The sequence below is a fragment of the Daucus carota genome, chromosome 4 (genome assembly GCF_001625215.2).
Source record: "Daucus carota subsp. sativus chromosome 4, DH1 v3.0, whole genome shotgun sequence".
NCBI classification, from domain to species: Eukaryota; Viridiplantae; Streptophyta; class Magnoliopsida; order Apiales; family Apiaceae; genus Daucus; species Daucus carota.
The window spans coordinates 21037817-21109080 of NC_030384.2; the positions used below are offsets into that span (position 1 = coordinate 21037817).

The 71264-nt window shown below is 33.3% G+C and overlaps 5 protein-coding genes across 7 annotated transcripts in view; 3 read left to right on the forward strand and 2 right to left on the reverse strand.

The window, feature by feature from the left end:
• The window catches only part of LOC108216778 (65-kDa microtubule-associated protein 3), a 5894-nt gene extending 3806 nt beyond the window's left edge, over positions 1-2088 (forward strand). For both annotated transcript variants that reach the window (XM_064091132.1, XM_017389616.2), the window contains exons 10-13: positions 184-257; positions 376-450; positions 540-801; positions 1252-2088. In XM_064091132.1, coding sequence (XP_063947202.1) covers positions 184-257; positions 376-450; positions 540-801; positions 1252-1673 — 833 coding nt within the window. In that variant the 3' untranslated portion in view covers positions 1674-2088. The remainder of the gene's footprint in view (positions 1-183; positions 258-375; positions 451-539; positions 802-1251) is intronic.
• A 1436-nt stretch (positions 2089-3524) lies between these two features.
• Positions 3525-7958, forward strand: LOC108216779 (65-kDa microtubule-associated protein 3-like). Its single transcript, XM_017389617.2, has 11 exons — positions 3525-3669; positions 3753-4004; positions 4279-4485; positions 4554-4709; positions 4808-4967; positions 5281-5432; positions 5516-5603; positions 6054-6127; positions 6246-6320; positions 6410-6671; positions 7122-7958. Exons 1-11 carry the CDS (start codon positions 3640-3642, stop codon positions 7541-7543), a joined length of 1878 nt encoding a protein of 625 aa, XP_017245106.2. The 5' UTR covers positions 3525-3639; the 3' UTR covers positions 7544-7958.
• A 6930-nt stretch (positions 7959-14888) lies between these two features.
• On the reverse strand, positions 14889-16843 carry LOC108217009 (uncharacterized). The gene is made up of 3 exons (XM_017389861.1): positions 16418-16843; positions 16009-16100; positions 14889-15777 (listed from the first exon to the last, which is right to left on the reverse strand). Exons 1-3 carry the CDS (start codon positions 16841-16843, stop codon positions 14889-14891), a joined length of 1407 nt encoding a protein of 468 aa, XP_017245350.1.
• A 21481-nt stretch (positions 16844-38324) lies between these two features.
• Positions 38325-49685, forward strand: LOC108215567 (ATP-dependent DNA helicase 2 subunit KU80). 2 transcript variants are annotated; one of them, XM_017388064.2, is made up of 12 exons: positions 38325-38528; positions 39312-39404; positions 39798-39849; positions 40302-40433; positions 40707-41110; positions 41671-41957; positions 42077-42272; positions 46494-46700; positions 47661-47828; positions 47923-48252; positions 49116-49246; positions 49350-49685. In XM_017388064.2, the coding sequence occupies exons 1-12, from the start codon at positions 38514-38516 to the stop codon at positions 49402-49404; spliced, it is 2070 nt and encodes a 689-aa protein (XP_017243553.1). In that variant the 5' UTR covers positions 38325-38513; the 3' UTR covers positions 49405-49685. The 2 variants fall into 2 exon arrangements, with proteins under 2 accessions (XP_017243553.1, XP_017243554.1); XM_017388065.2 differs by having other exon boundaries at positions 38368-38528; positions 49168-49246; positions 49350-49489.
• A 3984-nt stretch (positions 49686-53669) lies between these two features.
• Positions 53670-57314, reverse strand: LOC108216142 (chloroplastic group IIB intron splicing facilitator CRS2-B, chloroplastic). The gene is made up of 9 exons (XM_017388822.2): positions 57154-57314; positions 56861-57062; positions 56673-56757; positions 56504-56571; positions 55477-55527; positions 55306-55379; positions 54414-54472; positions 54234-54310; positions 53670-53914 (listed from the first exon to the last, which is right to left on the reverse strand). Exons 2-9 carry the CDS (start codon positions 57056-57058, stop codon positions 53798-53800), a joined length of 729 nt encoding a protein of 242 aa, XP_017244311.1. The 5' UTR covers positions 57059-57062; positions 57154-57314; the 3' UTR covers positions 53670-53797.
• Positions 57315-71264: the final 13950 nt, after the last annotated feature.

A 71264-nucleotide genomic window follows, 5' to 3' on the forward strand; every position in this document is an offset into this window, starting at 1 on the left:
GGATCTATGTCGGCAGTAACAAATTTGACATCATCTATACAGCATTTAGTGCAGCATACTAGGACATTTCTAGATTGGAGAAGAATGAAACTGTTACATATTTTTAGTTCCTGTTTACATGTTTAAATGTATATTCTCTTGCCTAACTCTGGATTTATATAACATTTCTTCCCTCTATAACAGCAATGGTTGAAGCACTACTCTCAAAAGCAAGAACCTGGGTGTTAGATAGGAGAACTGAGTTTTTATATGATGGAGTAAGAATTACTTTTATCTGAAGCCATCTATAGTGATGATGAACATTATCAAGACAACCTCAGTTCTTTTATTATTCTAATTAATGATTATCATATTCCTATATTCTTCATTATAAAGGTACCCCTCACGTCTATGCTCGAACAGTACAAGACTTTAAGACAAGAGAAAGAGCAAGATCGTCAAAGACAGAGGGTAAGAACCTTCCAGGTTACCTGGTTCATCAAAAGAAGTTTCTGTAATTCCTTAGCTGATCAACATGTAAATTACTTGTTTTACTTTAGGATCAGAAAAAGCTTCATGGGCAGCTACTAGCAAAGCAGGAAGTACTTTTTGGTTCAAAACCAAGTCCAATAACTAGTGGAAAGAAGGTTTCTAGATCAAATACAAGAGAAGGAATGAACAAAAGGTGCTCACATGTAGGAGAAATGTATCAAACGCCTACTGAGAGGATTGCTAAATCCTATCATACTATCACAAGTAGTTACCCAGCAAAGCAACATTCTCTGCAAGCCCAGCTAGGTGGCTATGGACCTTCATCTTCTGGTAATTGCTTAAACTTATTTGTTCTACACATCCCTAACTTTCCAGATTGTAGTTATATATATATGTATGTATTTAATTTATATATTAGTGTTACTTATATTTTACCATTGACGTGTCGCAACTTCTGATAAGTTTTGTTTCCTCTTCTATGAAGTGTTGAGGGGGTGTATCGATGAACTGCAAGTGCCCCCGTAAATGGCCTTGTCTTCTTACACTGAAGCTGATTTTGACCTTCCATGTTAATGTGTCTTCATGAAAATTAATGTATAATCATTTAGGAGTTGGTCTTATCCTTTGGCAATCTAGGGATCCTTAGTGGAGGAAATTATCTGCTATATAATATTCAACGTTAGCTGAGTCACTTATATATAATATTGCTTGTAGGATCAGTTTTTTTCAAATCTACTAATCCCAATGGCATTTCTTAATTATTTTTTAAAATTATTGTAGGTAAAAGAAGCTTGCGTGTTACCAGTCTTCCAGATGCACAACATCCTTCTATTTCTCCGAGTGCATGTCAAACTCGCACAACCCGGGAGCCACTCTCTTCTGTAAATTCTTCCACCTTATCCAATGCAAATTCTCCTGCTACTATTCAAATTGACAGCATTCCACAGTGTGTGGTTCTTGATAGAACACCTCCAAGTAAGAGAAGTCCAGTGGCTACTCAGCAGAAGACGAGTTCTTCGATTGATGAGAATAGAACTCCAGAGAAGATGACAATTCCCATGCCAACGACTCCGACAACTGTGTCTGTTGCCATGCGTACAGCCCCAACTCCGGCATCACCATTTCTTCATCATCATGCTCAGGAGGTTGAATGCTCTTTTGAGGAGAGAAGAGCTGGTGTTGTTCCTTCTACAACATACTAATTACATTGATATTCTTACTTCAATTTCCATCATCACTGTGGCACCATCTTGCACCCATTTGCATTTTAAGCATTTCTATATTATCCTTAGAAGGCGATACTTTGGAGAATTCTATCACTCTACTAGCATGCATGTAGCTGTACATAGACAATACTGTCAATATTTCTTAATTCTGTGGATGGTAGGATTATGAAACATTGTAATGTCTTCCTCTGTCTTGCTTTCTTGAACCCGAAACTTTTGTAGTTGGTTTCTTTTATGAGAATCATGGTCCTGAGGGAGCCCTCCTGAGTTTACCCTGAGGCTAGAAGATTTTCAATAGTACACTTTTAAAGTGGTAAATCTGTAAATATGAAGCCCACACCTGCATTGCCAAAATTACCCCTATTTGTACTAATGTATATTTCTTTTAGCACATCAGTCATCTTTTATTCTTCTTCTCCTTAGAAGTATAGAACTGATGGAGAAAATATGTTATATGTACTAACAGTAGTTCTACAACTTGTTAAAGTGCATATTGCTGCCTTCTATAAATTCAGTGGTCATTGAACTAATGTGGTGTACCCTTAAAGCCTGGTTAGCTGGCAGATTAGTATATGAGAAGAACAAATATATTTTCTTTGATTTTAGGGAAATTATGAATGCTACCATTGTGTAATTGGCTTCTCTAAATGGTACCATTTCGTGTTTTTAACTTAGAAGTGGTACCACTCAGTTTATGATTCGTTAATGATACTACCATTTCGTCCATTAAAACGTTAAAAACATTAGTTGACCGTATTTATCTTGTATTTTCCCTTTCAAAAACACATAAAATGCAACTGATATCTGAATTATATCTTTGTGTTCTTTGTTTAGGGTTTAAGGTTACTCCTCCTTTCGATTCTCAGTCACCACCACCAGCGATTTCAACTCAGCCTTCATGTCCTTCTGTCGCTACCGACTAATCGCCGGAACGACAACACCCCTTCTTTAAAAAACCAACCCCTCACCCTTACTCGACCTCTCCTGTTTCACTTTCCAAACTCGTTTCCGGCCACCGCCCCGGCCGCCAGATCAAATCCAACCACCACCAAATCACATCGCAAGCACAAGATACAAACATAGTCATACCAACTTACTTTAATACATGTATATAAATCAACCCACCTGAATCAAGCTTATGGATCGGTTGAATTAAGCGCTCAAAACCTAATCTCCTTTTTCGTTCCGTAACCCACCGCCTCTGTTGTACATATAAACTGAATATCTCCTTTATTTTTTATTTTATTCTCGTCCAGCTATACACACACATGCACACAAAAGAAAAATTACGGATATCAGATGTATTTTATGTGTTTTTTAAAGGAAAAATACAAAATAAATATGGTCAACTAACGTTTTTAACGTTTTAATGGACGGAATGGTAGTATCGTTAACGGCTCATAAACTGAGTGGTGCCACTTGTAAGTCAAAAACATGAAATAGTACCATTTAGAGAAGCCAAAGCCAATTACACAATGAATGGTACCATTCATAATTTCTCTTGATTTTATTAAATTTATGGGCATCTTTGTTCGTTTCTACATTTTAAAAAATCTGAGATTAATGAGGTTGAGTACAATATCTGAAGGAGCAGTAGCAGAATATATGAGCATAACTGTGGTTCACTTCTAAAAGTTAGATTTGAGCAATTTAATAACCCACGCGAAAGTAAAATACTCCCTCCATACCAAATTAGATGGCCCTGTTGACTTTGGGCACACAATTTAAGATTCATTGACCGCATAGATACGTGACTTATTTTTAAAGTTTTATTTTTGCAAATAAAAATTAAAATATGAAATTTTCATTTATAAAAGATCAACTTGAACGAGAGTGTCTGGAAGCATATAAAAGAAGAGTGGATCAAGCAAGCCATAACAGAAATCTTTTGCGGCAAGCAGTTGCTGAATGCAGAGCCGAACTTGCAGTTATTTGTTCGGCAATGGGGGAGAGAATGACACCAATAAAGAAAGTTAGTTTATCAAAGCAAATCTTGGTTGTTCTTATACAACGATGTTCTAGTTTTGTAACTTGTATACTGTTTTATGACTCCAGTTTGTGCAAGGTGCTGGGAGCTTGACGAAAGAGCTGGAAGCCATCATGCCTGAACTAAAAGAGATGCGGAAGAGAAAAGTTGAGAGGATGAATCAGTTTGTTGAAGTTCTGGATAAAATGTATAATATCTCAAAAGAGCTATATACATCTGACAAAGAATTTTCAGATATCAAGGGCATTGATGAGAGTGATCTATCCTTAAAAAGATTGGAGGGGTTACAGAGCCAGTTACATGACCTGGAGAAAGAGAAGGTAAATGCTTTATTTCATTTGCAGGTGTATCTTGGAAAATGGAATGGATACTTGAAACACAGACAAACATGTATGTTGCGGGGAAGTTTCTGCTTAGGAAGGTTTAGCATGTCATTCATAGTGGATGTAGAAATGTCTTTAAAACTAAAACACATAATGGACCAATCATAAATTTAATCCCCATGTAAACACTTACCATTGGGGCTTTTTCTTAATACAGTACTTCGCATAATACAGTTTCTCTACACTAATGTTTATGCCTTTAAATTTGAAGAGTGGCCGCTTGAAGCTGGTACTGGACCTGTTGAACAGTTTGAATTCATTATGTTTAGTGCTTGGTCTGGATTTTCAACAGACAGTCAAAGATGTCCAAATCACTCTTGATGATTCGAGCACGAGAAACATCAATGTTGATACAGTTGAGAGACTATCTACTGCAATTTCTGATTTTAGAGGGGTGAAAATACAAAGAATGCAAAAGGTCAGTGTTGTGGTTAAAAATGTGGTTTTAGTTATTGTGCAAATCATTTTACTATATCTTTTTTTTAGCTTCAAGATCTAGCTGCAACTATGGTTGATTTGTGGAGTTTGATGGATACCCCATTTGATGAACAAGAAAGGTTTCACAGTGTTACACGACATATAGCTTCCTCAGTAGATGAAATTAATGAGGCTAACGTTCTCTCTTCAGACTTCATCAGCTTTGTATGTTACCACTTTAATCTCAGAGGAACATAAAAACATGCCTATGATGATAATATCTCTTTTTTAAATAAAAAACTCATCACAAGGCCTTTTTGCAGGCTGAGGCTGAAGTGGCGAGGCTGCAACAGATAAAATCATGCAAAATAAAAGAAGTTATCTGTAAGAAGAGGTTGGATTTGGAAGACCGTTGCAGGAAAGCACACATGATTGAAGAAGCAAACAGTGCAGCAAATTACTCAGTTGAAGCCATAGAGTCTGGTAAATGTTGAATGCTCGACCTTCAAAAAGAATATGCAGATTACTGTGCACTTAAATCTTAAGAAGTGTTTGTAGATTGTTACTGTTCACTTGAATCTTTTACTGTTCCACTTAAGTAGTATAGTGTAGCTGACCTTAAGCTGCTTAAGGATGGAAAAAATAATTACTTTCATTTGAATTTAGGTGTATCTTCAATACAATTGTGCGATAGTAGTTTGGTTGCAGTAGCAAGTATTAGCTCTCGGCTTTTCCAGACCAATTAAATAATTTATTATTAGTCTTCACTTTTCTCAAGTACCAAACATTTTTTTAGGAACAATTGATCCTTTATACCTTCTTGAACAAATTGAGCTTCAGATCTCGAAGGTTAAAGAAGAAGCTTTTAGCAGAAAAGACATACTCGATAAGGTCGAAAAGTGGCTGGCTGCAAGGGAAGAAGAAATCTGGTTAGAGGAGTATAACAAGGTTAGAGTTGTATACACTTTTAAACTTTGGTTCTGTTTCAATTCAATATCTTGCTGCTTTTTGCTAAAACTGATTGTATGTAGGATGAAAATCGTTATAATACTGGAAGAGGTACCCATCTTATTTTAAAGCGTGCTGAAAAAGCTCGAGTCATTGTCAATAAAATTCCAGGTGTGTTTTACTTTGTTTTAACTGTCCTCTTAGCATTTTTCTTGAAGAAATGAAGCTTTGAAACACATGAAATGTGTTATCATCGTCTCATATGGTCTTTAGTTTGAAAATGATGTTTTACGTATCAGCCAAGGATATCTTTCATATTGCTTAATGCAAATGAACGTGGATCTAAATATCAGGACGTTAAATATTTTTCCTTTCAAAAGCTAGAGGTACATAGATTATCTCATATTGTTTCAAAGACCAATCATAGCTTAGTTATTAGGATCTATGTCGGCAGTAACAAATTTGACATCATCTATACAGCATTTAGTGCAGCATACTAGGACATTTCTAGATTGGAGAAGAATGAAACTGTTACATATTTTTAGTTCCTGTTTACATGTTTAAATGTATATTCTCTTGCCTAACTCTGGATTTATATAACATTTCTTCCCTCTATAACAGCAATGGTTGAAGCACTACTCTCAAAAGCAAGAACCTGGGTGTTAGATAGGAGAACTGAGTTTTTATATGATGGAGTAAGAATTACTTTTATCTGAAGCCATCTATAGTGATGATGAACATTATCAAGACAACCTCAGTTCTTTTATTATTCTAATTAATGATTATCATATTCCTATATTCTTCATTATAAAGGTACCCCTCACGTCTATGCTCGAACAGTACAAGACTTTAAGACAAGAGAAAGAGCAAGATCGTCAAAGACAGAGGGTAAGAACCTTCCAGGTTACCTGGTTCATCAAAAGAAGTTTCTGTAATTCCTTAGCTGATCAACATGTAAATTACTTGTTTTACTTTAGGATCAGAAAAAGCTTCATGGGCAGCTACTAGCAAAGCAGGAAGTACTTTTTGGTTCAAAACCAAGTCCAATAACTAGTGGAAAGAAGGTTTCTAGATCAAATACAAGAGAAGGAATGAACAAAAGGTGCTCACATGTAGGAGAAATGTATCAAACGCCTACTGAGAGGATTGCTAAATCCTATCATACTATCACAAGTAGTTACCCAGCAAAGCAACATTCTCTGCAAGCCCAGCTAGGTGGCTATGGACCTTCATCTTCTGGTAATTGCTTAAACTTATTTGTTCTACACATCCCTAACTTTCCAGATTGTAGTTATATATATATGTATGTATTTAATTTATATATTAGTGTTACTTATATTTTACCATTGACGTGTCGCAACTTCTGATAAGTTTTGTTTCCTCTTCTATGAAGTGTTGAGGGGGTGTATCGATGAACTGCAAGTGCCCCCGTAAATGGCCTTGTCTTCTTACACTGAAGCTGATTTTGACCTTCCATGTTAATGTGTCTTCATGAAAATTAATGTATAATCATTTAGGAGTTGGTCTTATCCTTTGGCAATCTAGGGATCCTTAGTGGAGGAAATTATCTGCTATATAATATTCAACGTTAGCTGAGTCACTTATATATAATATTGCTTGTAGGATCAGTTTTTTTCAAATCTACTAATCCCAATGGCATTTCTTAATTATTTTTTAAAATTATTGTAGGTAAAAGAAGCTTGCGTGTTACCAGTCTTCCAGATGCACAACATCCTTCTATTTCTCCGAGTGCATGTCAAACTCGCACAACCCGGGAGCCACTCTCTTCTGTAAATTCTTCCACCTTATCCAATGCAAATTCTCCTGCTACTATTCAAATTGACAGCATTCCACAGTGTGTGGTTCTTGATAGAACACCTCCAAGTAAGAGAAGTCCAGTGGCTACTCAGCAGAAGACGAGTTCTTCGATTGATGAGAATAGAACTCCAGAGAAGATGACAATTCCCATGCCAACGACTCCGACAACTGTGTCTGTTGCCATGCGTACAGCCCCAACTCCGGCATCACCATTTCTTCATCATCATGCTCAGGAGGTTGAATGCTCTTTTGAGGAGAGAAGAGCTGGTGTTGTTCCTTCTACAACATACTAATTACATTGATATTCTTACTTCAATTTCCATCATCACTGTGGCACCATCTTGCACCCATTTGCATTTTAAGCATTTCTATATTATCCTTAGAAGGCGATACTTTGGAGAATTCTATCACTCTACTAGCATGCATGTAGCTGTACATAGACAATACTGTCAATATTTCTTAATTCTGTGGATGGTAGGATTATGAAACATTGTAATGTCTTCCTCTGTCTTGCTTTCTTGAACCCGAAACTTTTGTAGTTGGTTTCTTTTATGAGAATCATGGTCCTGAGGGAGCCCTCCTGAGTTTACCCTGAGGCTAGAAGATTTTCAATAGTACACTTTTAAAGTGGTAAATCTGTAAATATGAAGCCCACACCTGCATTGCCAAAATTACCCCTATTTGTACTAATGTATATTTCTTTTAGCACATCAGTCATCTTTTATTCTTCTTCTCCTTAGAAGTATAGAACTGATGGAGAAAATATGTTATATGTACTAACAGTAGTTCTACAACTTGTTAAAGTGCATATTGCTGCCTTCTATAAATTCAGTGGTCATTGAACTAATGTGGTGTACCCTTAAAGCCTGGTTAGCTGGCAGATTAGTATATGAGAAGAACAAATATATTTTCTTTGATTTTAGGGAAATTATGAATGCTACCATTGTGTAATTGGCTTCTCTAAATGGTACCATTTCGTGTTTTTAACTTAGAAGTGGTACCACTCAGTTTATGATTCGTTAATGATACTACCATTTCGTCCATTAAAACGTTAAAAACATTAGTTGACCGTATTTATCTTGTATTTTCCCTTTCAAAAACACATAAAATGCAACTGATATCTGAATTATATCTTTGTGTTCTTTGTTTAGGGTTTAAGGTTACTCCTCCTTTCGATTCTCAGTCACCACCACCAGCGATTTCAACTCAGCCTTCATGTCCTTCTGTCGCTACCGACTAATCGCCGGAACGACAACACCCCTTCTTTAAAAAACCAACCCCTCACCCTTACTCGACCTCTCCTGTTTCACTTTCCAAACTCGTTTCCGGCCACCGCCCCGGCCGCCAGATCAAATCCAACCACCACCAAATCACATCGCAAGCACAAGATACAAACATAGTCATACCAACTTACTTTAATACATGTATATAAATCAACCCACCTGAATCAAGCTTATGGATCGGTTGAATTAAGCGCTCAAAACCTAATCTCCTTTTTCGTTCCGTAACCCACCGCCTCTGTTGTACATATAAACTGAATATCTCCTTTATTTTTTATTTTATTCTCGTCCAGCTATACACACACATGCACACAAAAGAAAAATTACGGATATCAGATGTATTTTATGTGTTTTTTAAAGGAAAAATACAAAATAAATATGGTCAACTAACGTTTTTAACGTTTTAATGGACGGAATGGTAGTATCGTTAACGGCTCATAAACTGAGTGGTGCCACTTGTAAGTCAAAAACATGAAATAGTACCATTTAGAGAAGCCAAAGCCAATTACACAATGAATGGTACCATTCATAATTTCTCTTGATTTTATTAAATTTATGGGCATCTTTGTTCGTTTCTACATTTTAAAAAATCTGAGATTAATGAGGTTGAGTACAATATCTGAAGGAGCAGTAGCAGAATATATGAGCATAACTGTGGTTCACCCTGATTGTCATATATTCCGAGGCTTGCTTGGAGGGCTGCTAAAAGCGGCTAGTATTGTATAAGTAAAGCTTTACATGTCACATGTTCATATGTTCTCTTCTCTTCTATGCATCCTGTACTCCTGATTACTCTGCAGCTGGGTTATATATCAAACTGGCCACCCATTCTATCAAAATATCTCATTATACCCACCCATCTCATCGGAGACTTATTTAAACCACTATAAATCAAATATATATCATTTTACCCACATCACTATTCATACCTTTTTACTTAATCATTTATCAAAAATCAACCGTTTATTTTTTTATTACAAAACCACTTTGAGTACCTTCATAATTGTCTCTAGTATTTATCAAAATAATTTGGAAATTAAAAAAGCAACATGGTTAGGGTGATCACATAAATATCTATGTATAACTAATATTTTTTGTAAATAATAGCTATGTTGCTTTATTAATTTTCAAATTATTTTGATAAATACTAGAAATAATCATGAAGGTACTCGAAGTGGTTTTGTAGTAAAAAAGTAAACGGTTAATTTTTTATAAATGATTAAGTAAAAAGGTATGAATAACGATGTGGGTAAAAAGATATACATTTCGTTTATAGTGGTTTAAACGAGTCTCCAATAAAATGGGTGGGTAAAATGAGATATTTTGACGGAATGAGTGGCCGTTTTGATATAAAACCCCTCTCCACCTACCTAAATGTTCGAGGCTTTGAGATTTCATCATAATGTTCAGCTAGTAAAATGACAACCATGGCCAAGAACCCGACTTAGAGCCTGTTTGTCTGGGTTTAAAACCCGGGTTTTAGTCATCTCGGACTTTAAGCTGAAACGTATGTTTATGTAATAAGTCAGAAGTCAGCTTGAAGTCAGAAATAAGCTAGAAGCTGACTTAAAGCTATATGTTAGTTTGAGGTACTTTTTTCAGTGACTAATTTGTTTTCAATTTTTTTTGATAAAAATTACTCCTAAGTCATAAATTACTCATAAATCATTTTTATTTTTATTATTATATTTTTAATAACTCATAAGTCATTAATAAGTCAAAATTGTCCAAACAGACATTTTAAACTCTCAGCTTATCAAATAAGTCACGTTAAGTCATAAGCCATAAGTTCGGCCAAACGTTCTGCTTATATCGTACTGTTAAAACCGAAACATCAAAACTTAGGATGAATTATGTGACTACTTATATAATCAGTTAACTTTTTATTATTAGTGTTATTATTCTATTTAAACTAAAGTATTAATAATTTCATTGATCTGTCAAGTTTTATCAGTCGGTCGGTATTATTTTACATGTCTCCTTAATATATAACGTTTTCTAATAGATTTTTATTATCAATTAATCCAAAATATTTAAAATTTCGGTCAATAGATCGGTTTGTATTTCAATTAAATTTAAAATATAAACGATAAAATTATAAATGTTATACACCCGTGCATGACATGGGTTATAAGCTAGTTGATTGTTATAGCTAGATTATTATTTTATTTAAATAAATATATTACACTAATATTTTGATTAAAAAATAAAAAAAATTGATTGTACTCAAGAAGTAAGTGTCAAAATGTAAACAGTTGATTACTTAAAAAAGAGACCTGTTAACTAGGGCTGTCAAAAAAATCCGAAAAATCCGAATCCGTCTGAAAAATCCGCCACCGTATCCGAGAAAAAGCGGATATTTTTCGTATCCGAGAAAAAGCGGATATTATCCGTATCCGAATCCGTGATATTCGAATCCGAAACTAAATACATATATGATATTTAAATTATATAATATATAATTATACGTAATTAAAAAATTATGTTATTAGCTTGTAGTGTGTGTATATGCATTAAATAATACATTTATACAAAATTTATATAATCATACAAATACTAAAATATTTTATACATATATAAAAGTATCATTTGAGCTTAGTCATAAAAAAAAATTGTTCGAAAATCATCGTCAATACGGTATGCTCATAACAAATATCCGACATCCGTCCGAAATATCCGCAACCGTATCCGGGAAAAAGCGGATATTATCCGTATCCGAAATAAAGCGGATATTATCCGTATCCGAATCCGACAATTGCGGATAAGGATACGGATATAGGCATATCCGTATCCGAATTATCCGTTTGACAGCCCTACTGTTAACGCATAAATTTTTTATTAATTCCAGTTTTCATTTACAAATAAATTCAATCAATTTGTGCTAAATTTAAGTTTAATAATAAGGGCATGTCAAACAAGTTTTTAAGTTCAAATGTAAAGAATACGACGGAACTTAGAGCATCTCCAACGGTGTTGGCTATAATCGTTGGTTAAATTAGACCTGTAAGACATTATGTAAAATTTGCTGAACTTGTAAGACATTTTGCTTCGATGGTATTAGTTATATTGGATGTCTATAATTTAAAAATAATATGTTTTTAATATTTTGGATTGTTAACATTTTGCTTCGATGGTATCGGCTATATTGGATGGCTATAATTTAAAAATAATATGTTATTAATATTTTGGATTGTTATAAATAGAATATATCACTTTAATATGGTAATAAGTGATGTGTAATCTTGCTACAGATTTCTTACAGACATGTAGCGGATCGACAAATATAGTCATCCATAGGAGGTTGGCTATAATTATAGATAACAGGTGGGGATGGTTGGAGCGTGAATTTTTGAAGCCATTAGCTATAATTTTTATTTTTGGTATGACAACTGTGATTTTAGCTAAGGGGTCTTCGTGGTTGGAGATGCTCTTAGAGTATCTCCAACGGCGTTGGCTCTAATCGTTGTCTAAATTGAACCTGTAGGACATTATGTAAAATTTGCTGAACCTGTAAGACATTGTATTTCAATGTTATTGGCTATATTGGTTGCCTATAATTTAAAAATAGAATGTTATTAATATTTTAGTTTGTTAAAATAGAATATATCAGTTTAATATGGTAACAAATGATGTGCAATTAGGGATGGGCATCGGGCCCCTTCGGGTCGGGGATTGCTATACCCGGCCCCGATCCCCGAATCCAAACTCAATCCCCATCCCCGGCCCGATCCCCATCGGGGATTATTTTTCCATCCCCATACCCGGCCCGATCGGGATTCGGGGATACCCGCGGTGATTCGGGGATTTTTAAATTAAGCTAAAACTTCTATTTAAATACTTAAATTCATAATTACGATTAGTTTCTAATATGTCTAATTAATACCTAATCATTTTAATAAACAGATCTTCAATGATTTAATTATGACATTTTAGTTTTAAGACTTATATTAATAAAAATAAATATTAAAATTTATTTCAATAAATTTAATTATATTAAAGAGGTATATAAACATGTTAATAAATGATTATAAACATGTGAAAATCCATGACTGAAGTTGACCTAAAGAGGTATATAAACATGTTAATAAATGATTATAATATATATGTATATATTTATATAATATATAATATATAATATAATAATCGGGTCGGGGATCGTGTCGACAATCGGGGAAAATCGGGTCGGGGTTCGGGGATCGGGCCGGGGGAATGTGAAAAACCGTACCCGACCCGATCCCCGATTTTTTTTCAAAGTCATCCCCGTTCCCCGGCCCGTACCCGAAAAAATCCCCGAATCCCCGCACCATTCGGTGCGGGGATCGGGTAGGGATCGGGCGCGTCGAGATTAATGCCCATCCCTATGTGCAATCATCCTACCAATTTCTTACAGACCTGTAGAGGTTCGACAAATATAGCCATCTATGGGAGGTTGGCTAAAATTATAGACAACAGGTTCACGTGGTTGGAGATGATTTTTTCAACAAGTTGGCTAAATATTTTATATTTGGAATGCCAACGCACTTTTTAGCTAAGGGATTTGTATGGTTGAAGATGCTCTTAGTGCTAGATTAGATTCCCATTAGTTATTTAAAAGTTTAGAATTCTTTTCTTTCTATTTATTAAAAGGGTTTGTCTACGTGCTAAAACTAATTCTATTCATTTAGTTCATTTTGATTGGTGTTATTGTTGTATAGGTAAGTGTCCATCATTATTAAGAAGTATAAGTTAATCAAAATTAATTAATACCTAAAATTTAATGCTTAACTTGTACACATGACACACCATAGAAATCGTTAACTGATTATTTATGAATATAATAATAATTTTCCTTCATTCTGTTCAACTTTTTCCAAATTTAACTAATTATTTAAGAATATATTATTAATTGTCCTTCATTTTGTTCAACTTTTTCCAAATTGATTAAAAAAACTTATTCAGATAAGAATAAAAGTATGAATAAACAGTCAGTTAAATAGTTGTATTAAAGTTTTCAAATTATTATTATTTATTACTATTATTATTATTTAAAATTATGAATAAACGGTCAGTATAAATCAAAGTGATTCTAGGTTGCTTCCGTGCTCTCAACTTTTGATCCCTTCAACGTGCTTACGTCCACGTTATTTATAGGGATTAAGACACACGTAATTCTTGGAGGTCAAGAAAACTAGGTCGATCAAAAGTAGGTTTTTTGGGGATGAGCCCATAGCTAAGACGATGGCCCATGTCCTGGACGAGTCTTCCGGAGTCTTCAGGAGTCTTCTGCTGAGACGGCTCCAATATATTTGGAAGGAGCGCTCATTCCCTCAAGGTCTAGCCGTGAGGCCTAATACCTCGCTTCAAATCCAAGTACGTCACAAAGTCGGCACTACTCCTAACTATTGGAGGTAACAATAACCGCTACTTTTTGTATCATGAAAGAAAGCACATGGAATGACCGTGACCATCTCTCAATATGTATGGACGAGTCCCTACCCCCGATGAGGATAACCCACCAGAGTGCAGGCTGAGGTCTCCCCCTAAACTTCCAGAATATACGATCATCTCAACCCTTCGATGAGACACCAGAATACAGGATCAAGATATGTAATCTTTCGTAATACTACCCCAAGAGCGGATCCAGGATTTTGATTTTACCTGGGCTAAGAATTTTTTTACTCTAAAATATTATTATTATTATTATTATTATTATTATTATTATTATTATTATTATTATTATTATTATTATTATTATTATTATTATTATTATTATTATTATTTAAAATTGTACCCATATATACATTTTTCTAGTATCATATATGTAGTAACATTTAATATATTATATTAATACCAAACGAGATTTCATTCCGGTTATTAGAATTATTAACAACATAATAGTCATGGAATGCGATATTCATTTAATTTGTAGTGAAAATAACCAACCACGAGAATAAGAACCTTCCGATATATAAAAGATGTTCCATTATTTGCTTAATGTGCATCCCTCCGCGCCTTAATAGTGATTAGCTTTTCATGTATAAAGTAAAAAAGATAATGAAATCAATGACAATAAAAACATGAATTAAAATTTATAATAAAAAGATAGAATAAAAGTAAGAAATAATATAAACTAACTTTTTATGAATTGTACTCGACGATTTTTTATAGTATAAAACTCATCGATGATCACATTTTAATCAATACTTTCAGCAAACTCTCTCTCGATAATAATAATTTTAGAATATCTCAAGTAATCTTCTTCCATCCTATTCCGAAGGGCAGTGTTAAGTATTTTCAAAGCTGAGAAAACTCACTATGTGGTTTCCGCAGACACGGGGAGAGTTAACACTAGACAAATCAACTTGTAGATCATATTGTACTATTCCGTCTTTGTTGTCTCAACTAGCTTTTGACATAACTTAGAAATTGTCGATAAATGCTGAAACTTCTCATGATTAATTACATCAATTTTGTAGTGTTGTAGTTGGAGGAGTAAATAATACATGTTTTGTTGATCAAAATCAACTGGATAATATGTAGTAGCTAAAGTGCAAATGCGATCAATATCAAACAACTTATAATTGTTTTTTGGTTCTAAAGCTGAACTGAATTTTAAAATTTCTACCGCATCATCATTGAATCTTGTGTGCAACTCTTCCAAGTGAAAATCAATAGCATGGTAAAATACATCACAACGATAATAATGCTCAACTGAGACGTCATCCTTTTTACGTACAGAACGACTATCATCCATGTAACGGGCACTCAGATTTGGTATATCAATGTCAAATTTTTCACAAGTTGATTTCACACAACAAAGAACAGAATCGAAGCCATTATCTCTTAAAGTTTGAACCAATTCTTTGGTTGTCCCTACTAAATCCATGGCGTTTAAGATGTGAATTGATTTATTCCGTAAGGCCCTACAAAGCATATATGTGATCCCCATAATCTTATGCATTAGGTACAGTATGAACAAAAACTTGAATGATTTCATCACCGTTAATGAACCCCTGGCTTCTTCACGCATAGAATTAGAAGCAACATTATCAGCATTAATGTTTTTTAACACTGTAATTACTGCACCATACATATCAATTGGGCTACAAATAGAATTAAAGTGAGATCCCCACCTGGTAGTTCCAGCTCGTTGTAAAGTTCCTGTCTGATTAATACCCGTACCAGTCTCACGTTCTCCATTAGCCACGGATAGAGCAATCTCAGTATCTTGAGCAGCCTGTAACCCTGCCTGGCGTTTAGAAGAAGCACTAACAATATTCACAATTTTAGTAAACATAGAAAAAAATCCAAATGGAATCCTCTTTCTCAGCTGCAGCAACTAATGCTAGTTGCAAACGATAGGCAAAACAATGTACATAGTAAGCATGTGGACAATCTTTCAGAAACAAAGCCTACAAACCATTAAAAGCACCACACATATTACTAGCACCATCATATATCCCTGACCTCGCATATCTTTAATATTCAAGTTATTGTACCGTGTGAGAGCATCAGATAATTCCGTTTTTAGTGTTGGTGGAGTTGTGTCAGCCATATTCACAATATCAAAAAAATGCTTCACATAGCATACCTTGAACATTAACAAATCGAATAACAATAGCCATCTGTTCTTTATTTGCTGCATATTTTGCTTCATCTACTAAAATTCAGAATTTAGAATTTCCCACCTCATCATGAATTTTATTTCGTATAGTAGAACTGTAGAAGTAAGAATGTGCAGTATCTCTTTTGTACTATAGGTGAAGTATATGTATCAGTTCTTGAACCATTTTCCAAAATAACGTTAGAGATATCAACATTAAGTCTACCCATAAGTTTAATCATCTCAATAAGATTACTTCTGTTATGAGAACTTGGTGACTCATCATGACCTCATAATGCACATGCCTGCAAACTTAGCCAACGTAAACTCTCAATAGTTGCAGTTAGGCGCAATCTATTTTTCTTTATTTCTTCAGAAGTTTGAGCATTAATTACTCTATCAATGTATCCGGTAACTTTTGACAAATCATGAAGAGTATTCATTGCATTTTTATGAGGTGAGTTAGGGGCTCCAACATGTACCAAGAAAGAGCATCTTTTTGCATCATTAACTCTTTTCCAGCTTCTAAAACCATCGATGGTAAATGCATGTTGTGTAGATGTATCCTTTTCAAGAATAAAGCATGGAAAACAAAAAGCTGCATCTTTTGAAATTGAATACTCTAGCCAAGAGAATTGGTTGTACCATGAGCTTTGAAATCGACGTCGTTGTCTTCCAAATGCAGTATGTGGGTACATGTCATTTTGCAATATAGGTTGACATGATCCCATTTTGATGTATGCACGTCTAATATCATCCCGAATATTAGGAGGATACTTCCAGATTGGAAGATGTAATCGAGGATCACGTTAAAGAGTCATGATATCAGCATCAATTTCATTAGATTTTGAAGATGGTGTCCTACTAGATGATGAAGAATGATCACGACTAGATGTTATAGGAGGATCATGACTAGTCGATGGAGGTGAATCATGAGACACAATGGGATCATGACTTGTCGGTGGAGGTGGATCATGAGAAGCCGGCACAATATGTGAATAATTAATTGGCTTAAAAAATGATAACATCATCTTCCTTTTTCGATCTTGATGTGCCATATATATCCTCAATCTGTAATCAAATATAAACAAATAATTAAAATTAAAATTTAATTTAAACATATACTAAGTTAACTGATATTATATTATATTTCAATATCTAATAATACACAAAAAGCAAGTCAAATAATCATCTATTAACATGACAAGAGACAAACAAGAAAATAATATATTAGTTGATAATTATTTTAATCCTAAATTCTTAATCTACCTGAATATTTTACTCATGTAACCAGAATCACATATTAAATTTTATGCAAGTAATAGAATTGAGAATTTAGTGATTCATGTGTTAAAAATAGACGTAAAATTGTAATTCTTATGTTTAAATTAAGTAGGTTTGGATATTACTATGTCTATATAAAGTATAAAAATTAAATAATTATTTTTTTTGAAACAAAGGTGTTAATCTAATAACAAAAAACCATACGGCATCTACATCAATGATCGATTCGAACAAACAGTAATTTGCAATCGCCTGTTCTCATAAAGAGACAGTTAAACGATATTTCGAAGAAAATGTATATACAAATACAAGTACCCGCTTCATGCATCCTCGTTGAATTATTAGTACCCTCTTCATCATGCTCTAACAGAGCTATCGTTTGAGCTATCGACCAAAACGGCGATTCCATACAAACTTTCATCACCAAATCAAGATCCCGCTTACAATTAAGAAGTGAAAAACAAAACTCTCACCAGGGAGAGAAAACTACCTTTAGATCTGAAGCAGATCCACAGAAACAAGAGAAATCGGACTGAAAATCCACCCGCTTGAAATAGAGAAGAAAGACAACGCAATCTCTGATGGTTTTAGATCTAAGAATTCTCCCGAGAATAGATCCGGAGCAGAACCACAAAAACAAGAGAAATCAGACTGAAACTCACCTGCTTGGAAGAGAAACACTGAAATCTCCGATGGTTTTAGATCAAGTTTCCCGAGAAGATGTATTATTCAAAAACCAAAAAGAAAATAAAGCAATCAAGTGATTCGGGGCTTTCCACCGGTGAAAACCGATGGAAGCCCAGGCGGCTGCGACAAGAAAATAATTATTGATTAGAGCATATAAGAATATAAAGATACTTAGAGGGAAAATTTAAGATGATGTTGCGTTAGTGCATTGTTAAAAGAAAACTGCTTTTGCCTTGCCCTGTTCTCCTTCTAAGCTGTTCAGTGTCGTGCAACTTTACTAATCAAAAAAGTTAAAAACATTGAAGAGACTATGCACATGATTGTTTTTCCTTTACAGCCCATACGACCCAAATTCTAGGAACCCAAACCTAAATACTAAAAACATTTTTTCACTGGACCGGGTTGGAGCCTCATATGACTACTAGTAAAAAAAGAAATTAAAACTTTGCTTCAGCTAGGGCTGTCAAAAAAATCCGAAAAATCCGAAAAATCTGATATCCATCCGAAAAAATCCGTTACCGTATCCGGGAAAAAGCGAATATAATCCGTATCAGGAATAAAACGGATATTATCCGTATTCAAATCCGGGGATTGCGGATACGGATATGGATATAGTCGTATCCGTATCCGAAATTATTCATTATATATATATATAATAGTACTTATATAAATTTATTATTTTTTTATATTTTTTAATTTTATCATAACAAACAATAAGTTGAGTGACGAAAAAATTCATTTTCCCTTTAAAATAAAAAAGAAACATTAAGTATCTTGCAAATGAGAAAATGGAACTATCTTCATCAAGTTCTTTCTTTTTAAAATTGTTGCAGATAGTGTTGTTTTTGTGATTTTAAGTTGTTAAAATTGATAGTTTGTTCAATATTTTAGGCCTGAACGCCCAAGCTTCCGTAAAGTATGTTACTAATTTCTGACTGAGTATACATTTGATGTTGAATGGTTCAAAATATGTTTTTTTACTTAATCTCAGAATGTATATTTTGATTGTTGGTGATTTTTGAAAAAACGGATCCGGATATAATCTGTATCCAGATAATATCCGACGGATACGTACACGGATTTCTTATTCTACAATTGTAGATCCGGATCCTGATCCGGATCCAGTTTTGAGTAGGCGGATACAGATACAGATATGGGCAAATCCGTATCCATTTTATCCGTTTGACACCCCTAGCTTCAGCCCACCGCGCCTAGCTGCAAGTCTGGCCCTGACTACCCCAGAGGGCCTTCAATAATAATCGTGATCACCTAAACCCCTGCACCAGGATAACTCAACAGAATACATGATTGAGGATTGTATATCACGTTAGATGGGCTCCGGACTCCTAGATCTTCTTATCCCACAGAGGGGTAAGGTTTCAACATTATCCCTAGAAGGGTGATCTTCAACATTACCCCCGAAGGGTTAGTCTTCTACATTTTTCACTTCAGACGCACATCTCCCGGAGAGGAGTTGTTCTACATTGCACGTTTTGCTAGAATACAACTTCCAAACCTACCACAACTTTAAATTTAATACAGTCAGCCCCTTCTTATAGTGGGTCGCACCCTCTTCATGGACTGGGCGCGCCTTCACATGATGACACCTTTCCAACCCTTCCTCTAAAGGGTAGCCCATTAGTGCATTGGTCAAGTTCATTTAAACCGGTCTAAATTTAACCAACAAGTACTCCTCAAATACCTTCAGTATTAAAGATGCCGAAGGAATTTTCATAAGTATACTTCACAATCTACAACACAAATGCTTTACCACTATCATTTTCCTTTGTGACGTGTCAACGTGACTTTGCGCGCCTTCACCTCTGCCCCTTAAAAATTCTATATAAGTGTTCTTTTTAACACAATCATTTTAATTAAATCCTTTAAGTTAGAAGATTTGAAATGCCTGTTCGTTGCCCGATCATTATCTAAAAATAAAAATTAAAAGAAAAAGATTGAGTCGTACGACAATTGTCTAGTAGTAGGCCACGTTCTTGTCCCATTATAAATACCTTTATCTTTCTCCTTTTGTTTCTTTTTTCTTTTCTCGATACATTCTCCATTATTTCTTTCATTTCAAATGCAAATTTACTCGAAGTTCCCTTTAAAAGGGTCAAATATACTTGGCCTAATAACCGAGATGAATCACATCATGTTAGAAAACGTATTGACCGGATACTTGTAAATGTAGATTGGATGGAATTACACCCTCAAAATTTGCTTACACATGAGCCTCTAATTGGAAGTGATCATGCTCCTTTAATTCTAATAACTAAATATCATCTACCAATTAAAAGGAGATTCAGATTTGAAACAATGTGGTCACATTTAGAACAATGCGAAAATATTATCATGTGCAACTGACAACATGATGAATATGCAAAGTCTTCTGATCTTTTGTTGCAGTTATGCAGTTCTAGTTTGGCTAAGTGGAGAAAAAAAATGTTTTGGCAATAATAGAGTTGTTATCAAATATTTGTCTAATCAACTGCAAATTCTTCAGAATCAGCCTCCCATGAAATTAACTGGCACCGCCAACAAAAGGTTTCAGAGCAATTAGATGAATTACGGATCCGGGAAGCGATGTTTTGGCAATAAAATTGGATCAATTTTGGAGACTCAAACTCTCAATTTTTTCATGTTACAGCTTCTGAACATAAGTAGAGAAATAGAGTTGTTAAGTTGTGAAATAATGAAGACAAGTGAATCTTATCAGAAGTGGAGCTAAAAAGTTATGTCAAAGATCATTTTTCTTCACTTTCAAATCTGATGGTAGTGTAGATTTCTCTTATTTAATCTCTTGGTTCCTCAATCTATTCCAAAAAATATGAATGTTGCATTATGTAAAGAAATTACTGAGGTAGAAATTCAGAGTGCTGTTAAGCAGCTTGGGACTTTGAAAGCACCTGGTAAGGAAGGTTTTACTGGTTTCTTTTTTCGTAATACTGGAATATTGTTGGTGTTCAAGTCAGTTCAGCTGTAAGGGAATTTTTCACTTCGAAGATAACGCCTCTGTCTCTTAACACTACTCAAGTAGTTTTTATTCCTCAAGTTCCAAATCCTACATATCCAGGTCAACTCAAACCTATTAGCCTTTGTAGTTTTGTTTATCGCATTATTTTAAAAAATTTGGCAAATAGGTTAAAACGGATTATAAAAACCTTTTCACCCCACACCAGTCTGCTTTTATTCCAGGAAGGTTAATATAGGATCATACAGTAGTATCTCTAGATTTAAATAAGGCTTTTGATCGTGTTGAATGAGACTTCTTACTTGCTGTTATGAATAAAATGGGATTTTCTTCAATATGGAAAACACGGATTTCCTAGTGCATCTCGACTACCTCTCTAGAGTTTTTGATTAATGATGCGGTATTTTGTACAATTGGATCTCAAAGGGGTTTGAGGCAAGAAGATCTCATATTTCCGTACCTGTTTCTTATTGTGGCTAATGTTTTGTCTCGCTCCATCTCAAATTCAATTCATAACGGATTACTTTCTGGTATCAAATTGGCTCTTGATTGTCCAACGGTTTCTCATATTTTCTTTGCTGATGACTCCCTAATGTTTTTACATGCAAATGAATCAGCGGCAAGAATATTCACCTTATTTTTCAGGATTATTGTCTAGCCTCTGGTCAGAAGATTAATTTTTCTAAATCTTCAGTCTTGTTTAGCCCAAATACTAATTCAGAGCTTAAACATAAAGTTATTGATATTTTTGGAATTTCATAATCCTCTGGGAAGGTAAGTATTCGGGTCTTCCAGTTAATCTTGGTAAAAATAAATCAAAGGTTTTTGCTTATATTTTTAAAAGAATTCTAAAAAAGATCCAAGGTTGGAGGAGTAAGCTTTTATCGCAGGCCAAAAGAGAAATCTTAATAAAAGTTGTCGTCCAGGAAATTCCCCATATGCTATGCACTGTTTTCTTCTTTCCTAGAGTCTGGTTAATAAAATTATGATTGCGATTAAAAAATTTTGATTGGGAGGTAATTTAGATAAGAAATGTATCTATTGGCGGAAATGAGAACTTCTTTCACAAGCAAAATTAAAAGGCAGAATGGGGTTTAGAGATTTAAAATCTTTTAATCTTGCATTGTTAGCAAAGCAAGGCTGGGGGCTTCTTGTAAATCCTTATTCTTTTTGGGATCGTATTTTATAAGGCATTTACCTTCCGAGTTCTTCTTTCTTACGTGCTAAAAAGGGTCTGAAAGCTTCTTGGCTTTGGCATAGTTTGCTTCAGGGTGGAGTTTTTTGTTAGCTAGTATTCGTTGGCAAGCGGGTAACGGCGGAAGTATAAACTTTTGGTGTGATCGCTGGATTTTAAATAATCTCGATGTTTTTTGTTCGAGATGTACGTTAAGGGTCCTTTTAATGTTAATTCTGTTAGGTCCAAAGTATCGTAGAAGGGGGGGTTGAATACGATACTCACTACAATTTAAAATTCTTTCGAATCTTGCGGATAAACAAATTGCAGTTCTGTAATGGGTTTCGTGTTCCGGATATTTATTAGGTCGGTTTCTGAGGATATGAAAATATTAAACCAACACACAATATTTTCCAAGGTATATCTGTATATTGATAAATACCTCGAAGGGTGCTACAAATCCAAACCCGAAGGTTCGGCTACAATGGCCACTACTCTCAATATTACAAACTCTAACCGCTACGGATATTTCTATTACAAAGCTAGACTAGAGTGTATATATAGTGGGAGTAGCCGTGCAGAGCACTTGGCCATTTCATCCCGAAGGATGATGTAAATTGTGAGAGCACAACTTACATATTTATAGGCTTTCAACAAAACTAACCATGGTTACTTGAATAGTCATCTTGCGCCAATATATATATACAAGTATATATATATATATCAAGCTTGCGCCAATACAGTACTCCAGGAGAGAGTCAAATGTTGCGCGGTCAAACCTTGCGCTTGCATCCTCCATTGTCCACTGTATATATGACTTGGTTTTTCAGTGGTGCAAAGTTGCGCCCAGGGGAGACAAATGGGAGGCGCAACATTTGACCGAGTCAAATGTTGCGCTCCAAGCCTTTGTACAGAGTGAAATGCCTTAGAGGATTTTCAGAGGTGATCCATGGCGCAGGTTTTGACTAAGTCAAAACTTGCGCTCCTGTACATATGCACCTTGTGACTTAGAATAAATCAAGGAAAAGGAACTTGCGCCAACACAGTGGAAGAGTTCCACTGTTATCACTCCAGGTTAAGACCTAACCAACTTGCGCCTAAAAAGAGCCTCCTGTACACCCCTGTTCTCTCTCCAATCTTGCGCCACTTAGTTTTTGTTTAAGCAAAAACAAACTTGCGCCTGTACAGTGGAGGACTCCACTGTTATCTCTCCTTGGACTTGTTCCAGGTCAAACCTTGCGCCATGTATGCTTCCAGTGTGTTCACAGTATAAATGACTTAGAAAAAATCATTCACAAGTGTAATGTCTTGTGTGAAACCCTACATGCACATGCAAACCCTAGGTTGCCCTAGACACCTGACATCATCACATGCATGCATAATATATATAATATATTATGTTGTTATTATATTAATAAATAAAAATATATATAAATATACACACACATATATATTTTATTTATATGAACATATAATAATATATGTACATATATTTAAATATATTCTCATATATTTAAATATATATAATATATAATTATACGTAAATAAAAATGTAAATATATATATATAAATATATATAGAGATATATATAGTTATTTATAAATATAAATATAAACATAAATATATATAAAGAAAAGTATATATAAATGTATACATATATATAATATTTATATAAACATATAGTAACATATATATACACATATATTTAAATATATTCTCATATATTTAAATATATATAATATACATATAACTATGTGTAAATATAAATATAAATATATATATAAAGGTATATATAACTCTCTCTAAATATACATATATTTATGCACATAATATAATATATATATACACTTAATTATATAATTGCTTATGTAAAATATAAATACATATATTATATACATATATATTTATTTAAATATACATACATATAAATATACATATACATATGTTTAAAAACATATATACATATATATTATATATATTATATTTAATTAAATATACATATATACATATATATAAATATATTTGTACATATACAAATATATAAGTGCACACATATAAAAGATAGGTCACTTTGGCATAGCTTGCAGAGGCTAGGCATTTGGCTTGGCTTGGCTTGACACAAATGACTTGATATGACTGGATCAATTCTTCGATCGATAAATACTTTGCAAAGCTCCGTATGTGCTGACGCTTAGTGCACTGGTCTGGTTCACAAGCGACTAACACTGAAGTTAAACATTGTACCGTCTTTGTCAGCAAACATTGATCAGTCGGTTCCGGGTTAGTTTATGCTTCAGTTTGTTGATTATAAATAACCAACCAAGATATATGAAAATATCTTGCTTCAGGGGTTGCACTGAAATCTTTCGAGTACTTGGACAACATCTTCATTGCTTCACAATCTTGAATACTTCAATCTTTATTCTTCACTGAGGCATGAACATATTAATGAACTTCTTCCAGTGAACTTATTCCTTCAAGACTGTAGATGGCTTCTTCAACCTTTGTCTTCGTATCTTCCGATTCCGGTGCAGGCATAGTGTTATTTACTTGTCCTGTTCTATTGTTGAGTTATCATCCCTATGTAACAGATAGGGTTGTCTTTACATTTAGACTTACAATCTCCCCCTATTTGTTTGTTAATCATAACAAGCAAATCCTTTGGAGGATAACTCAACTAACACTAGAAAAAGTAAAATCCTGGACTAGTAAATAATGCTACAAAGTTTCTGGATCATATAATACATTTCCAGATTTCATGAATAGAAACAACAAATGTGCATATCACTTTTATTTCTCTGGTTTTTGCTTACCTGCCAGATAATCCTCATAGTCTGTCTTGAAGAGAATTCAAAACATTCCATTATGCAAAGAATAATCAGCAGCTTCATTGAATTCTCCAGTGGTAATGAATAAGTTCCTGTCTACCACTTACTGAAGAATAAATGTATCACCTTATACTTCTCCTTCCGTTACCTTGATCAGGTTCCCCTTGGTGATAAGTAGCTATCTCCCCTTAGATGAAAGATCAATCCTCCTCCTTAGTTGAAAGAAGAATCTCCCCCTCAGTAGTACACAGCTAAAGAGTAGTTTAATCCCCCTTAGTTGTAGACAGCAGAAGAAAGCTAACTTACTTTTTCTTCCCCCTTTTATATATTCTCCCCCTAAATATATTCTCCCCCTTAGTTGTGGAATCCTCCGAGGATATGTGGTATCAAATAGGTCAAGGAACGTGTACAATACTTCCTGTACCAAAAGATAATCTCCCCATAGAGAACTAAACAACGCTAAAGCTGGGGTCGAAGAAAGAGTTCAGAAGAAGGGTTTACTTTGATTGGGTTGGTCCCTATGCTGAAAGAATAGGTTCCAAACGGAAAAGTAATGAGTAAAACTAACATTCCAGTAACAACATCCACTTTGTCTTTAGGTAGAAATTTGGTAATTAGTAGGTGTCTCACTAAAATGTTCTGCAGGTGTATCACTCAACACTCAAAGTTCTCTCGGTTTTTGGGTAAGGGTGTCACTCACGAGTTCTGTAAGTGTATCCCTCCACACAAATACTGAGCTTCCAAAATGCTGAGTACCTGCAAGAAAATCACCTTAGCCACCCTTAAAGGGGGTCACCGGTGGTGCAATGGGAGTTCGTAATTCCCAGTCCCTGCAGACTCATCAGATAAATCCGAATCATGGTCCACAAGTTGCCAACCACTAAGTGGCTTATCCAATTAAGGATCCAGAGTTGTTTGCTCTGGGAGGTTAGACAAAGGCTTAATTATGGCAAAGTCCTAAGTCCTCCTCAATGTCTGTGAAGACACTTGATTCAAGAGAATCATCAACCATAAGTTCACAACGTGAAATGGAATGAACCGTAGTTGCTTCCGTCAATTCTTTCAACAACTTGTGAGCTTTCAATACCAATTATTATTATATGTACCTCACAAGTGTTTCACTCTTCTCAATCTCCTATGTGTTTGCACTCACTCATGCTCACATATTTTTCATTCTGATATCTCACTGGTTCTTCTCAGACTCTCACCAAGTGTTTAACTCTCAATGTTTGGCTCACAGTGTTTCTCTCAGCACTCAAAGTATGGTCTTCTGTACCTGCATGAGAAAATCACCATAGCCCCTTCAAGAGAGGTCACTGGCGGTGCAATGGGGTTTCGTAAATCCCCGATCCTCAACCGACTCATCAATAAATTGACTCATAGTCAGAGAGTTGCCGATCTCCTATAAATAGGAAATCCATTCCAATTGGATCCAGATCTGTTCTTATCTGGGGAGGGAGACGAGAATCCTGAAGATTTGGCAATTGAGATCCTCGTTTCCTCCTTACACCTGTAAAGGCATCAACCATCTTATCTACCGTAAAATGGTAAATGAAGAAGTTGCTTCTGGAACAAAACCTTTAACCTTACTGTGCACTCTCTTGTATTGTGTCCATAAGATTTTTGTTTAGGCTCTTCATCAGAGTGATTACTGATGATGTGCTTGACTCAATACAAGATGCTCTGGCTGACGAGCGAATTTCAATGGACTCATCCTGTTGAGAGAATGATTCCAGAGACTGTTTTATTGCCTTTTCAGCTCTATATTCTTTTGAGAGAATACAGATGAGCAACAGTTACCTCAAGTTCAAAAACACCTTTTCTTCTTGAGAGGTAGAGCTGTGGGTACACTATCCCTCACATCCTTATTTGCTGCAACAAGTACAGTTTCTCCCTCATTGACTTTTTGTTTGAAAAGTTCCTTATTACTCCAAGGGGGAAAGTTGGGATGTGTTCTGAAATTGGTTTTATAGTCTGGGATAAAGATTGTTGGTTTTCAACCTTATGACTATCTAGGAAAGCCAAGAGGCTGATTAAGTTCCAAAGAATAGAATGAGATATAAATGCACTTTAGAAAATCTATGATTTTGAATGAAAGCAATTGCATTTAATCTTTTGAGGAAAAATGAATCAGTTGTGATTGTAAAAATGATTTTCATAAAGAATGACAATCACAACCGATGAAAGAATCAAAGTTTTCCATTAAAAACTGGTTTGAGTACGAGAGTCTGAATCTATGCATAAAAGGTTTAAATGAACTTGTCTTCGAAAAAGACACAGACTCCTGTTTCTCACTACAATTTAAAAAGGAAACAAGAAAAATTTATGCGCTACAGTGTATAAAGCACTCGCCACACTAATTAGTGAAAAGGCCTCATACTAGCACATCGTCAACACAGACGCTGCAAGTGACAAAGATCACCAAGTACACAAATACAAGATAATCAATGTCTCGTCCTATGACGCTACATGTATAGATGTAAAATATTCTAAGAAATATTTATGAAATAGAATAGTGAATACCAATTGTTGAAATCAATTGATAAGAAAATTTCTTTACAGAAACTCACCACTCCATAACATAAATACGAGACTGAATAAAGATTTTGTTGTCTCCTTTATACTCAGAATATTAAACACCTAAAAAATATATTAGCACCAGTGGTTTTAAGAAATATGCAACAATATTTCACCAGTGCCAACACATCACAATCAATTCACAAATAAAACATCAACAAAGCATCAAAAATAGATACCAATTAAATATTTCAAAAATGAATTGATCATGCTTCTATTATTCTATCAAAGTCAATCATGAAACAAATAAGCATATAATTGTCATGGATCACAATTTAATTAAGATAAAATAATAATTACCTACGCAATATCATATAATAATCAGATCAGCATATAACAACAAAAATCATGACAATCATACAAAGATATTCGCAAGCCCGAGGGAAAGTTGAAGAAAAGTTCACAAGTCTTATACAGATAATCCTTAAACACAAGTGAATTCACACAACTCCTCGCAAAAAAATATTAACAATTAATATTAGTGATCTTCATATAAGCATGCAAAAAAAAAAATCACTAACACTAAAAGTATCACAACTATATGTAGTTAGACATGAAATAAAATATCAATTAATAAATCATCAAATATCCAACACAAATAGTTATGCTTCAAATATATACACTAATATAAATGGATTCAGCCTAGAGAGAATCTAAGTAACTCCACAAATACTAGTATATCATGACTAAATTCTAACTAGATTCTAACCACATACCAATTACTGATACAAGTCACAAGTCTAGAAACAAATAAGTCATGCTTCAGATTTTATACCTATAAAGATGAATTCAACCTAGAAAATAATCCTAAGTATGTCACAAATACAGATATATCACGACTAGATTATGACAAAGTTCTCTACTAGATACCAATTTTTGAAGAGGTATAGATCAAGAAAAATAACATAATTAAGTCATGCTTCATGTCATCCCTGATCATTTAAATCATGAACAAATAAGTCACTTAATTGTCATGCAACACAATTTAAATAATTGAAATAACAAACACTCATGCTAAAACATATAATCACCATCTAAGCATGCAAAGCAATAAACATGGCAATCACATATAATAGCAAAAAGCATGAGGTACTGGATTTTAAATAAATTCACAAGTCTTATATATAGACAATTTAATACTCATGAATTCATTCAAGGAATACGATAGACATGCTCATGAAAGAAGTAATACCTTATGTCAACGAGCACTAGATCGAGCTAGGTCCTTAGGTTCTAATAGCAAGATCCTTAGGTTCAAGGGAGTAGAGAGTGCTTCACAGAGTTGCTGGAAATGGAGTTATTTCCTTGTTCTTGACATCTTCTTATTATAACAAGAAATCAACCTCCTTCCACGAATGACAGCTTCAAGAGAGAATAAATCCCATGTCTTTCTGACAATCTGTAAAACAATATCTATGTAGTTGTATAGGTTAAGCACAGTATCTTTAGGGTACCATTCCAATAGATTAGGCAATCCCCAAAAATAACTATAAACCTCTTAACAACTAAATGGATAGATTCTCCAAAATCCACTCAAAACCATGAACATTGACATAGAGAAAATATAACATGTGATCATTTTGCAGTTAAGTAAAGTGATGAGTCGAATACCTCTAAGACTTGACATTTCAGTTGATGTACCTTTCTTGTACTGATCAAGTTCAGTGGTTGTTGGCTTAAGTCTTGGCAGGTCTAGAATCTTCCAAAATGCGCATATTCAAAAGATCCTTGACTTCCTTTTATTGCCATCATTCTTTAGGCTAACTAGTAGACCATAAAGAATTGCAACTTTCCAACAAATTACTCATCATATCACTAATCTGCATTCACTTAGCAATTATCTTGCACAAGTGATGTTAGTCCACATATAATATAATCATGGTATCACAGCACAGATAGTTGTATTGTGTGTGCCTTGTATCATGAGAGGTAATAATTTGGATACCAAATATGATTCTAGCAAACAGATATTAAAATAATATGCTAGTCAGAAGTCATACCATGTCTATGACGATCATCAGGTGTTGGATAACAACTCATAGAGAGCTGGTGAAGAATGAGAATACAAATTCCGTTGGATCTGCAACTGCAAAGTCCTTGAAATGTTGCATGAAGCTTCATCTTCTAGCTCACTGTAATATCCTGAACCCGAGTCTCGTCAATGGTGCTTTAGTTCAATCATGAAGGTCGTTGAGTTCCCTAAGATGTAGAGTTCTGAACTTGAAGATTCTGTTTCCATAATCTTCATAACCTTCTCCTTTGTAATAACTCTAAGCAACCAAATTGGCTTGTCCCTCGTAACAGAGCCAAAAACATCCAGTTGGAATCTAAATACCCGACAAATACTAAGTACTGAATTGTTATTAGGTCAGGGTATCAGACTCCGCATAATCTGCTTTCAAACTGACTGAGATCATCTTGCTGTGCAATCACTCAATCTGGATCCCATTAAGAGCTTTTGAATCTTCCCCAAGTTTCACTTCAGATTGAAACCCAAAGAAATAACATCCTTTCACCATAGCTCTCCTAGTCTTCACTTCACCATTAGGAACATTTAAGAACTAGAACCCGAGAATGATATTGATTTCAAACCCTTTGTCTAAGCAGATACGTTCTTGATATGTCCTGTTCATCTTCAATTTGGTGTTGAGTTTGACTAGTGGATCCACCAAATGCTCCCCCTAAGCTGTTGTTGGGATCTCCTTAATAATCCTTATCCTTGCAAAGAGATTCCGCTTGGATCTGAATCATCATTAAACAAATACAATCACCTTTAACAGCTTGGAGCAAAGTGTCATTCAATGTCCCGTCTAGACTTACAATCACCTTCTGTTGATTAATCACAATCACCCTGTAGACTGTAGACTCCATTGAGTAGCCGAGGAAAATATTCTTTGATCTTCAAATGCAAGACTTTCAAAGAGGCATTTTCCTCCAAACACATACCAAGAGTTAGTGTTTACTTCTGATTGGCCACTGGAAAGAATGGTGTCTTTCTGGATTTATCAATGATCAGGGTTCATCTTGATCAACCTCTATTTGTGATGTCTTGTCCTTTGAACACATACGAACAACACGAAATAATCTAGAGTAGTCAATGATCATCGCAAAAAGATATCTGGATTTGTTTGCAGACATGACATTAGTTGATCCGTAGAAATCCATACGTATCATCTGAAGCGGCTCAGTAATGTTGATCATATCTTTGCTTCTGTGCGATGCTCCTTCGACTTCCCTATTTTGACATAACTCATATCCTTCATCCAATTTGAATTCCAGATGAGGTAGTCCTCTCACCAATTCTCTTCTTACGAATAGAAAGAGCTCCTTGTTTTGACATAAAAGTGCGAGAGCTTCAGATGCTATAGCTAACACTTATTTGATGAAGCTTTATTATCGAAACAGCTCACTTCATCTTCAATTGAAGTTCCATATTAGCTACGAGCAGATTCACATCTTTCCTGATTTGAGATAAAGCACTATTCCATGAACTGACATAATGTCCTTTGTCAGAGAACAGTCTGATACTCAGAATTTGTGTGCTTTGACTCTTTCAAGAAAGATATGTTTCCATGATGACATTCCAGGAAAACAGGCATGTCCCGCAAGAGAATCTTTGTTGTCATCTTTCAAAGATTATTGACGGAACTGCTCACACGATCACATTTGCTGACAGGGTACTTTTGGTAAATATATGATTTCAGCTACTCAGCAAACAGAGTGCACCAAAAATCATATGGAACATATGTAACCTGCAATCACAAATGGAAAGTGTTCTATGGTCCCCAATCATAACTGGGTCCGGATGGATTAGAGATTTTTCTTTAACAGTGGTAACAACAGAATCAACCTTAACATGCTAATTCTTATTTAGACATTGCCCTAATGTGATTCTCAAACATGCTTTTCTAAAATCAATGCAAGTACACGGACATGCATTCATGACAAGAAAATAAGCAGACATGATGTTGAATACACATGGCAAATAATCAAAGATAAGACAAGAGCAAGACAGGCAGTTATGCAATTCAGAAGATTCAGTACTCTCTACTTAAACCAATTAACACAAGTGCAACAGGTAGCAAGTAGAATTACATATATTCAATAATCTTCGAAAAGCATATGGATTAGACACAAGAAATTAATAATCACATTATCAATTCATACTAATCCCAATCTGTTGTTATATGGCATTATACTATCTCTATTACCTAAGTCAGTTTTAGATCTAACATGAAGTTCTAAAAGTTCTACTGACACAAGGTAGACATTCCATCATAGAACAAAATAAAATCCTTAACAAACAATTCAGATAAATAAGCAAATCTAGTTGTACTAGGGAATTTGAAACTAAGTGTTTTAACAAAGTTATACATGCTAGGATCATAACCCCTAAAACTAAGAGTTGTTTTCCAAAGGAAAGCTTCTAATCTCACCATTGCAAATAATCAAATCCTAAATATTCATACACATGTTAAGAATCTGCTAAAGACACATACACAAGATTATCATCAATCCTAGTTACCAGAACAGTGATCTAGCATACTATTCCAATCATTATCTATTGTGATGCTATCATGCTTGTGCTTGTGTGTTAAACAATTCTACTCAGAGATTTATAACATGCTTTGAATATAAAGAAATATGTATTGCATAGTTAGAAAGAATTCGTACCTGAGATGTGCGAGTTGAGTCATCTTCAGAGAATGCTAGGATAGCCAGATAACCATAATCATCCTTCTCATTAGCAACTGATCCAGCTCACACCTTTCCTAAAATAGCATAAGAACTTGTTGTGATGTTTCTTTCAAAACATCCACTTGAATTTCAGACAAGCCCTATCATCCTTGTTTGTCGAGGCTTCAATATATATAGCAACCCACCTTTGCTAAAGATACCAAACAATATTGTGTGTATTGACCAACTCAGTTTTGAAAACAACCTCCTTGAACTGAACCCTGAAGAGTCACCACTTGAAACTAATGGATTCCATCTGAATCTGACATGACTAAACCTCTCAGACAGTGTTATGCTAATCCTTGAAGTTCTGTCCTCACATTCTTCAAAAGTGTTAACTTTCGTCGACTTGAGCATCCTCAAATTCAGCAGTTACAAACTCTTCTGTTCAATCCTAAGGTTCTGACATAAATACACGAAATTGATTTGGTGCGGTAGTAACTCGATAATTATATCCTTAAACCTCCACAGTTCTCTATCTTTGGTTCAGTCGATTCTGGATGGATTTAGCATTGATACAATTCATTGTGTAATTGTATATCCCTGAATCACTGAGTTAGATTGAAATCCCTTGAAGATTCTTCTGTAAAAACTTCTCTTTTCCTACTACTAGTGGTGCCATTCAAAGTTGACATTCCGAGCCCTGGAAAGATGCTTCATTGTAGATGTAGCAAATTCTCATCCTGATCTGGTGATCTGATAATCAAGTCGGAGTAATTACTCAGATCAAGGCCTGAAGTACCTTCTTCAAAATCCACTGTTAGTAGTACCAAATTAGTCTTCAATGGTATCTTCTTCGAATCACAATCATCTTTGTCGAACATAGAAAACTGCTTCTAATAATCCTTTGAGTAATCAATTGGATTGGGTCATCAATGTACTTCCATTACCGGTTCTGAGAATCTGGTATTTGAAAGCCCGTGTTTGTCTTGTAATCTGTCAGCCTGATCTGTCTCAACTAAATGTCAATCTGATTTGTCTTGGAGTAGAATAATTAAAAAGGTTACGGGACACTTGATTATTTAAACTAAGTTTAAATTATAAAGAAAATAAATTTTAAAATTAAGTTTTAAAAGATGAAAGAAAATAAAGTATAAAATAAACTTAGTTAAATCTATAAAGTAAATTTAATTATATTTAAAAAATAAATTCAAATAAATTCATAATAAACTGAATAAGTTTAGAATAAATTTATTTCAAATTCATTTAGTAAATATATTAAAATTTATTAGATAAATTTAATTTTTGAAAATATTCAAGTGTCTCGTCTCCAATTAAATCATAGCTTCCAGAACAAATGAAATTGAACCCTTGAACTTGAACTTATATCCATAATCAGTTAAATCCTCTTAAATTTATATTTTATATTTTAACTTAAATTTAAATCATAAACTATACAAATTTAAATAATAAATTTATAAAAATTTATGATAAACTTGATAAAGTCTAAGAGTAAACTTTACAAGTCTAAAATAAATTTAAGCAAATTTATTAAATGAATTTAGCAAAGTTTATAAAGTAAATTTAATTAAGTTTATAAGATAAATTTAATTAATTCATAATAAACTCAATTAATAAGTTTAAAATAAATTAAGTTAAATTTATAAAATAAACTTATTAAAATTTAAAGTATAAATTTATAAGTCCCGGTCCAAAGTTCAGTATCCGATAGATAATCCTTGCTTAGGCCTACGGACAAATTCAGCAACACAAACCGGAAGAACATTTCCCCTAATCAAATATCGAAAGCTAGGTTCTTGATTTTCCGTACGATTAGGATCCTGATTTGTATATCAATCAACCTGGCTCTGATACCAATTGTTAGGTCCAAAGTATCGTAGAAGGGGGGGTTGAATACGATACTCACTACAATTTAAAATTCTTTCGAATCTTGCGGATAAACAAATTGCAGTTCTGTAATGGGTTTCGTGTTCCGGATATTTATTAGGTCGGTTTCTGAGGATATGAAAATATTAAACCAACACACAATATTTTCCAAGGTATATCTGTATATTGATAAATACCTCGAAGGGTGCTACAAATCCAAACCCGAAGGTTCGGCTACAATGGCCACTACTCTCAATATTACAAACTCTAACCGCTACGGATATTTCTATTACAAAGCTAGACTAGAGTGTATATATAGTGGGAGTAGCCGTGCAGAGCACTTGGCCATTTCATCCCGAAGGATGATGTAAATTGTGAGAGCACAACTTACATATTTATAGGCTTTCAACAAAACTAACCATGGTTACTTGAATAGTCATCTTGCGCCAATATATATATACAAGTATATATATATATATCAAGCTTGCGCCAATACAGTACTCCAGGAGAGAGTCAAATGTTGCGCGGTCAAACCTTGCGCTTGCATCCTCCATTGTCCACTGTATATATGACTTGGTTTTTCAGTGGTGCAAAGTTGCGCCCAGGGGAGACAAATGGGAGGCGCAACATTTGACCGAGTCAAATGTTGCGCTCCAAGCCTTTGTACAGAGTGAAATGCCTTAGAGGATTTTCAGAGGTGATCCATGGCGCAGGTTTTGACTAAGTCAAAACTTGCGCTCCTGTACATATGCACCTTGTGACTTAGAATAAATCAAGGAAAAGGAACTTGCGCCAACACAGTGGAAGAGTTCCACTGTTATCACTCCAGGTTAAGACCTAACCAACTTGCGCCTAAAAAGAGCCTCCTGTACACCCCTGTTCTCTCTCCAATCTTGCGCCACTTAGTTTTTGTTTAAGCAAAAACAAACTTGCGCCTGTACAGTGGAGGACTCCACTGTTATCTCTCCTTGGACTTGTTCCAGGTCAAACCTTGCGCCATGTATGCTTCCAGTGTGTTCACAGTATAAATGACTTAGAAAAAATCATTCACAAGTGTAATGTCTTGTGTGAAACCCTACATGCACATGCAAACCCTAGGTTGCCCTAGACACCTGACATCATCACATGCATGCATAATATATATAATATATTATGTTGTTATTATATTAATAAATAAAAATATATATAAATATACACACACATATATATTTTATTTATATGAACATATAATAATATATGTACATATATTTAAATATATTCTCATATATTTAAATATATATAATATATAATTATACGTAAATAAAAATGTAAATATATATATATAAATATATATAGAGATATATATAGTTATTTATAAATATAAATATAAACATAAATATATATAAAGAAAAGTATATATAAATGTATACATATATATAATATTTATATAAACATATAGTAACATATATATACACATATATTTAAATATATTCTCATATATTTAAATATATATAATATACATATAACTATGTGTAAATATAAATATAAATATATATATAAAGGTATATATAACTCTCTCTAAATATACATATATTTATGCACATAATATAATATATATATACACTTAATTATATAATTGCTTATGTAAAATATAAATACATATATTATATACATATATATTTATTTAAATATACATACATATAAATATACATATACATATGTTTAAAAACATATATACATATATATTATATATATTATATTTAATTAAATATACATATATACATATATATAAATATATTTGTACATATACAAATATATAAGTGCACACATATAAAAGATAGGTCACTTTGGCATAGCTTGCAGAGGCTAGGCATTTGGCTTGGCTTGGCTTGACACAAATGACTTGATATGACTGGATCAATTCTTCGATCGATAAATACTTTGCAAAGCTCCGTATGTGCTGACGCTTAGTGCACTGGTCTGGTTCACAAGCGACTAACACTGAAGTTAAACATTGTACCGTCTTTGTCAGCAAACATTGATCAGTCGGTTCCGGGTTAGTTTATGCTTCAGTTTGTTGATTATAAATAACCAACCAAGATATATGAAAATATCTTGCTTCAGGGGTTGCACTGAAATCTTTCGAGTACTTGGACAACATCTTCATTGCTTCACAATCTTGAATACTTCAATCTTTATTCTTCACTGAGGCATGAACATATTAATGAACTTCTTCCAGTGAACTTATTCCTTCAAGACTGTAGATGGCTTCTTCAACCTTTGTCTTCGTATCTTCCGATTCCGGTGCAGGCATAGTGTTATTTACTTGTCCTGTTCTATTGTTGAGTTATCATCCCTATGTAACAGATAGGGTTGTCTTTACATTTAGACTTACAAATTCTTCTGTAGCTGTTTTATATCATCAGAGAGATGGAATTTGAGTAAACTTAAAGAGTGTGTCTCTGATCAATCAATTTCGCAAATCTCTGTTATATCGATTAGTCGTACAAATACTATAATCGTCTTGTTTGGCACTTTGACTATAAAGGTCACAATACTATCAAATTTGGTTACTATGTTGCTCTACGCCTTAAAGAGTCCTTTACACAGCACGCTTCTTCTTCTTCTTCGAATCCAAGTAAATGTTTTAGGAAGCTCTTAAGGTACATCTCTGCTCCGCCAAAATTAAAACATTTCTTGTGGAGAATTTGATCGAATGCTTTGACAACAAAGGAAAATCTTTTCAGAAGAAAATGTTCTTCTTGTCCTCTATGTCCAATTTGTAACAACAATGTTGAAAGTGTGGAACATATGCTTTTTGAGTGTGATTAGACTCACCCTGTTTGGTTTTCATCTTTTTAGGCCTTTTATAATCTTCTATGCCTTTAAATTCTATTATTCAGTGGTTATCTTCTTTGATATCGATGTTTGAGTCAAAAAAAGATGTCTTGCATTTCCTTTCGAAATTTGTTTTTGTGGGATGTTCTGTGTTCTGTGTGACTTCTTTGCTGTCAACAAAAAAAATAAAAAGAATATACATAACGTATAATTTTATAATTTATTTTTAAAATTTATCTTCTTATTAAAAATTAATATTAAAGCTTTGTTTAGAATACAAAATTTGAAATAATTTATAAAATTATATTTAGGGAAAATAGATTTTTTTGTCACCAAACTTATAATGTTTTTAGAAACTTGCCACTCAACTAATTTTTTTTTCTTTTTAGTCACTGATGTTAGGTTCGCAATTTTTTTTGCCACTAAAGTTAGGTTCGGATTTCATTATTACCATTATATTAATTCTTTGTAGTATTATTAAAATATAGTGATAACCTGTAATATTTTGATGATTTGATATATGTCTATCTTTATATAGTACTTTTATGTACCCTAGATCTTCGGTGATAAGAGTTAAACACGCATTTTACGGTTTCTAAAAGTGTACTCTCATAAATTATTTTATTTTTTCTTCCGAATAAAAATTTAGTGTTTGAATTTTTATACGCAAAAAGAAAATCTCATAAATCATCGAAGATTAAGTTTTCCTCTCTATTTATTTATCTTTATGTTGAAAATTATAATAAGATAAAGTTATTAAAAATTATGAGGATAAATTTAAGAGAGATTTTATGCTGAACTACGTGATTGAAACTTTAATAGTGAAAGATGATGCATCGTATCACTCAATTAGATTTTATTTTATCATGGAGAGCATAAATTATTTAAAGTCATTGATTCCATACTGATGATTTAATGAATTTTTAGAATTCTAATTACGATTTTTCCTGATTTTAATATTATATCACCTCATTTTATGTTATTATTGCTATATACAAAGATATATAAACATACATCATATTATCAAAAAATTATATACTATCACTATGTATTAATGATGCTACAAAAAATTATCACAATGCTAATAATCATATCCGAACCTAAGTTAGTGACTAAAAACAAATCTAAACCTAACATCAGTGACTAAAAAGAAAAAAAAAATTAGTTGAGTGGCAAGTTTCTAAAAACATAATAAGTTCGATGACAAAAAAATCTATTTTCCCTTATATTTATAAATATTTTAAAATAAGTGACCATTTCTTTGTTAAAAACGGTCTTTAAATCGATTACAGTTGAATTCGCACAAACTCAATGAAAAAGAGGTATATACTATATAGAATAGAACTCCCCCGTTCACACTCGAGCAGTCAGCTTCTTTGAGAATCTTCAGTTTCTCGTCCTCCCTCGATATATAAATACTTCGAAAATACATACAAACCCCATTTGACTCTCCCAAGAAACTTGAAAAACACAGCTTCTTTCCTCTACTTGTGTCTCAAATGGCTCGAAACAAGGTAATTTATGTTAAACCCATTAACCCCTTTATTCACTCTCACATATATTTCTTTCCATCACTTCATTTTTGTTGTATTACATTTATTTAATACTATATCTGTATTTTAATTCGCAAAGCATGTAACTTTACTTGAGATTCTGTCTCACTGTAATGTATTTGGATTTTGAGTATGTGCTGAGGTGTTCAACTAATTGCATGTGTGTGTTTATTATAAATTGTTATACTTGTTGGTTCAAATGCAAATTAATTCTGACAAGAATTTGGTGATTGGTAGTACTGTCACTGTAATTTGTGACTTGTGTTTCGGGTAATTTTGGACTAATGATTTGCACCGATGCGGCTCGTATTTTATATTTGTTGCTAGTTTCTAGTGTTTTTAGGCTAGAATGATTGTAATTGGTTGTATCACGAGAGCTGTGATTCATACAACCATGGTGATCTGGACTAATGAGACTTGTTTGAGTATAATGTTAACTAGTTTGTAGAGTTTGTTGGCCAGCATGCTCATTATACATAAACAACTTTTCGTTAACTTTGTTTGTGTTGTTGTGAATCATATATTTTGTAAATAATAATTTGTTTTCGGAATGGATGGTCAAACTTCATTAGATATTTAGGCGTTTAGCGAATTCTGGAGGTTTGTAGGGTATGTAGGTTAAGATAGTTGTAGTGGAACATGATTCTATATAGGTACGTTTGCTGGTTCTTTCCTAGGATTTTTCAACAGAAAGTTGAAACTGTTTTCTGATTACAACTTTCATTGTTGTATTTATCTGTGTAGGAAGCGTTGCTTTTGTTAATTGATGTTGGTCCCTCAATGCATACTGTGTTGCCCGAGGTTGAAAAAGTTTGTTCTATGCTTGTACAAAAGAAGGTATGGTTTTCAATCAATTTTTGTTGGTACAGTAAGGCCAAAGAATGTAATTCATTATCTTGTAAAAGAAGTTCAATATATTTGGGGAAAAACAAACACATTGCAGCTTTTCATTCTTGAAGATTATTTAGAAATCTCATACACTTGAATTGCAACACTGTAGTCTGTCTTAGGTTAAGGGAAAAAGTTATTAAACATTTGCCTCACGGTTTTATCTTATCACCAGCTAAACCACTCTAACTCTTTTTGGGTATCAAATAAAATGATGGTATATCTGCCTAACAGAACGTAATGATTATTTTAAAGTCTTTTAAGTTTCTCCTGCACAAATGATGTATATTTGCTTTATCTAAAACAATAATTAGATGAATAATTCATTTTATTTAATTGCAGCTGATTTTTGGTAAATATGATGATGTGGGAGTTGTTATATTTGGAACTGAAGGTATATTGCAATTTTATATGTCGTATTGCACTTGTGCCATTTTAAAATTGTATTTCGTGGTATGCCGTCTAAGGTATGTTTTTATCATCAATTGATGTTTTCGTTAATCTAGCGTGTTATACAATGCAATGAAAATATATTGGTCTTGTTAATAATATGGACAACAAAAACCAAAGAAAGAGCCACAATTCGGGTAAGTATATTGGTGCGACCCAGCACAATCACTTTTGTACAAATGACATTTGCTTAGTAAACAAAGAGGTTCAACATTATAATATTGCAATTGCCGAGGATCAGCAATTACAAATTGTATATTTTTACAAATAGTGGTATGGGGTTGCTTCATTTAACAGATAACAAATAAGCTATCTTATTTATTTTGTGTTAATTGGGCATCGTGAATTTGGAATTATGTAATAATTAAACATTACCGTTTTCCATTTTAATTCCAGATACTGACAATGAGCTCACCAACGAAGTCGGTGGATATGAACATGTGGTCGTCCTGAACCACCTCAAGGTTGTTGATGGAGATCTCATTAAAGTATTAGAACAGCTTCCTCGTGGAACTGTTGATGGTGACTGTATCCTACATTTGTGCTTGATTATCACAAGGACCACTGCTCTGTTTTATTTCATTAGTGATATATCAAGCAATTTGTATAAATTACAAAGGTTTTGTTTACTTCAGGCCTCTTCTGATTGTTAAATATCTTATTATACTCTTGTTTTTGCTAGGTTTCTCTTAGTCTTCTTATCATGTTGCTAATCAGAGAAATAGTTTGTTTTGTCAATCATGAAGTTTCTAATAAGTTTACATACTGTTTTGATTCCTTGATACCTTGACTTTGGTCTAGTTCTTGATGCAATTGTTGTTGGAATGGATATGCTGATCAAGAAGTTTGGACAAACGATTAAAGGGAAAAAACGTCTTTGTCTCATCACAGATGCAACTCATCCTATCAAAGACCCATTTGAAGGAACTAAACAAGATCAAGTCAGCACCATTGCTGAACAGATGTTTGCACACGGCATGAAAATGGAGTGCATAGTTTATAGGGGACAGCAGGATATGGATGGTAATACGAGTGTTATAGAAGAGAATGATATTTTACTGGATATAATATCAAAGATGACTTCTTCAAGGAAGGTCCATGTTGAAAATTCAACTTCACTTTTGGGTGCACTTAGAACTCGCAATATATCTCCTGTTACAATATACAGAGGTGAACTTGAGCTAAGCTCTGAAGTGAAGGTTCTGGTGAGAGTCTTTATAATAATTTTCACCTTTCGTGCACCGTCTGCTTCAATATGCTATTCTTTTTCCCCTTAGTCAGAAAAGTTTCATAATCTACATAGTATACTGTTCATCATTCACACTGATAACATTAGGAGTTTGTGATCTTATTCTTTATTTGATCTTCAAAATTTATAATGTAATTGCAGCCATCTCTGCAAAAATTTCTTTTACATTGTCATGTTTTACTCCTATCTCCAATTTCCTTGGTTTTTTCTAGAGCAAATGGTTTTGTAAAATACTGTCTTGTCATTATTAATACTTACCAGAGTTAAAGATGTTGCCTTGTATGATCTGCGTTTTTTATTGATTTCATTCAGGCCACACCGTTGACAAGCAAAAAGTCTATACAATAAACAGTTCTATTAGATATTAGTTTTGTTCTCATATATACCCATCTTATTTTGGTATTCTGACTTGTGTTTTTGAAATATATCAGTATCTTGACTATACATGCACCAATTTCTCTATTTTAGCACAAAGATATCTGATATCGAATACTTATATTTGCTTTACTACCATAGGTGTGGGTCTACAAGAAAACTTCTGAAGAGAAATTTCCCACTTTGAAAAAGTACTCTGATAAAGCACCTGAAACTGATAAACTTGCTACTCACGAAGTTAAAGTAGAATTTGAATACAAAAAAGTTGATGATCCTAGTAAAGTTGTGCCTCCAGAACAAAGAATAAAAGGTTACAGATATGGGCCTCAAGTAGTTCCTATATCATCTGCTGAATGGGAAGCTGTGAAATTTAAACCAGAGAAGGGTGTGAAACTGCTTGGATTTACTGATGCTTCAAACATAATGAGGTGGAAAATATTACTTTACTCTAATCCGTGTTATTTGATTTAGTTAATTTATTACTGATGTAGTATTACTTTTACCACTCTTATCTTTTTCCTTTGTGTCTGTGGCTTCTGTGTTCAAGACACTATTACATGAAGGATGTTAATGTAGTCATAGCCCAACCGGGTAATATGAAAGCTGCCCTTGCAGTTTCTGCTTTAGCAAGAGGAATGAAGGAGATGAACAAAGTGGCAATTGTTCGTTGTGTATGGAGGCAAGGACAGGCTAACGTTGTTATTGGAGTGCTGTCTCCTAACATATCTGAAAGGGATGATGTTGTAAGTCATCGATTGTCAAAGTTTTACGTATACTAGCCTTAAAGTCATTGATGCCCACTTTATTTGCATGAGGAATTCAATGATAATATATCGAAGTTTAATTAAATGTCATGAACCGATTAATTATATTTTATCTTAAAGATTTAGCTTTTACAATGTTTTTTATATATTGTAAATGGGTAGTAGAAACAATACTTTTATCATTTATCTGTAAATGTTTTTCTAATATTAATATGTGTTAATGTGTCTTTTGATTAATTTTAAATCATATTTTCATATTTCTTATTTCTCATTTGAAAGGAACAAGATATTATTTACCTTATATTGGCTTATGGTTTGTCTTGAAGTATAACACATCATGGTTCGTGTTTCTATTGGAGTAGATTAGTAGAAAACGTGTTTGTCTTGAGTAGAAAACATTAGAGTTAAGAAGGGTTGGTTTGTCTCTTATTGTTTATATCATGTTGCCTATTTATTTAAGAAAAGGCAAAAAAAAAAAAAAGATAATTCAAGGATGACCAAAAATATTTAACCAAACTACTACGAATTATTCTATGTTCGGTTTTTATAGTTTAGTGTATATTATATATATATATATAGGCAAGTGATCAAATAGAAACTAATGTTATTCTAGAAACTAGAAACCACTCCCATGATCACTGTTTATAACTGCTAATATCACTCGTTTATACGATATTTATCACTATTTTATGCAGTTAAATTAGCAATTTTTATTATTGATAATTGAGAAAATTTACTTATGTTTGCTAGTGGTTATCGATTATTGATGATCAATTATAGCTGTAGGAGGTCTATGATGGTAAAAAAATGATGAGATGAGGTGTGTGGTGGTGGTAAATAATCACTAGTAATGGCAAGTTATGGTGACAAGCGGTGGTAGGTCAATCGTGAGTATAGGTGACCACGGTAGCAGTGGAATGGGTTGATAATGATGCCCGGAGGTTCATCAATGTTGTATGAGTGAAGATGATGATATATGTTGTATATATGTATATTTATATATCTATATTTTTCTGAGATTTCTTGTATAGGAAATAGTGATTTGTGATGTACAAACGAGTGATATTTGCAGTTAAAAATAGTGATAAAAAATGGTCTGATACTAGTTTCTAGTTTCTAGGCTAATTTAGTTTCTAGTGGAGTAAGCCCCTATATATATATATAGAGTCCTACTCCAATAGAAACCAAATTAGCCTAAAAACTAAAAACCAGTTTCTGGACAGTTTTTTATCACTATTTTTAACTACAGAAATCACTAATTTGTACATAACATATCACTAATTTATATATAGCATATCTCGCGAATATAAATATATATATACACATATATGCAACGTATATGACCATCATCTTCACCCAAATCGTAATAATGGACCTCTTACCACCATTACCAAACGTTTCCCTGACTTGCCACCATTGTCTATCATCACCAATAGTCACATACACTTTCTATCATAACTTACAAAACTAACGACTAGTTACCATCATAAAACTTCTCTTGCGGCTTCCTACCACCAAGAACCTTCCTACGGATGAAATTAATCATCTATAATCGATTATCAATAATTTAGATAAGTAAATTTTCTCAATTTTGATAATAAAAATCGCTGTTTACATACTCTATAAAAACAGTGATTAGTGCAGTATAAATTAGTGATACCCGTAGTTATAAATAGTGGAAGGGAAACTGGTTTCTAGTTTTTATTTTAAGAGTGGTTTCTATTTGATCATGAGCCTATATATATATAGAGAGAGAGAGTCTTATTCTACTACTCCCTCTGTCCCATTTAATTGTATACGTTTCTTTTCAACTGCTCGACACGCATTTCAATGCTCTTATAAAATATAGTTCCGTAACTTATTTTTGAGATTTTCTTTTTCTGAATAAAAATATAACATCCAAACTTTAATTCAGAAAAAGAAAATTTTAAAAATAAATTACACAACTACACTTTACAGAAGCATTAAAGTCCGTGCCGCGTCCCCGTCCCCCAATGTATACAACTCAGGGGGACGGAGGGAGTATTAACTAAACTAAAAACCAACTCGCCCATCTGCCTATATATATACGATATCCACAATTACAATCTATATATATCACTACAATCATCCAATACATACTACCAAACCCGCTGTCATCATCAAAGAACATCAATATTTTTAATTTACTCTGATCATCAACAGTGATCAACAATAGTGTCATCAAGTTTTGTACTCGTTTCACCAAAGTGATAATCACTAATTTATACGGCACAAATCACTAATTTGTAAAGCGAAAATCACTAAAGTATATAGCAGGAACCCCCGAATTCTGCAGCAACTTTGCTCACTAGTGGAACCGAGTAGAGGGTGGTAGTGTGTTGGTTAGGATCAGAATGGGTAGTTAGATGTAGTGTGTTGGTTAGGATCGGAATGGGTAGTTAGATGTAGTAGAATGAAAGTGGGGTGAATTGGTAGTGTAGTTTTTAGTGTGTATTTATAGGCTCGTTTGTATTTGATCATTAGCCTGTGTGTGACAGCAATAGTAGTGGAAGCGGTTGATTATAATGTCAGGAGTTTTATCGATGTAGTATGATTGAAGATGATGATGATACACATTGTATATATGTCTATTTATATTTTTATATTTTTCAGATTTTGCATATATAAAATAGTGATTTCTGATATACAAATAAGTGATTTTTGTACAGTTAAACCTCTTTAAAGTAATACCCCTCGGACCGGGAAAAAATATTACTTTACCGAATTTATTATTTTATCGATATAATAATATTTTATTACTTTATCGATAAAGTGATATTTTATTATTTTACCGAATTTTATATGTTTACAAATTATAATTCATTATTTTTATAAACAAGGATCAGTCACATGCAATAATTAATCATATGTGAAAACTAAATTTATGCATGCACTAGGTAGAGTATACATGTACAATAACATGTGCAGTATACGTACTATACATCATACAAAGCGTGTCATCAAAGGAAACACTTCAAGCAATCAATATTTTAAAAATTACGTGTACGTACTATACATCATCCAAAGCGTGTCATCAAAAGAAACACTTCAAGCAATCAATATTTTAAAAATTACTTGTTACAACATGAGCAAAACATACCAGGAGTTATTTATGCTTTACTTAAAGTCAAAGATGAGGTTAATTTTGGCCTTGGTGGAAGGAAGAAACAAGCTACTATATATTCATATTTTAAAAAGAACTGAAATTTATAATTCATATACATTATATATAAATATAATTCATGAATTATCATTACATATTATCTGGGCCTTTAATGAATTTCTAAATTTATATTATCTTATGCTTTTAGCGAAAATATTACTTTACAACATTGGCCCAAGTTGGGACCGACAAAATTTATTACTAAAGCGAGGTTATTACTTTATCGGATATTATTTAATCGAGGTTTAACTGTAGTTAAGAACAGTGATGAAAAAATGGCCAGGGACTAGTTTCTAGGCTAATTTAGTTTCTAGTGGAGTAAGCCCCTATATATATATATATATATATATATATATATATATATTTGTAAATAATTTAACACTTAAAATTTGAATTAAAAAAATGATTTCTGAAAGTGCCTCTACAGTAGAATAATTCTGGAATTAATCTATTGTGGAATCATGTAGGGGTATTATATAATTTTCAATGATTTTGGGAATAGAAATATTGTATAATTCGTTTTCAATTTACTAATTAAGATTTGTAATTTTATTTCACAACAAATATAATAAATATATGTACTATGTATATATTTATAGTGGTCTACTATGGAACTCCATATAAGAAGATATGCTCGGGAGTGCTACCCTATATATACAGGGAATTGCTCAAGTTTAAACCAAAATTAAAATAAAATCTACAAACTTATCCAAGCCCTTAAATGAATCTAATCTAATGCCCTCTAGAAAGTCACCACACAATTAAAATACACCCTCCGGCACATGATCCCACATAATCCCCTCTAATTTAATTTTTCCCGTCAATCGTTTTTTTTTTTTTTTGAAATCTGACTTCATTTTATTTTTCTTCGTCTCCCACCTATCAATTTACATACCATATGTGCATTTAGATTTTTTTTAGTATTTAGGTTTTATTTCAAGGAGATTTCTAGTAGAGCAGGACCCTATATATATATTTGTTAATAACTCGCTGAATTGTCTATTGTTGCTGGGCAGCCCGATTCGTTTTATTTTAATGTAGTTCCTTTTGCGGAGGATGTTCGTGAGTTTCAGTTTCCGTCGTTTAGCAATTTACCTTCATCAATGCTGCCAAACAATGAACAGCAGGAGGCTGCTGATAATTTGGTTAAGATGCTTGAACTTTCACCAACTGGAAAAGCAGAGTGCTTGCAGCCTGACTTCACCCCGAATCCTGTATTGGAGGTACTATAGTCTGAGCATCAGCCTTTTTCTCTTCTTTGACCAAGTCTGTGCATGCTCATAAATGTTGTTCACATTCTACCACTCCTTGCATAGTATGTTGAACAGCCACTGTGCTATGATTTGTTTCACTTCTACTTTGGTATGCATTTGGGTTGTGCTACGTAAACGATCAGGACAAAGGACAGGCTAATGGCAACCATTAAGCCATGGGTAAATTTATTATTCTTGAACATTATTTATGTGTTTCTGAGCTAACAATTAATTGGTCATCAAAAGTTAGCATAGTCGCGAACAAATACAAGAGTTTCTTTTCCATTATTTATAGTAAAGAAATGTAACAAATCGGATTTGTCACTTTCTGAAAAGCATGTAAACATTGTGATGTTAGATGAGACGACAGGTTTCCAGCTATTATCTTTTTTAGCTTTTGTGAAAAAAATAGAAGTAATCTTAAATCTTAGCAATTTAGTGTAGCAACATTGCAAACTCCCTGCATAACCTCTCAAAACTCCAAGTTTTCACCTTGCTGTTACTAGGCATCTCTTATGGAATTAAAAGAATCAGGTTAATAAATACTCCCTCCGTCCCCCTGAGTTGTATACATTGGGGGACGGGGACGCGGCACGGACTTTAATGCTCCTGTAAAGTGTAGTTGTGTAATTTATTTTTAAAATTTTCTTTTTCTGAATTAAAGTTTGGATGTTATATTTTTATTCAGAAAAAGAAAATCTCAAAAATAAGTTACGGAACTATATTTTATAAGAGCATTGAAATGCGTGTCGAGCAGTTGAAAAGAAACGTATACAATTAAATGGGACAGAGGGAGTAAAAAATAAAACCTGCAATGGTAAATGTTATATCCCCTCCCCTTCATCTACAACCCTGAAGGATTATTTAAAAATGTGTTAATAATACTTTGCCAAGTTTTTTAGCTGAAATGCATGCGTTAAAACTTGGCAGCGTTTCTATCGCTATCTCGAATTGAAATCAAGACATCTGGATGCGGCTGTACCACCTCTAGATGATACCCTAAAAAAGATAACGGAACCTGATTCTGATCTTCTATCTCACAGCAAACCCGTTATTGATGGATTCCGTAAGCTGTTTGAACTAAAGGAGAACCCAAAGGTCATTTATATTCCCCATTAACCTTTACTTTGACCTCTGAACAATGACAGAAGTATTTCATTATATTTGTCTATATGCTTAATCTGTCATGCAGTTAAAGAAGTCTTCTAGACGATTATTAAGAGAGAAACCTTCTGGATCCAATGAAGAGCGGGATGATCCTGGAAATATTGTTGATGCTGAAGCTGTCAATTTTATTGAACATGCATCTTCCTTCAAAGTTGAGAAAATTGGGGAATCTACACCTGTTCAAGATTTTGAATCCATGATGTTGCGAAGAGATGGAGCGGATTGGGTTAGCAAAGCTATTGCTGATATGAAAAGTATAATTATGCAACTGGTAACAGATTCCTTCGAAGGAGATAATTTTCAGAAGGTACTGGAATGTTTGATTGCTCTGCGCAAGGGATGCATTCTTGAGCAAGTAAGTCTTCTAAATGTATGCTGGGTTTGTAAAGGATAATTGCATATATGCTGTACTATTTAGCTGGTATATCACAATATAAATTTTTTTCTGCTTTATCTGTTTGGTATCTATATCTTTCTTATCTTGTTCTATCATGTATGGTGCTACTATAATATTGACACTAGATCAGGCAAATGACATGGCCTTGCTGATTTGATATTAATATAGCGAGAAAAGAATACACAGAATAAATTTTCTGGACATGGCAAATATGCAAATGTTATAAGGTTTGTTTGTGAATATAAATTCTTTTAAAGTTTGTGTTATGATGACTTTTCAAATTATTGGCATATTATAATTTGGTTCTGTAATTTTTAGAAGTATGAGAAAATAGTAAGAACTACTCCCTTCAGTCCCCAGAAAGAGTCACATTTTGAGCTAAAGAGTCATTGGTGGCATATTAACCTTAAAGCTTGACGAGATTCAAGAAATTTTACATTTAATTCCTTAATGGTCATACTTTCAAATATTTAGATCATATATCAACAAAATTGGGTCAACTTGACATCAGGCAGAGATTTAGAATCCAATAATAAATATGCTAGAATTACTCTTACACTTTGTCAGAAAATATTCTAGAACTTAATTTGTCCAATTTTCATTCAGTTATTAGCATTGTATGTTATTCCGTAAAGTACAACTAACATGTTATTAATATTACCTCCACAATTTACAATTGTTGTGTGAATTTAGAATGTGAAAAAAGCATGAGTGACCATTACAATTCGATGATGATATTTGGCATGCTCATACATAATGTTTTGAATAATCTTTTTTCACATAAACAAATCACATTGAACTGTAAAGAATTATGTTTGCAGGAGCCAAAGCATTTTAATGAATTTTTGCTCAAACTTTGCAAATTCTGCACAGAGAAGGATCTTGCTAGTTTCAACGAGTTTCTTGCATCTAAAAATGTCTTGCTGATCTCAAAATCGGAAGCAGAAGAGAGGTACTTGATTTCCAATTCTTGATCATTTGTGCCCACTCCTGTCTTGTTTTAAGCAGCAAGAGTTAATTTTTTTTATTTTTTTTGGTCTATTACTATTTCTCAGTGAAATTACAGAAGACGAGGCTAAAATCTTTTTGGTCAAGGCAGAGCAAAAATGAGGGGTGTATTTTCGTACTTGGGATTTTGGTAGATCCGTTATAAAGCTCTTAACATGCTGCTTTCAAAGTACAGACGGAGAAGCTCTTGTTTAGACTTTAGAGTGTGATTGACTTGTGTTTAGAATTTCTAAAAAAATTGAAGGCTTTAGGTTAAGCTGATGGGAGAGTAGCCCCCTGCCAATAGGTAATGCACGTTCCAAATGAGTTACTAAAATATTTTTATCAAACTCATGCATTGTGGAAATGTGACGGTCTTGTTTTATGCTGAATCACATTCTTTATGTTGTGCGGTATGCCGGTGTAGGAGGCCTATTTATTTAAAATTTGAATTACCTAAAATTGAAGTTTTTCCATATTTTTGAGGTTTCGAAGAATCAAAAGTCAGATTTTAACATGAGTCAAATAGCAAATTTTAGTAATCATATTGAAGTTCAATTTATCATAATAATGATTGAGCTACTTTTTTGGACGCAGTTAGTCACATATTTGATATTTAATCCTTTATCCGTGACGTGTCCCCTTTATCCGTGGGGTGTACCGGGGATTTGCATGCCACAATTTTTAAAAATTGTGGAATTGGGTTGGACTGAAATTACTATAAAATCAAAATCTTGCCAGGTCGAACGTAATTTCAATACTCTTCTCCGATTCAATTTACTACTCTCTCCGTCCCAAAAAGAGTGAGCTGGTTTGACTTTCACGGAGATTAAGAAAAAGGTTGTAAGTTTAGTTGAAAAGTGGGGAAAGTGGTGGGACCTATCAATATTTAATAATAGATTTAAGATAATGGGACCTTTCAATATTTAATAATAGATTTGGGACGTCCTAAAAAAGAATAAGGTTCACATAAAATGGAACGGAGGGAATACATGGATACGCCTATTGGATCCGGGGTATATTTGGAATATGCTTGCAGTTTTAATAGGTGTTTAACATTCTTTACTTGTGAAAATAAGTAACTTATTTATTTAAAAACTCACATAATTACGTGTATTTTTGTCAGAAATAAGTAATTTGTCTCTAAAAAAGTAAGATGTGAAATTGGGTCTATAACACATGCCATCTGCCAATCTAATAGCATCACTTCAAGCAATCGTTTAGTTGAATAATATCACTACCAAGTAATAGTTTAGTTTAAATTATTAATTGGGGATATTTCGTAATCAGGTATCGGTTGATATTTAGAGCGTAACAAGATATGAGTTGGGGTATTTTGTAATCGGGGGTGGGTTGATGAGGTAACTGGGTGAAGATAGTGTTATTGGAATGAACTTTATTTTTCGTATTTTTATTTTTATTAAGATAATTAAATATAAATGTATAATAAAAGATTAAATCAATGATCCATAAATATATAATAATAATAATTTATTATTGTTCTACTTAATTTAACTTAATGATGTAATTTTTTTTAATTGAATATAATGATTACAACACTCAACCAAATACATAATATCAAATATAACATTTCAAACTCATACTACCTTATCATACTACCGTACCACTATTCCTGATTCCAATTTCATACCAATCAATTCATACCAATCAATCAACCAAATGATCCCTAATGATAGTACGGCCATTCTCTTGAAAAATTAACATCTTACTCCAGAACTTTAAATATAGATGAAAGTAGATGAATATGAAAGTAAATAAAAAAAGTATGCTTATATTTCTGCTCGTGAATTGTTTAGGAATGAAAGCAAGCGAGGGAAGTAAATTTATTTAAAATTTTCTCCCGAAACTTTCAATCCAAAAGCAAGTGACAGGAACAACTAAAAAGTGTTCGAAATGACAACCGTATCTTTATTATTATTATTATAACTTTTTATATAAAGGATAAAATTGTAACTAACAATCAATTAAATGCTTTCATTTTAATTCGGGAGCACATTAACGATTCCACTCTATAATTTTGCACTAGTTTATAACTTGTACGATAGATTTGTGTGTTTTAAAATCTCCTGAATTTTAATTAGCTTATAACTTATAAGTAGCTTATAATTTTGCACACTAACTCTTGAATGATAGTGAGGTGCGGATGATTTCTGGGGCTAGAGCGGTTGGATTTTTAAAATCTTCGGTTGGAAAGATTTTCAAAGGCAAGAGTTGCTTGAGGTGGATTCTTGAGGAGTTATAATTGTATGCTTCTTTTAGTGCATGTTCTATTTTTATGAATTTTATAATTTTTTAGAAAACAGCAGATATGTTATGCTGCTTCTGGAACTTATGTTTGGATAACACTGCAATTGTTTAGAATACTCCAAGATGACAGCTCAATGATTCTAAGTTGTGTTCATTTGAATTGAATGAGATGGATTTGTTTCCTTATCATCTTTATCACAAGAAATTGAAACATTCATATTTTGTCACTATTATCTCATACTTTATTCTTCCTCCTTAAAATTTCTATATAAATTTTCATTCCATTCTCCCCTCATTTCATTCCATCCAAGTGAGTAGGGGTGAGCAGGAAAAACCGAAACCGCAAAAAAAACCTAAAAAAACCGAAAAACCACACCGAAAAAAACCAAACCGCAAATAAAACCGAAAATAACCGAGATAAAAAACCGAAATTAGTGGTGCGGTTTTATTTTCGGTTTTATACTAAAACCGCACCGAAATTAACCGAACCGAAATATATATATATATATATATATATATATATATATATATATAAATAGTAATAAAGCATTTTAGTCATTTTAAAATTTCACATCTAATTTTATATGGAGGTTCTTCTTCGTACTTGCATACTTGCTGAGTCACTTAAATAACCGGACACCCAAATATTTGGAGGAGCGCTTGATCGAAAACTAGGGCTATTGTGATTCGCCACAAAGTAGAAATATTTCTGCTGTTAATCTGCTGATCAAATTTTATTATGAAACTTATTCTACTTTTTTTTATTTATGTACTTTTTGAACATTTTTTTATTTGAATTTCATGATTAGTTGATTTTGGGTAATTTTATTGACTTGACATCATCTAATTTCTTGTCAAAATACGTATGTTTTAGTTTTTATTGTGTATTAAGGTTTTTTTAGATGAAATTATGTAATGTTTCCTATATCCTTATATAGAAACAATAGTAAATAGTAACCGAACATATTGTACATGTTCATGAAAATTTTATATTTTTTTTAAAAAATTCATTATGCACAAGAGTAGCAAATAATAGTGGAAAAACCGAAAAAAAACCGCAACCGACTAATGGTTAACCGCAACCGAAAAACCGTTTTAATTGGTGCGGTTACGGTTAATGATGATTAACCGAACCGAACCGCATTCATCGGTTTGGTAACGGTTAATGTCTGGAACCGCACCAAACCGCACCATGCACACCCCTACAAGTGAGCACAGCCTAAATTTTTACAATATTGCATCAGTACATGCCGTTTTTACACATTGCCTGCCTCGTTATCAAAGATGAAAAAAAAACGCATGAATTTTATTCAACATGATAATTGAATCCTAAGGAATGAAGCTAGATCCCTTGTTCAAGACTCAAGAACGGTCTGTTTACCGCATGCCATGATCAAACTTGAAAAACTAGATTTGTTGGTAGAATGGACCACCTTTGGTCATTTTTTTTCTTGATGTTTTTTTTGTTTGCATTGCATATTCAACTTATACCGCTGGTCAACATGTCCAGATCCGACATGAAATAAGTCTCGTGTCCGAGTGTGTACGGCTACTACAATACTACATACACAGAAGTCCAAGTTTCAAGTTTCAGGAAACAGGTAAGGCTACTACAATACTACATACACAGAAGAGGTTGGAATACATAGGAGAGTAGCCCCTGCCAATAGGCAATGCACCTTCCAAATGGCTTACTCAAATACTTTTATCAGCTCATGCATTAGGGAAATGTTAGACTCTTGTTTTGTTTTGGATTGCAATCTTATGCGTGCTATAGTACCTATGGCATCTTGTGGACTATCTCTATCTGGGGAATTTGTATTGTGAAATTGGGATGGAATGAATTCTACAGTGAAGATCCTGTGAGGTTGAACTTAATTTTAATGCTATAACTCGATTAACTCTGCTGCTTGAGATTATTCTCCTTGAAAAGTTTTATAATACGTGTAGTGCATATTGGGTATCTTTGGAATTTGACTGCTGCAATTTTGCACAGTTATCAAATTGGGAAGGGATGAATTATACAACGAAGTTCCTGTTAGTTTGAAGTTAAAATTGGGGATGGGATGAATTATACAATTGTGCATATCGTGTTGTACCTTATTATACGAAGATTGTACTATTCTTAAATTTAATAGCTATATTAGTCTTAGATTGCTGCAGAGTTTGTGCTGGAAAATGTTAAGAGTACAACAAGATGGATCTTAAAAGAAAACTTTCTACATTTACCAACATTTGACGTCTGCCCTCAAACTTTATGATACTTGTACTTTTGCCCAAGATTAAACCTGTTAACTTTACTGTTAAATCCGTTCAGTATCAAGGTCCTCACAGCATCAACCCCTTGTTCCAATGCCGCGTCCACCTGTACAGTGTAACAAAATATCAGAACATAACACAATTCTGCCAAAAGGAAGGCAAACGCATCGAATAGTCCTTCCCCGGTGTCTTTTCCAATGGAGGAACCAAACAAGCATGAATATCATACATATGCATTGTTAGAGGTTCAACATATAATTATCAACCTCAGAAATAGGGATACAGATATTAATTAACCAGTTACATTTTAAGCTTGCAGGTTGAAAATTCCCCAAGACAGACAATAACCATTACCAGTTAACACCACATTAATCAAAGAACTTATCAGTAATCGGGGAATAAAGGGTACTACAAATAAGCTTCACCTGCTTTCGCTCTATCAAACTGAACTTCTGGAGAAGATATGCTTTCATGTCCATAGTACCTGGGGGATTTCCAATCCCTACAAAGAAAATGTAGTATGTTTATTATAATAAATTATGTACTGTTAGTTTCGGCTTAAGTGAATAACCTCTGTAACAAAGCAAACAAAATGAGAGACCCACCTATGCAAAATCTGGGAAATTCTCGGCGACCATCCAAATGTTCCATAACGCTCTTAACTCTGAAATAATATCATGTATCACTGTATATTGAAATTAGCTGGAGAAATAAAACTGAATTTTACAGAAGTGCGCCTATGTTAACCAAATTCCTCACACCCCAGCTACAAATACTCACTCCCATTTCCCTCCGTCCCATTCAAACTGGCTTCTTTGTCTTTTCTTGGTCAAATACTCAAATTGACCACAATTTGACTAACTTCTAAACATGACTTATCTATAAATCTGTATGTAATAATAGTTTACCTATATTTTCTTGTAATTGTTTTTTATGAATTATATTTAACATATAATAGGCATAATATAAATTAAAAAATTGGTCAATTTGACCAACAAAAGTCAAACAAGCCTGTTTCAGTGGGACGGAGGGAGTACTATTAGGTAGGATCCCTAAACCCAATGAATCATACTGTCTTCGCATTTGAAGAGATATATTATAAGAAAATTTCTCTGACTTCATATTAGGGTTCACTGAATCATTTATTGCTACAAATACTCCTTCCTTCCCCAAATGGTAGTCACTTCGACTTTTTACACGTATTTTAAGGTAAAAGGCCATGATAATTTTACTAATTGTTTTTTAATTTTTATTTCTGAGTAAAAAATTTGAATCACATATTTTTATTCTATTAAAAAGAAAATTGAAAAAAATAATTCTTGGAACTTTCATATCAGAGCACCAAAGTTGACAACTTAAATTCAGAGATAAGAATTAGTTCAAATACCATGACGATTCAATGGAAATAGATGGTGCACTTCAAATGGTATAAAATCCATATGATTACCTTAAAAGAACCTTATGACTATAATATACAGAATTGTGGAGGAATTATACCCGTTATGGTAGCCATGTCCTCCTTTTGGTTGAAGCCTCAAAACACCATTCGGTAAGCTCATCTCATCATAGACCTGCCCAAGAAATGCCATAATCATTCAATAAAAAGCTAATGTAACTAGTTTCGACATGCAATCGTGCTAACTCATACAATGAATAAGAACTGCATACAAGAAGGATATGCCGCAATGGTACTTGATAATATGCAGCAAGTGATCCAACCTAGTAAATGCACAGAAAAGAGATGAGTGAGAATTAGAAAGATATGTATGCACATACTTATAGAGAAAACACAAGTACATTAAGCAGAACAAATTTGAGAACGATCAGCACACCAGTGACAACTGGCATGCATATTGGAGTCTGAGACCCTGCATCATGCTTGTGAAGTAAAGGTTTCTCTAACACCAAGAATGATACATTGATCATTATACACAGGTACACGTAGCAAATTCCATGCAAGTTATGATGTCAGAAAATAGGAATAGAAAAATTGTTGTCTGCCGTGTTTACATTGGAAAGTCTTCCATATATAACTCTCAGCAAGAACAGTTTCTACAAGATAGTGAACAGTAGTCCAAGACTAATGCACACCCTAGCTTTGTTAGCCTTATGATAAAAGGTATTTTGAAAGAGGCACTGGAACTAGAAAATTTAATATGCATAGTGCTCAATTGCAGAACTCACACCAAGCAGTAATGTATATGTATTCCGAAAGAAAGATAAGCTGTAAATGAAAAGAATAATAAGCTAAGCGTTCGAAATCGGGTTGTCTTGGACATTAGATCAGGCCTCAGGGTCATGTGACAACTAAATGTAGTCCAGTGATGCAAATGGAATGATGTACTATTGAGCTTTCACAATCTCAAGATGAATAAATATTCATTATTATGAATTTGTGATGAAATTAAAAACCACTCACGACAGCCATGATTAGAATTTAAATAAATACTACCGTTTAAACTAATATATTTGAACTTATTTCGAGCTATCAATCATTCACATTTTCAGAAGGTTAAAATTCATGATCAGTCAAGTTTAGAAACATTGACACAACCTACAGAACCACAGTGAAAAACAGAAATTAAATTCCAATATAATCCCACTACGTATAAGCAAGTTTTATATTGATAGCACTTAACTAGTAGCTGCATTAAAATGCACAAAATTGTAGTCAAAATGATAATAGAGTACACACCGACTCTCCGCTGAAATTCATGTATGTCTGAGGCTTTGCCAATAAAACTGGAACCTCTCCGATACAACCTGCTCTGAGCACCCATTTGCCCAAAAATTAATCGAACAAATAACCAAAAAAATAAAAAAGGAATGTAAAAAATTACTAGATAAAACTAGAAAACACTCGCCAATCCCGAACAACGTCTTTGACTGGATAGTATTCAACACAATTCCTTCTTCTTCCGAAATTCGATCAATCATTTCAAAACCAACCTAACCAACAACAAAATAATCCCACTAAATGTGAAAAAATCTGCAAAACAACAATCAAAACAAAAACCCCACATCCAAAATCACAAGTAGTAAACAAAATTACATTGTGGCGAGTCCCATGATACTTATTCCCAGGGTTCCCTAAACCAGCAATAAGCCACGGAGTATATTCAACTTTTGAAGCAACCCCATCAGGCTCCACTGCCACAGCCGACACAGTAACTCTTCTGGGGCCTAATTTTCTCAAAGGGCTTCTTGGAAATGTTATGCAAGTGGTCGGGGCAGACACTGCACACAACATCGACCTAAAACGAAAACATAATACATACATACATACTTACTTACAATATTTAACAACCATAATGCTTATAACTATGAAACCCAGGAAAGACATACCTGAATAAAGAATGTAAAACTGCTGCTGTTATCAGGAAAGAAATGCACAAAATATTTATTGGGGGGTTTTCACTTGCTCGTGGGAATGGAATTGGGAAACTGGGAGCAAGAACTGGAATGACTTTATCAGAGATGTTTGGATGTAATTTTATCTGCTTTGCATTTGTTAAGCCTAAAATTATATTCACTTTTATTTAGGATCGATTTCCTATTTTCGAAAAGTTTGTAATTACATCGGATTTCATATGTTTGTTTAAATTTTGATATTAAATAAGTACTAAGTAATCAAACACAATCAAAAGTTATCAAATCTATAGATAAATATAAAATTTAAAAATTTTAAATTAAAATAATTTAATATAATTCAACTTAATTTAATACAATAAAGTGAAGACATATCATTGATTTTTTTTTATATTCGCAAAATAGAGATTTTATATATATAATTGAATCGATCATGAAAGAATCGCATGAATTTAGATGATATATGAATTACTAAATAATCATCATACCACCGTAATTCCGAATGACATGATATTTAAACGAATCCATCTCCATCTAAATATGCTCGGATCAGATTAGGTAGAATCGGATACCTACTCGTTCATACTATATTGTTTACCGGATCAAATAATTTGGTTCGATCCAGGATGGGGATCGGGACACATTTTTCAATATGTAACAGATACACATATTTGAAAAGACATAATATTATTTTAAAATTATTTTAATTTAAACTAAAACTCATTTTCAGATTTTTTTTTTCCTAGTAAGGGAAAGAAAAACCTGTTACAAATACTGATTTAATGAGCGTCAAGAACTAACTAAGAAGCTGATGAGTGACGCTATTAGTAATCAACACTTGTCGGGATATGAAGGATGATCAGTATTCACTGATTCATCGGTATCTGAAATTGGTCAATAATGAAAGATATTAGGATAGGAAAATTATCAGTATCTTAAAGCTGATGACTTATAGAACCGTAACTATAAACATAGATATGTGTCGAATGTGATAATGATTGATTTAGCATGTCTTGTAATTGATGGAGCAATTGTGTAGTATATAAACACAGTTATAGGTTTACACAATCATACCTTTCACGCTCAAGATTCTGTAACCTAACAGCTCTCAAGAACATCAGTATTTCTTAAGAGATTATTGTAATAGTTTTTGTATAAGATCAATAAAAGCTATTTGTTCTTCAGTTTGTGTTATTTAACTTGAAAATCTTATACAGTTGTACTAAAGCGCCCTATGATAGTGGATTATTACTTGGACAATAATTGGTATCAGAGAAGGCTGGATAATTTATTTCAGAAAAGATAAAAAGATGTCAACTGCAAATATGAAAGTATCAAAATTCTCGTCCGAAAGAAGGATGAGTATTCCACATGAAAGGTAAAGATACTGATGTATCTCGAAGCATCAAATCCTAATTATCTTGATAGTAAATATGATGGCCCATACATCTCAAAGAGGTTGGTGGCACATACTGATACTACTGTAAGTCTAAATGTAAAGACAACCCTATCTGTTACATAGGGATGATAACTCAACAATAGAACAAGACAAGTAAATAACACTACGCCTGCACCGGAATCGGAAGATACGAAGACAAAGGTTGAAGAAGCCATCTACAGTCTTGAAGGGATAAGTTCACTGGAAGAAGTTCATTAATATGTTCATGCCTCAGTGAAGAATAAAGATTGAAGTGATCAAGATTGTGGAAGCAATGAAGATGTTGTCCAAGTACTCGAAAGATTTCAGTGCAACCCCTGAAGCAAGATATTTCTATATATCTTGGTTGGTTATTTATAATCAACAAACTGAAGCATAAACTAACCCGGAACCGACTGATCAATGTTTGCTGACAAAGACGGTACAATGTTTAACTTCAGTGTTAGTCGCTTGTGAACCAGACCAGTGCACTAAGCGTCAGCACGTACGGAGTTTGCAAAGTATTTATCAATCGAAGAATTGATCAAGTCATAACAAGTCATTTGTTCCAAACTCAAGCCAAGCCAAATGCCTAGCCTCTGCAAGCTGTATCAAGTCTACTGCTCAAATGTCATATGTCAAGCTTCCACAGAAAGCCATATCAGGAAGTGACCTATCTTTTATATGTGTGCACTTATATATTTGTATATGTACAAATATATTTATATATATGTATATATGTATATTTAATTAAATATAATATATATAATATATATGTATATATGTTTTTAAACATATGTATATGTATATTTATATGTATGTATATTTAAATAAATATATATGTATATAGTATATGTATTTATATTTTACATAAGCAATTATATAATTAAGTGTATATATATATTATATTATGTGCATAAATATATGTATATTTAGAGAGAGTTATATATATCTTTATATATATATTTATATTTATATTTACACATAGTTATATGTATATTATATATATTTAAATATATGAGAATATATTTAAATATATGTGTATATATATGTTACTATTTGTTTATATAAATATTATATATATGTATATATTTATATATACTTTTCTTTATATATATTTATGTTTATATTTATATTTATAAATAACTATATATATCTCTATATATATTTATATATATATTTACATTTGTATTTACATATAATTATATATTGTATATATTTAAATATATGAGAATATATTTAAATATATATACATATATTATTATATGTTTATATAAATAAAATATATATGTGTGTATATATTTATATATACTTTTATTTATTAATATAATAACAACATAATATATTATATTATATATTTTATGCATGCATGTGATGATGTCAGGTGTCTAGGGCACTCTAGGGTTTGCATGGCTTTGTATATATATGTGTATCGACTGTGATCAAAATCGGCTAAGTCAGATGTACAACAACTCCAGTAAGAAGCTTTGGAAGCGCAAGGTTTGACCTAGAAGAGGTCCAAGGAGTGATAACAGTGGAGCTCTCCACTGTAGGAGCGCAACTTTGGTTTTAACTTAGAAAAACTCTAAGTCATTACTTCTTCACTGTGAAAGAGATGAGGCGCAAGTTTTGACTAAAGTCAAAACCTGCGCTTCACATCTTCACAATACAAGTCTGCTACTTAGAAATACTCTAAGTATTCACAGTCACTAGAGATAAGCTTGTTAGCGCAACCTTTGACCCAAAGTCAAAGGTGGCGCCACATACATGGAAAGCTCTTAAGCGCAAGTCTTGACTGAAATTGGCGCAAGGTTTGACTAGGGATTTCACTCAGAATTTTGTCTAAGGCAACACTGTAAAGCTCTCAACCCTGGCGCCAACTTTGACCACACCCTGGCGCAAGCTTTGACTTCAACTGCAGTGACCCTAGCGCAACTTTGGTATTCTGGAGTTAGTTTTATTTTTATAAAACGAATCCGTCCAGGACGAACTCAAGTCGTCCAGGACGAACTCGTTAACCATGGTTAGTTTATGAAAGCCTATAAATATGTGATTGTGGTTCTCACAATTTACATCATCCTTCGGGATGGATGGCCAAGTGCTATGCACAAACTCTCTTAAATATATACACACCCTAGCCTAGTTTTGTACCATAAATATTTGTAGTGGATAGGGCTTGTAATATTTGGAGGAGTGGTCATTGTAGCCAACCTTCGGGTTTGGATTTGTAGCACCCTTCGAGGTATTTATCAATATACAGATATACCTTGGAAAATATTGTGTGTTGGTTTAATATTTTCATATCCTCATAAATCAACCCAATAAATATCCGGAACACGAAACCCATTATAGGACTGCAATTTATTTATCCGCAAGTTTCGAAAGAATTTTAAATTGTAGTGAGTATCGTATTCAACCCCCCCTTCTACGATACTTTGGACCTAACAATTGGTATCAGAGCCAGGTTGATTGATATACAAATCAGGATCCTTATCGTACGGAAAATCAAGAACCTAGCTTTTGATATTTGATTAGGGGAAATGTTCTTCCGGTTTGTGTTGCTGAATTTGTCCGTAGGCCTAAGCAAGGATTATCTGTCGGATACTGAACTTTGGACCGGGACTTATAAATTTATACTTTAAATTTTAATAAGTTTATTTTATAAATTTAACTTAATTTATTTTAAACTTATTAATTGAGTTTATTATGAATTAATTAAATTTATCTTATAAACTTAATTAAATTTACTTTATAAACTTTGCTAAATTCATTTAATAAATTTGCTTAAATTTATTTTAGACTTGTAAAGTTTACTCTTAGACTTTATCAAGTTTATCATAAATTTTTATAAATTTATTATTTAAATTTGTATAGTTTATGATTTAAATTTAAGTTAAAATATAAAATATAAATTTAAGAGGATTTAACTGATTATGGATATAAGTTCAAGTTCAAGGGTTCAATTTAGTTTGTTCTGGAAGCTATGATTTAATTAGAGACGAGACACTTGAATATTTTCAAAAATTAAATTTATACAATAAATTTTAATATATTTACTAAATGAATTTGAAATAAATTTATTCTAAACTTTTCAGTTTATTATGAATTTATTTGAATTTATTTTTTAAATATAATTAAATTTATTTTATAGATTTGACTAAGCTTATTTTATACTTTATTTTCTTTCATCTTTTAAAACTTATTTTTAAATTTATTTTCTCTATAATTTAAACTTAGTTTAAATAATCAAGTGTCCCGTAACCTTTTTAATTATTCTACTCCAAGACAAATCAGATTGACATTTAGTTGAGACAGATCAGGCTGACAGATTACAAGACAAACATCGGACTTTCAAATACCAGATTCTCAGAACCGGTAATGGAAGTACATTGATGACCCAATCCAATTGATTACTCAAAGGATTATTAGAAGCAGTTTTCTATGTTCGACAAAGCTGATTGTGATTCGAAGAAGATTCTATTGAAGACTGATTGGACACTACTGACAGTGAATTTGAAGAAGGTACTTCAGGCCTTGATCTGAGTAATTACTCCTACTTGATTATCAGATCACCAGATCAGGATGGGAATTTGCTACATCTGCAGTGAAGCATCTTTCCAGGGCTCGGAATGTCAACTTTGAATGGCACCACTGGTAGCAGGAAAAGAGAAGTTTTTACGGACGAATCTTCAAGGGATTTCAAGCTAACTCAGTGATTCGGGGATATACAATTACACAGTGAATTGTAGCAATGCTAAATCCATCCAGAATCAACTGAGATCAAAGACAGAGAACTGTGGAGGTTTAAGGATATAATTATCGAGTTACTACCGCACCAAATCAGTTTCGTGCATTTATGTCAGAACCTTAGGATTGAACAGAAGAGTTTGTAACTGCTGAATTTGAGGAAGCTCAAGTCGACGAAAGTTAACACTTTTGAAGAATGTGAGGACAGAACTTCAAGGATTAGCATAACACTGTCTGAGAGGTTTAGTCATGTCAGATTCAGATGGAATCCATTGGTTTCAAGTGGAGACTCTTCGGGGTTCAGTTCGACAGGTTGTTTGAAAACTGAGTTGGTCAGTACACACAATATTGTTTGGTATCTTTAGCAAAGAAGGGTTGCTATATATATTGAAGCCTCGACAAACAAGGATGATAGGGATTGTCTAAAACTCAAGTGGATGTTTTGAAAGAAGCATCACAACAAGTTCTTATGCTATTTTAGGAAAGGTGTGAGATGGATCAATTGCTGATGAGAAGGATGATTATGGTTATCTGGCTATCCAAGCATTCTCTGAAGATGATTCACTTCGCACTTCTCAGGTACGAATTCTTTCTAACTATGCAATACATATTTCTTTATATTCAAAGCATGTTATAAATCTCTGAGTAAAATTGTTTAACACACAAACACAAGCATGATAGCATCACAATAGATAATGTTGAACTAGTATGCTAGATCACTGTTCTGGTAACTAGGATTGATGATAATCTTATGCATGTGTCTTTAGCAGATTCTTAACATGTGTATGAATATTTAGGATTTGATTATTTGCATTGGTGAGATTAGAAGCTTTCCTTTGGAACACGACTCTTAGTTTTAGGGGTTATGATCCTAGCATATATAACTTTGTTAAAACATTTACTTTCAGATTCCCTAGTACAACTAGATTTGCTTATTTATCTGAATTGTTTTTTAAGGATTTTATTTTGTTCTATGATGGAATGTCTACCTTGTGTCAGTAGAACTTTTAGAACTTCATGTTAGATCTAAAACTGACTTAGGTAATAGAGATAGTATAATGCCATATAACAATAGAGTGAGATTAGTATGAATTGATAATGTGATTATTAATTTGTCTATGATCATTATGCTTTTAGGAGATTATTGAATATCTGTAATTCTGCTTTCTACCTGTTACACTTGTGTTAATTGGTTTAAGTAAAGAGTACTGAATCTTCTGAATTGCATAACTGCCTATCTTGCTTTTGTCTTATCTTTAATTGTTTGCCATGTGTATCAACATCATGTCTGCTTATTTTCATGTCATGAATGCATTTCTTTGTACTTGCATTGAATTTAGAAAAGCATGTTTGAGAATCACATTAGGGCAATGTCTAGATAAGAATTAGCATGTTAAGGTTGCTTCTGTTGTTACCACTGTTAAAGAAAAATCTCTAATCCATCCGGACCCAGTTATGATTGGGGACCATAGAACTCTTTCCATTTGTGATTGCAGGTTACATATGATCCATATGATTTTTGGTGCACTCTGTTTGCTGAGTAGCTGAAATCATATGATTCACTAAAAGTACCCTGTTAGCAAATGTGATCGTATGAGCAGTTCCGTCAATAATCTTTGAAAGATGACAACAAAGATTCTCTTGCGGGACATGCCTGTTTTCCTGGAATGTCATCATGGAAACATATCTTTCTTGAAAGAGTCAAAGCACACAAATTCCTAGTATCAGACTGTTCTCTGACAAAGGACATTATGTCAGTTCATGGAATAATGTTTTATCTCAAATCAGGAAGGATTTGAATTTGCTCGTAGCTAATATGTAACTTCAATTGAAGATGGAGTGAGCTGTTTCGATAGTAAAGCTTCATGAGATAAGTGTTAGCTATGGCATCTGAAGCTCTCGCACTTGTATGTCAAAACAAGGAGCTCTTTCTATTCGTAAGAAGAGAATTGGTGAGAGGACTACCTCATCTGGAATTCAATATGGATGAAACTTATGAGGTATGTCAATAGGGAAGTCGAAGGAGCATCGCACAGAAACAAAGATATGATCAACATTACTGATCCGCTTCAGATAATACGTATGGATTTCTACGGATCAGTTAATGTTATATCTGCAACAAAGCCAGATATCTTTTGCGATGATCATTGACTACTCTAGATTCTTTCGTGTTGTTCGTATGTGTTCGAAGGATGAGACATCACAAATGAAGGTTGATCAAGATGAACCCTGATCATTGATAAATCCAGAAAGACACCATTCTTGCCAGTGGCCAATCAGAAGCAAACACTAACTCTTGGTACGTGTTTGGAGGAAAATGCCACTTTGCAAGTCTTGCATTTGAAGCTCAAAGAATATTTTCCTCGGCTACTCAATGGAGTCTACAGTCTACAGGGTGATTGTGATTAATCAACAGAAGGTGATTGTAAGTCTGGACAGGACATTGAACGACACTTTGCTCCAAGCTGTTAAGGTGATATCATTGGTATTATGATGATTCAAATCCAAGCAGAATCTCTTTGCAAGGATAAGGATTGTTAAGAAAATCCCAGCAACAGCTTAGGGGGAGCATTTGGTGGATTCACTAGTCAAACTCAACACCACATTGAAGATGAACATGACATATCAAGAACGTATCTGCTTAGACAAAGGGTTTGGAGTCAATATCATTCCCGGGTTCTAGTTCTTAAATGTTCCGAATGGTGAAGTGAAGACTAGGAGAGCTATTGTAAAAGGATGTTATTTCTTTGGGTTTCAATCTGAAGTGAAACTAGAGGAAGATTCAGAAGCTCTTAAAGAGATCCAGATTGAGTGATTGCACAGCAAGATGATCTCAGTCAGTTTGAAAGCAGATTATGCGGATTCTGATACCCGGACCTAATGACAATTCATTACATTGTACTTATCGGGTATTTAGATTCCAACTGGATGTTTTTGGCTCTGTTACGAGGGACAAGCCAATTTGGTTGCTAAGAGTTACTACAAAAGAGAAGGTTATGAAGATGATGGAAATAGAATCTTCAAGTTCGGGACTCTACATCTTAGGGGACTCAACAACCTTCATGATTGAACTAAAGCACCATTGACAAGACTCGGGTTCAGGATATTACAGTGATCTAGAGGATGAAGATTCATACAACATTTGAAGGACTTTGCAGTTGCAGATCCAATAGAATTTGTATTCTCTTTCTTCACCAGCTCTCTATGAGTTGCTATCCAACACCTGATGATCGTCACGGACATGGTATGACTTCTGACTAGCATATTATTTTAAAATATCTATTTGCTAGAGTCATATTTGGTATTCAAATCATTACCTCTCATGATACAAGGCACACACAATACAACTATCTGTGCTGTGATACCATGATTATATTATATGTGGACTAACGTCACTTGTGCAAGATAATTGCTAAGTGAATGCAGATTAGTGGTATGATGAGTTTGTTGGAAAGTTGCAATTCTTTATGGTCTACTAGTTAGCCTAAAGAATGATGGCAATAAAAGGAAGTCAAGGATCTTTTGAATATGCGCAATTTGGAAGATTCTAGATCTGCCAAGACTTATGCCAACAACCACTGGACTTGATCAGTACAAGAGAGGTACATCAACTGAAATGTCAAGTCTAAGAGGTATTCAACTTATCACTTTACTTAACTGCAAAATGATCACATGTTATATTTTCTATAAGGTATTACTTCTTTCATGAGCATGTCTATCGTATTTCTTGAATGAATTCATGAGTATTAAATTGTCTATACATAGGACTTGTGAATTTATTTAAAATCTATTACCTCGTGCTTTGTGCATTATATATGATTGCCATGATAATATGTTATATGCTTATATGGTAATTATATGTTTTAGCATGAATGTTTGTTATTTCAAATTATTTAAATTGTGTTGCATGACAATTAAGTGACTTATTTGTTCATGATTTAAAAATTAGGGATGACATGAAGCATGACTTAATTATGTTATTTTTTTCTTGATCTATACCTCTTCAACAATTGGTATCTAGTAGAGAAATTTATCATAATCTAGTTGTGATATATCTGTATATGTGAACATACTTAGGATGATTCTCTAGGTTGAATTCACTTATATTGATATATAATCGGTTGCATGACTTATTTGTTTCTAGACTTATGACTTGTATCAGTAATTGGTATCTAGTTTGAATCTAGTTAGAATTTAGTCATGATATACTAGTATTTGTGGAGTTACTTAGATTCTCTCTAGGCTGAATCCATTTATATTAGTGTATATACTTGAAGCATAACTATTTGTGTTGGATATTTGATGATTTATTAATTGATATTTTATTTCATGTCTAACTGCATATAGTTGTGATACTTTTAGTGTTAGTGATATTTTGCATGCTTATATATAGATCACTAATATTAATTGTTAATATTTTTCTGCGAGGAGTTGTGTGAGTTCACTTGTGTTTAATGATTATCTATATAAGACTTGTAAACTTTTCTTCAACTTTCCCTCGGGCTTACGAATATCTTTGTATGATTATCATGATTTTTGTTGTTATATGCTGATATGATAATTATATGATATTCCGTAAGTAATTATTATTTTATCTTAGTTAAATTGTGATCCATGACAATTATATGCTTATTTGTTTCATGATTAACTTTGATAGAATAATCGAAGCATGATTAATTCATTTTTGAAATATTTAATTGGTATCTATTTTTGATGCTTTATTGATTTTTTACTTGTGAATTAATTGTGATGTATTGGCACTGGTGAAATATTATTGCATATTTCTTAAAAACCACTAGTGCTAATATCTTTTAGGTGTTTAATATTCTGAGTACAAGGGAGACAACAAAATCTTTATTCTGTCTCATATTTATGTTCTGGAGTGGTGAGTTTCTTCAAAGAAATTTTCTTATCAATTGATTTCAACAATTGGTATCCACTACTCTATTTCATATATATTTCTTAGAATATTTTGCATCTATACATGTAGCGTCATAGGACGAGACATTAATTATCTTGTATTTGTGTACTTGGTGATCTTTGTCACTTGTAGCGTCTGTTTTGACGATGTGCTAGTATGAGGCCTTTTCACTAATTAGTGTGGCGAGTGCTTTATACACTGTAGCACATAAATTTTCTTGTTTCCTTTTTAAAATTGTAGTGAGAAACAAGAGTCTGTGTCTTTTTCAAAGACAAGTTCATTTAAACCTTTTATGCATAATTTCAGACTCTTGTACTCAAACCAGTTTTTAATGGAAAACTTTGATTCTTTCATCGGTTGTGATTGTCATTCTTTATGAAAATCATTTTTACAATCACAACTGATTCATTTTTCCTCAAAAAAATTAAATGCAATTGCTCTCATTCAAAATCATAGATTTTCTAAAAGTGCATTTATATCTCTTTCTGTTCTTCGGAACTTAATCAGCCTCTTGGCTTTCCTAGATAGTCATAAGGTTGAAAACCAACAATCTTTATCCCAGACTATAAAACCAAATTCAGAACACATCCCAACTTTCCCCCTGGAGTAATAAGGAACTTATTAGACTAGAGGTCAATGAGGGAGAAACTGTACTTGTTGCAGCAAATAAGGATGTGAGGGATAGTGTACCCACAGCTCTACCTCTCAAGAAGAAAAGGTGTTTTCAAACTTGAGGTAACTGTTGCTCATCTGTATTCTCTCAAAAGAATATAGAGCTGAAAAGGCAATAAAACAGTCTCTGGAATCATTCTCTCAACAGGATGAGTCCATTGAAATTCGCTCGTCAGCCAGAGCATCTTGTATTGAGTCAAGCACATCATCAGTAATCACTCTGATGAAGAGCCTAAACAAAAATCTTATGGACACAATACAAGAGAGTGCACAGTAAGGTTAAAGGTTTTGTTCCAGAAGCAACTTCTTCATTTACCATTTTACGGTAGATAAGATGGTTGATGCCTTTACAGGTGTAAGGAGGAAACGAGGATCTCAATTGCCAAATCTTCAGGATTCTCGTCTCCCTCCCCAGATAAGAACAGATCTGGATCCAATCGGAATGGATTTCCTATTTATAGGAGATCGGCAACTCTCTGACTATGAGTCAATTTATTGATGAGTCAGTTGAGGATCGGGGATTTACGAAACCCCATTGCACCGCCAGTGACCTCTCTTGAAGGGGCTATGGTGATTTTCTCATGCAGGTACAGAAGATCATACTTTGAGTGCTGAGAGAAACACTGTGAGCTAAACACTGAGAGTTAAACACTTGGTGAGATTCTGAGAAGAACCAGTGAGATATCTGAATGAGAAATATGTGAGCATGAGTGAGTGCAAACACATAGGAAATTGAGAAGAGTGAAACACTTGTGAGGTACATATTATAATATTTAGTATCAAAAACTCACATGTTGTTGAAAGAATTGACGGAAGCAACTACGGTTCATTCCATTTCACGGTGTGAACTTGTGGTTGATGATTCTCTTGAATCAAGTGTCTTCACAGACATTGAGGAGGACTTAGGCCTTTGCCATAATTAAGCCTTTGTCTAACCTCCCAGAGCAAACAACTCTGGATCCTTAATTGGATAAGCCACTTAGTGGTTGGCAACTTGTGGACCATGATTCGGATTTATCTGATGAGTCTGCAGGGACTGGGAATTACGAACTCCCATTGCACCACCGGTGACCCCCTTTAAGGGTGGCTAAGGTGATTTTCTTGCAGGTACTTAGCATTTTGGAAGCTCAGTATTTGTGTGGAGGGATACACTTACAGAACTCGTGAGTGACACCCTTACCCAAAAACCGAGAGAAAATTGAGTGTTGAGTGATACACCTGCAGAACATTTTAGTGAGACACCTACTAATTACCAAATTTATACCTAAAGACAAAGTGGATGTTGTTACTGGAATGTCAATTTTATTCCTTACTTTTCCGTTTGGAACCTATTCTTTCAGCATAGGGACCAACCCAATCAAAGTAAACCCTTCTTCTGAACTCTTTCTTCGACCCCAGCTTTAGCGTTGTTTAGTTCTCTACGGGGATATTATCTTTTGGTACAGGATGTATTGGACACGTTCCTTGACCTATTTGATACCACATATCCTTGGAGGATTCCACAACTAAGGGGGAGAATATATTTAGGGGGAGAATTTATGAAAGGGGGAAGAAAAAGTAAGTTAGCTTTCTTCTGTTGTCTACAACTAAGGGGGATTAAACTACTCTTTAGCTGTGTACTACTGAGGGGGAGATTCTTCTTTCAACTAAGGAGAAGGATTGATCTTTCATCCAAGGGGAGACAACTACTTATCACTAAGGGGAACCTGATCAAGGTAACGGGAGGAGAAGTATAAGGTGATACATTTATTCTTCAGTAAGTGGTAGACATGAACTCATTCATTACCACTGAAGAATTCAATGAAGCTGCTGATTGTTCTTTGCATAATGGAATGTTTTGAATTCTCTTCAAGACAGACTATGAGGATTATCTGGCAGGAAAGCAAGAACCAGAGAAATAAAGGTGATATGCACATTTGTTATTTCTATTCATGAAATCTGGAAATGTATTATATGATCCAGAAACTTTGTAGCATTATTTACTAGTCCAGGACTTTACTTTTTCTAGTGTTAGTTGAGTTATCCTCCAGAGGATTTGCTTGTTATGATTAACAAACAAATAGGGGGAGATTGTAAGTCTAAATGTAAAGACAACCCTATCTGTTACATAGGGATGATAACTCAACAATAGAACAAGACAAGTAAATAACACTACGCCTGCACCGGAATCGGAAGATACGAAGACAAAGGTTGAAGAAGCCATCTACAGTCTTGAAGGGATAAGTTCACTGGAAGAAGTTCATTAATATGTTCATGCCTCAGTGAAGAATAAAGATTGAAGTGATCAAGATTGTGGAAGCAATGAAGATGTTGTCCAAGTACTCGAAAGATTTCAGTGCAACCCCTGAAGCAAGATATTTCTATATATCTTGGTTGGTTATTTATAATCAACAAACTGAAGCATAAACTAACCCGGAACCGACTGATCAATGTTTGCTGACAAAGACGGTACAATGTTTAACTTCAGTGTTAGTCGCTTGTGAACCAGACCAGTGCACTAAGCGTCAGCACGTACGGAGTTTGCAAAGTATTTATCAATCGAAGAATTGATCAAGTCATAACAAGTCATTTGTTCCAAACTCAAGCCAAGCCAAATGCCTAGCCTCTGCAAGCTGTATCAAGTCTACTGCTCAAATGTCATATGTCAAGCTTCCACAGAAAGCCATATCAGGAAGTGACCTATCTTTTATATGTGTGCACTTATATATTTGTATATGTACAAATATATTTATATATATGTATATATGTATATTTAATTAAATATAATATATATAATATATATGTATATATGTTTTTAAACATATGTATATGTATATTTATATGTATGTATATTTAAATAAATATATATGTATATAGTATATGTATTTATATTTTACATAAGCAATTATATAATTAAGTGTATATATATATTATATTATGTGCATAAATATATGTATATTTAGAGAGAGTTATATATATCTTTATATATATATTTATATTTATATTTACACATAGTTATATGTATATTATATATATTTAAATATATGAGAATATATTTAAATATATGTGTATATATATGTTACTATTTGTTTATATAAATATTATATATATGTATATATTTATATATACTTTTCTTTATATATATTTATGTTTATATTTATATTTATAAATAACTATATATATCTCTATATATATTTATATATATATTTACATTTGTATTTACATATAATTATATATTGTATATATTTAAATATATGAGAATATATTTAAATATATATACATATATTATTATATGTTTATATAAATAAAATATATATGTGTGTATATATTTATATATACTTTTATTTATTA

Coding starts and splice junctions, on each gene's coding strand:
- LOC108216779 (XM_017389617.2), top strand. CDS start 3,640: ATGGGGGAGAGAATGACACCAATAAAGAAA. Junction 4,486..4,553: donor AAATACAAAGAATGCAAAAG/GTCAGTGTTGTG, acceptor TCTTTTTTTTAG/CTTCAAGATCTAGCTGCAAC. Junction 4,710..4,807: donor CTTCAGACTTCATCAGCTTT/GTATGTTACCAC, acceptor GCCTTTTTGCAG/GCTGAGGCTGAAGTGGCGAG.
- LOC108217009 (XM_017389861.1), bottom strand. CDS start 16,843: ATGGGATCATGTCAACCTATATTGCAAAATGACATGTACCCACATACT. Junction 16,101..16,417: donor TACGTTGGCTAAGTTTGCAG/GCATGTGCATTA, acceptor TTAATGTTCAAG/GTATGCTATGTGAAGCATTT. Junction 15,778..16,008: donor TTATCTGATGCTCTCACACG/GTACAATAACTT, acceptor GAATATTGTTAG/TGCTTCTTCTAAACGCCAGG.
- LOC108215567 (XM_017388064.2), top strand. Junction 39,405..39,797: donor CTATGCTTGTACAAAAGAAG/GTATGGTTTTCA, acceptor ATTTAATTGCAG/CTGATTTTTGGTAAATATGA. Junction 41,111..41,670: donor GCTCTGAAGTGAAGGTTCTG/GTGAGAGTCTTT, acceptor TTACTACCATAG/GTGTGGGTCTACAAGAAAAC.
- LOC108216142 (XM_017388822.2), bottom strand. CDS start 57,058: ATGTTGTGTGCAGTGTCTGCCCCGACCACTTGCATAACATTTCCAAGA. Junction 55,380..55,476: donor CATTGCGGCATATCCTTCTT/GTATGCAGTTCT, acceptor TTTCTTGGGCAG/GTCTATGATGAGATGAGCTT. Junction 54,473..55,305: donor GGACATGGCTACCATAACGG/GTATAATTCCTC, acceptor ATATTATTTCAG/AGTTAAGAGCGTTATGGAAC.